The 71,480-nt window shown below is 45.4% G+C and overlaps 1 protein-coding gene and 1 long non-coding RNA gene across 3 annotated transcripts; one reads left to right on the top strand and one right to left on the bottom strand.

The window, feature by feature from the left end:
• Window positions 1-15,212: 15,212 nt before the first annotated feature.
• Window positions 15,213-59,171, bottom strand: GYPC (glycophorin C (Gerbich blood group)). Of its 2 annotated transcripts, XM_047722682.1 has the most exons (4): window positions 58,715-59,171; window positions 20,593-20,679; window positions 16,839-16,895; window positions 15,213-15,913 (listed from the first exon to the last, which is right to left on the bottom strand). In XM_047722682.1, the coding sequence occupies exons 1-4, from the start codon at window positions 58,749-58,751 to the stop codon at window positions 15,717-15,719; spliced, it is 378 nt and encodes a 125-aa protein (XP_047578638.1). In that variant the 5' UTR covers window positions 58,752-59,171; the 3' UTR covers window positions 15,213-15,716. The 2 variants fall into 2 exon arrangements, with proteins under 2 accessions (XP_047578638.1, XP_047578639.1); XM_047722683.1 differs by lacking the exon at window positions 20,593-20,679 and having other exon boundaries at window positions 58,715-59,170.
• Window positions 40,870-48,010, top strand: LOC125096057 (uncharacterized). The gene is made up of 4 exons (XR_007126041.1): window positions 40,870-41,091; window positions 43,689-43,916; window positions 46,312-46,452; window positions 47,777-48,010. It is a non-coding gene; the product is annotated as an uncharacterized LOC125096057 (long non-coding RNA).
• Window positions 59,172-71,480: the final 12,309 nt, after the last annotated feature.

Below are 71,480 nucleotides of genomic sequence, written 5' to 3'. Positions count from 1 at the left end.
CTGTAACATTAGTCTCAGGTGTGTAATACAGTGATTCATCACTTGTGTACAACACCTGGTGCTCATCATGACAAGTGTGCTCCCCAATCCCCAGCACCTATTTCACCTATCCCCCACCCACCTCCCCTCTGGTAATCATCAGATTGTTTTTTGTAATTAACAGTTTGTTTCTTGGCTTGTCGTTCTCCTTTTTTCCCCTATGCTCATTTGTTTTGTTTCTTAAATTCTACATATGAGTGAAATCATATGGTATTTGCCTTTCTCTGACTGACCTATTTCACTTAGCGTAATATTCTGTAGCTCCATTATTGCAAATGGCAAGATTCCATTCTTTTTTATGACTGAATAATATTCCATTGTATATATATAACACTTCTTTATCCATTCATATATTGATGGACACTAGGGTGTTTCTGAAATCTGGCTATTGTAGATAATGTTGCTATAAATATACAGGTGCATGTATCCCTTTGGATTAGTATATTTGTATCTTTTTTTTTTTTTAAAGATTTTATTTATTTATTTGACAGAGAGATCACAAGCAGGCAGAGAGGCAGACAGAGAGAGAGGAGGAAGCAGGCTCCCTGCTGAGCAGAGAGCCCGATGCGGGGCTCGATCCCAGGACTCTGAGATCATGACCCGAGCCGAAGGCAGCGGCTTAACCCACTGAGCCACCCAGGTGCCCCTATATTTGTATCTTTTGAGTAAATACCTAGTAGTGCAATTCCTGGATCATAGGGTAGTTCCATTTTTAACTTTTTGAGGAAACTACATACTGTTTTCTAGAATGGCTGCATCATTTTGCATTCCCACCAACAGTGCAAGAGAGTTCTTCTTTCTCCACATTGCGTCATCACCAATGTGTGTTATTTCTTGTGTTTTTGATTTTAGCCATTCTGATAGGTGTGAGGTGATATCTCATTATAGATTTGATTTGCATTGCCCTGATGATCAGGGATATTGAGCATCTTTTCATATATCTACTGGCCATCTGTATGTCTTCTTTGAAAAAAATGTCTATTTGTATCTTCTGCCCATTTTTTAAGTGGACTATTTGTTTTTTGGGTGTTGAGTTTGATAAGTTCTTTATATATTTTGGATACTATATATTATTATATAGTATATATAGTATATAGTATATGATATAGTATTATATTTTATAGTATTATATTTTGTATATATAGTATATATATGCAATATATTATTATATAGTATATATAGAATTATATAGTATATAATACAGTATTATATTTTATAATATTATATCTTGGATACTAACTTTTTATATTTTGGATAACTAACCCTTTATCAGATATGTCATTTGCAAATATCTTCTCCCATTCTGTAGGTTGTCTTTAGTTTTGTTGTTTCCTTCAGTGTGTGGAAGCTTTTTATTTCAATGAAGTCCTAACAGTTTATTTTTGCTTGTGTTTCTCTTGCCTTAGGAGACATATCTAGAAAGAAGTTGCAGTTGATATCAAAGAAGTTACTGCTTGTGCTCTCTTCTAGAATTTTTATGGATTCAGGTCTTACCTTTAGGTCTGTAATCCATTTTCAATTTATTTTTGTGTATAGTGTAAGAAAGTGTTTCAATTTCATTCTTTTCCATGTTGCTGTCCAGTTTCCCCAATGCAATTTGTTGAAAAGACTGTCTTTTTCTCATTGGATACTCTTTCCTGCTTTGTCAAATATTAATTGACCATATAGTTGTGGGTTCATTTCATTTCTATTCTTTTCCTTTGATCTATGTGTCTGTTTTTGTGCCAGTACTATACTTTCTTATTTTTCATTAATTTCTGTGTTTATCTTTAGTATACTCTTTTTTTTTTTTTTGCATTTTCTTTAGGTATGTTTCATTGTTCTTTTTAAGTCATATGCTTATTTAATTAAATTAATATCTTTCTTGTTCTTAGTATGAATCTTTAAGACTATAGATTTCTATCTATATATCAAATTAGTATTCCATTACATTTTGATGTGCAGTCTTTTATTATCTTCCAGTTTGAAATGTTTTCTAATATCCATTGTGATTTCTTCTTTGACTTGTGCTATTCAGAAATATGTCATTGAATTTACATACAGTAATATCTTTGTTTTTAATTTCTTTTTAATTTTTTTTATTATGTTCAGTAGCCGAGATAAAATACACCATTAGTTTTTTATGTAGTGTTCAATGATTCATTTGTTATTCATTTCTAACTTAATTACATGGTAGTCAGAGAATCTAGTTTGAAGGTACCATGATACCAGCCCTTTACAAGTATTTAAGACATTTATTATTTGTTTTGGTCTTAATATGTGGATAACTTATAAATATTCTACATACACTTGAATAGAATGTGTATTTCTTAACTGTTGAATGCTATGAATATTAATTGTCTATCTATCTATCTATCATCTGTCCATTATCTGTCTAGCTCTGTTATATCAAGATTTATGTGTTTTTATCTTTTTATCTTTTATGTCTTTGCTTTTTTATTTTTATATTTTGCTTGATTAAGCTATTCCTAAGACGGTTGTGTCAATATCTGCTAAAATAATGCTGAATTTGTCTGTCTTCTTGTAGTTCCATCAACTTTTGCCTTATATATTTAGAGACTATATTTTTACATGCATACAAATTTTTAAGTGTTATATTAGCTTTTGTGGGAATCAGATATTTACATGCCTTTTTTTTACTGTTTTACTTTTATCTTGTGTGTTGTTTATAGCGGTTTTCCTTTTCTCTTTTGACAATCTATTTTTTTTTAGTGGAGAATTTAGTAAATTTACATTTATTGTATTTCTGATAGAATTAGATTGATTTCCAATAACTTCCTTTGTGTTTTCTAATCTTTTCTTTGTTTTTCTTGCTTTCTTTTGAATTGATTGCATATTTTTTCTCATTCCATTTTTTGCTTTCAGCTTAGAATTTATAAATTTTTATGTAATGTTATTTAATATGTATATTTAATTTATCAAAGTCAAAGTTTAATTAATATCATTGTCATTTTCCCAAGCAATGCAAGACCCAAGAACATTTTACTTCCCTTTCTAAATATGATGTTGATACCCAGTATTTTAGTCAAACCATATTTTTAACTTCATAAGACATTATTATTGTTTTATAAAGTATGCATTTATTTAGGTTTACTTATACATTTTTCACATATTTTTCTTATTATTTTATTTTGCATCTTATACTTTCCATCTGAGATTCTGTCCTCTGCCTGAATTTTTTTAGTGGGGGGGAGGGTAGAGAGAGGAGAGAAAGAATCCAAAGCAGGCTTCACTCTGGGATGGGGACTGAATCTCACCACCCTGAGATCATGACATTAGCTAAAATCAAGTGTTGGATATTTAATCAACTGAGCTACCCAGAGTCTGCTGAATTATTTTAGAATATCTTTTAGTGAGAGTTTCTTGTTCATCTGAAAAGGTCTTTCTCTTGTCTTGAAGGTAGTTCTGATAAATATACAATTTTGACAGTTTTATCTACTTTTTCTTTGAAAGTATTATTTTAGCTTTTATGGCTGCCTTTTTTTCTGTTGAGAAAGTGTCTGTCAAAATAATTGTTGGGATCTTTTTGAATTTAATCCATTTTTTAATCATTATTTCTAATATATTCTTATTATCTTCACTGTTTAGCAGTTTCACTATGATGTGCCTAGTTGTGGGTTCCTTCCATTTTCCTTCTTGAGAATCCTTGGGATTCCTATATTCTGAAGATTGGTGTCTTTTAATAATTCTGAAAAATTGCCTCTCTCTGTTTCTCTCCTCTCTTTATAGAAATCTGATTAGATGTATATTAGATCTCTTTACTGAATCCTTTATATATCTTTCATCTCTTAACCTCTTTCTCTATTTTTGGGGGGGTATCTATTTTTCATTTCCTAGATAATTTTCACGCAGTACATTGTAGGCAATCCATTGCTTTCTGATTTTCTCAGCTGTTGTTAAGGTGTCATCTGCTAGCCCAATTGTTATTCTGTTGGAGGCAATCTCTTTTTCCCATTCTCTGTGATTTTATTAGGATGTGTCAGGGTGTGAACTTACTTTTGCTTATCCTTCTTGGTTCTGAGGACCAGTTGTCTCTGAAAGGCTTTCTAAACTCTGTGTCTCCCTTTCTAGGTGAATACTTTTATTTTCTATTACTTGGCCAGATTCATCTCTGAGCCAACAAGCTGGTGCCTCTCTCTACCTCTATTCCTTTTCTGACGCCGCAGAAACATCTTCCTTGCTTCTGAGGCTGCTTTCTCTCTTCTGGGCTTTACTTCATATTACTATATGATGGATCTAAGGAAGGAATTAACTTGCACCATCTTGATTGGACCATTACTTCTAAAAGTACATAAAATAATATTAAAAATAAATTAAATGAATTTTCTATGCTGCATGATCTTGGGGCCTTGATTTCCTTTGTCACTTAATCTGAAAAAGGGGTCCAGGCTTATATGCTATAGCCTTTTTTGTGTTTTTGTGTTGGTGGATGCTAATGTGTTAGGAGGTGAATGTTAAGAAATTACCCAGGAAGATATGGTGAAACACCCAGGGAACATATTTGCATGCTATTAACTTTTTCTCTGGAGATAAAGGATTCTTCTCAATTCAGGATTTTTAAAAAGTGGTGGGAATTTCCATGGATTTGGCTTGTGGAAGGGGAAGAGTCCATCTTGCCCATCTGTTGTAACACTAAAAGTGATATTTCTAAATTTCAAATCTGATTAGGCCTCTCCCTGCTCAGAGTCCTCCAGAGGGTCCCACTGGTTATTGAGTAAAATGCACACTTCAGAGCTTGATCCTCAAAGCTATTAATGAGCATTCTTTTAGGACTCTGGGCACACCAGATCCATTTCTGCTCATCACCCTTCTCTTTCTGAGATTCTCTTTTGTTAATTCAAATGCTGATAACTCAGTAATTCCTACTTAATCTTTCAGACTAACAAGTAGAGTTCTTCCTCCAGGAACCTTTCCTGACCAATTTCTCTCTTCTTTTCTACCCCTTTCTTTGCCTTCCCCTTGCTTCTCTCTCCCATCACACTTTATTGTGTCATGTGTGGAAACATCCTGGGGTCCCTTCTGTCTCTGTATTCAGTAAGCTGTGTTGACATTTTCAATTTCCTTTATATTACTGCCTACCTTTGTGACCTCCCTCATTTGTCTCTGTAGACCAAGTGTACACATAGAAGCAGGCACATAGTAGATTCTCTGTATGTGCTTTGTGACTCAGAATGAAGGCACGTTCTCCTACCATGGTATACAAGTGGTGCTCTGCCTTCGTAGGGCTCCAGGGCTTTATTTTGTCATGATCCATGAACAAAGTTCCCTGACTTGGCTCCTGGGCAACATCATTTTCAGGGTTTTCCATTATTCTGAAAATTGAGCATTGCATCCAGGTAGAATGTTTCTGGAAGGCAGTACCCTTCCCTCCTCGAGTGCTCCAACCCCTGCAAACATCCCGGGGAAAGCAGGGATGTCCTGAAGGAACAGATGCCTTGTGGGATATTTCTGAGAATCTATTTGCCTGGCCTCTAAGAATTTGATTGGGAAAATACTTACCTCAGTTGGAATAATTGCTAGTTCTGTAGATAGAGATGCTGACTTGACTGGGTCAGGGTTGCAGATGAGCCCACTCACCTCATGCCAGACAGAGAGGGTATCTAGGCTAGAGCAAATCTCCTGCAGGCTCACAAGTCGCATGTTCCCAGAAACTCAGTGCAGCTCCTTCATTTCAGAATCAATGCTTTCTGAAAAACTGTGTGGTGATTAAGTGAATGGGCTGAGGCCTGGGTTCAAATCCTGGCTCTCTGTCATGTCACGGTATGCAATCTGGATGGCCTCCTTAATGTCCCTGTATCTCAGTTTCCTTACCTATAAAATGGAGTCCTACCTCAAAGGACTATTGTGAGGATTAAGTGAGTTAATGGATCATACCTAGTACATATTCAGTGATTAGAAAACTTAGAAAGGTTAGTCATAGCTCAGTTTCAATGTATTGTGTTTTATCCAACAAGACCTTACCTCATCTCTCCTTAGTGTTCTCATCTGTTCAGTGAGACAGCTGGACTGTAAAACCTCATCTGTGCCTTCTAGCAACAGGAGCCCCCAGTTGTCTTCCATTTGCTAGCTCCGTGCCCAGTGCTTCCAAACATGGATGGTATGCTCATAGACTAGTATGGCTAGGCATTGATCTAAATCACTTTTCATATGGCCTTGTTTCTGATTTGGACAATACTCTTGCACTGTGTCTCTGTTTGGCTCTAAAGATTACCCTTTCTGGGGTGATAACCTTCACTAGGGAATTCATACAGGGATTTGTAGCCTGAGGGCTCAGGGAGGAGGGTGTTCTGTAGAATACTCTGAATTTTACAGCAGAGCCAATTCATGGTTGAGGTTCATTTAATTTATACTGCTTTTTTCCCCCCTCTGATTGTATATTTTTTGTAGAGGACTTGGAAAAGCACTTGATAGGAAGGAAATAGCAGAAAATGATGACTCATACCTACTACTGTTTGCTGCAGAACCTCTGCTTCTCTGGAGGAGCTGAGCTCCTCTGCAGAAGGAGACATCTGGTTTGCAGTGTCTCAGTGTGAACTCACATGCCACAGTGTGGACCCCTTGACAGGAGATACACAGTGGGACAAGGGAGCCTATGAAGGTGCCATATCCTGAGGGTGAAGAGGGAACAGGCCACAGTGAAGCTCTGGTCTCAGCCTCCCTAGGCTGAGGAGTCTCAGAGAAGCTTGCTTGATTCCTGTGGAAACTTCTCTCAATGGTCTTAGTACCCTGAGTGGTTACTGTTCATATGCAGGTGGGCTTTCCAGTCTTGCCTGTGCCTTTTTAGCCTGACTGAGTTTGCACTGGGTATATTGTGTAATTTAGTGTTTTTCACTTAACATTATATCACAAGCATTTCCTGAACTTATTAACAATTCTCTGTAACATCATTTTATTGCTTCAGAATATCTAATTGCAAGTCCACATCATAATTTTCTTAACATTCCCCTAATGATAAACACCTAAGCAGTTTTATATTTTCCTTACTGTAAATAGAGCTATTATGGGCACTTTTTAACTGAAATCCTTGTGTGCATTTCAGGATATTTTCTCAGAATAGACTTCTAGAGGTAGAATTTCAGGGTCAAAGAATATGAACATTTATGAGATTCTTGGCACACTGCCAAAGGGACTGCCAAGTCTGCTCCTGCCAGCGTATGCCCATTGCACCCTTGGTGGCTTTGGGTAAGCTTCTTTTAAATAATCTCTGCCTTAATTAATAAAATAAAATGGATATACATATTTCTTTGATTAGTTATTCAGCAGCACATTTTTTCCTCTTAGAATCATTTTTCAATGGCAGGTGATTAATAATAAGTGGGATAAACAAGTTAGAGAACTTCCTTCTACCTCCCTGGGGGGAAGCTGCTGTTGGCTGCCAAGAATTCCAATTCAGCTTGGCTGTTGGAATTCTCTAGCTTTTTTATTTTGAAAAGTGAACATGTCTGTGTGTGTTGGGAGGGAACTCTCCATATAAGCAACCCAAACACATTTTTGGCATGGTACATTTCAACAGGGTATTGAAAAGGATGGGAAAAACTCATGGTGGAGGTTTTCCAAACATCACACATTAACACCCCAGTCTCAGGACCAGCTGATTCTGACAGCTCCATGAAGAAAGAGGCTACAACTTTTCTCCCCTTTTTACTAATGAGGAAATATAGGGTCAAAGAGACAAGACTCCTGATTCTGTTCCATGTCAATTCCCAAGAACGAACTCATCTTTCTCAGCTAGTGAAAAACAACTGCAAGGTGCCAGCAATTCACTTCAATTGTCAGACCACATCTGGGTTTGGCTCAGGTTGCTGGAGTGAGGTGTGGAGGTGATGGTGAAGCCAGACTGGCTCCGGTAGGAGAGCAATTTAATCAGTTAGCAGTACCTGCCAGGGACACAGGGAGTGGGAGGATTTCACAAGTGCCCACTACTGCCCGGGTGTCCAGTATTGCCCAGGTATCAGTGTTACCTGGATGCTAGAATTGCATAGTTGCTAGTATGGCACGGGTGCTGGTATTTACCAAATATGTGGACCCCACCTCCCTTGGAGTCTCCAAGATCCCATTTTCCTCTCTCAGGAAAATTAGAAGGTTAAACGTAAGTACACAGATTGGTTTCTGTGACCTTGTCTGGTACATGTCTACTTATTCTGCCTGACTTCGAGCATAGCCTCTTTTCTGTATCACAGTCCTATGTGGGCCAGAATGGGGTTCTGACCTGAGAAAGATTTCAGAGCTGAGCCTTTGTAAAGTAATGAAGTCAGAAATGTCTTCCTTATCTACCTTCCTGTCTCTGTCCCACTCTGCACTACATAAAAATTCCTCAGCATTCCATTCTTCCATCCCATCTCCAGGCTCTCATGCCTTGCATCTCTGGCCAGAGATAGGATGCACAGAGGATTAGGATTCCCTTTGTTTCCCCCTGTGCCTAGAAGGATGTGCGTAGCAGAGGGCTTTGCAATGCTTCATCCTGAAGAATAAAATTTGAACAATGGAATTTCTGACTTACTCGGGGTTAAAAGTTTAGGTAGAATGCCTTCCCATGGTATCTCAAATGCCATATGGGCAGGCTTTAAGAGGTAGCCCTTCTGAATCCATTGCTTTTCCCTCTGGGCTTGTAGTCAGTTATTTTTTGTCTCAGAGGAGATACAGGTGTGACTATAGGACGTTGAAGGCTTTGGTTCATTCCATGCAGAATTTAGTGACAAAGGTTGATGAACAGTCTACATCTATAAACCCAACATATCTAGTGTGAACTTCCCCTCCAGGAGCTGTAGAGTTCTATATGCATGACATCCCAGAACCAGTGTGGGAGTCAGGTGAATTCACAATTGTGTCGAAAGAGGATTTGGCTTCCATCCCAAGGGATCTGTTATAAGGTGCTTTTCCCTATTCAGGCTTCAACAATTCCTAGGCCATCTTTCTCCCCAGAGTACACCTCTAATTCATCTTCAACACTGGCTACCAATATGATTTGCAAACCAGACACATGTGCCCCATTCCCTTCAAGGGCTTTCCACCACCTACAAGGCAACATCCAGACTCCAAGCATAACAGCCAGGCTCCTCATTACCTGGTTCTTTGCAGTCTGTGCGTCTAGCCTCACCCTTCATGAATTCTGCAAAGACTACATGCCCCAGAAACAGCAGTACACTGAAAGTTTCTGGGCTCACCTTTATTTCTCTGCATTTCCCACCCCTATGACTGGTTGACTCCTTTCAAACCAGGCTCAGAGTTCCTTCTCCAAGAATGCTTCCTTGTCCTCCCTACTTTAGTGTGCTTCAGTATTCTTCTACTGTGGGCTCTGTGCAACTTGAGCTGTTTTAATGCATTTCCTACTGTGATGAGTGTCCTCCAGAGCAGTGGCAGGGCCTTGCTCACCTTGTCCCTGGCATTGTACTTACCACTTGGGATAAACTCAGAGAACATTTGTGGATTGAACAAAGGTGTGTCACTGCCTAGATACTGAGGTCTATATGCTCACCATCATTTTGTCCTAACATCTCCACTTGTCACCCTTAGAGGACAATATCTGATAAACAGCAGCTGTGAACTAAATGGTCCTCCCCTGGAGGAAGGAGTGGTCTGCCCCTGGGGCATCTAAGGGGGACCACAGAGGGCTCTATCGTCAGAGAGCTGAATGTAAAAATTTTTCTTACTTTTTGACGTGGAGAGAAAAAGAAGAATTTCAGCTATTTGAAAAATAAAAGGTGGCCAAAGTGTTTGGTTTAAAGTTAAAGACTGGGTGGGGGGTCCACCTCTCTTAAGCATCCTTGGAGATCTGTAATGTTGGCAAGAGAGACCTCTTGATCACTGGATGACCTGAGAAATAGAAGCTGGAGAATTTCATGTAGTCTTATTGTCAGGGCTCTGGATTTATGAGTTCACCCATGAACTAAGACATTCCCATAGTGTATACCTCTATTTGTTCCTGTGACAGTAAACCAATAAAATCCAGAAAACCTGCAGCCATATCTCTCTGGGATTAGCAAAAAGATGGAGAAAAGTTTTCTCCTTTAAACTCCCTCATGTGCCTTAAGAAGCAGAATATGATTTTTGGTTGGCTGGTGACAAGGTAGAGATACTTTAATGTTCTCCAAGCCCAGCTACTTGGCACATTGCTTGGGTTTAATGTATGTACATACTTACTCAACAAATATTGAGCACTCATGGGCAGCAGGGACTGTTAGGCAGTGTCTACCTTGTTGGGGGACAATGCTCCATGGGTCTCTCAAATTTGTCACATCTTGTGAGGAGTGAACTGGTTTTTCCTGGGCTATCTTTGCAAGGATGTTTTTATAGCAAGCAGCTTTGGAGAGTGGAGATAATGACTTTCTCCAGAGCAGAGAGGCAAGCATGCTTACTGTCCATCAGAAAGGACTCTGGTTCTCTTAGCTCAGGTCTCTTCTTCTAGAACTCAACTACCTTGTGGGCAAGCATCCAGCAGGGACCATCCACATTGCCCACATGGGGCTAGGGGACAAGACGTGCTGACACAAGTGTATTGATGTTCATGCCCTAGCTGTGAGCAGTAAAGCCCTCTGTCCTGTGTCTTCTGTCAACATCTATGGAACTATTACAGGTTTGGCTTACCTCACAAGCAAGCAAAATCTCAGCACCTTCATATTTTCTGACCAGCTTGTATCCTTATTGAATTTCATATTCAAAATACCCTAAAATTAAAATATCTTTACTTCATTTCGTGGATTAGAACTGAAGCAGAGAAGTCAACTCTTCCTAGGTCACAGAGCTAGTTAGCGGTAGAGAGGAGATTTTTGCTCAAGTCTGTCCAGTTCCAGAACCATGGCTTTCCATAACATGTCGGTTCAATTGCAGATGTGAAGGTGCCTATAGTTCTATGTGTGGTACTGTCCCCCCTATTCCCTAACCCCTTGGCCACTAAATGAGCTCTGTTGCTATAATGATAAAAAAGCTCAAGCAGGGAGTGGAAACCAATTGAGCAGCATCTTCTCCAAAGGAACATAAACAAGGTATCATCAGGAGTGTCTTCCATGAAAGAAGTTCTCCAATATTTACATAATAGTTGGCTCGAAGCTCTACTTACTGCCCTTTCTTCTGATGCACAGATGAGATCCATTTCCCCACAAGCAGGATGGGCTGAGTCATGTGAATTTCATACAAAATGATGTGTAACTGGAGTAATGGGCATGCTCCAGGATGACAGATGTCTCCAGCCCCTTCGCAGGGTCCAAACCTTGATAAGCCTATAGCAGCTCCCTTGTACATTTCCACAGTGCATTTTCATCTGTGCCGTTTAATTTGATCTTTGCCTTATCCTTAGGATAGTGACCTGCTTCTCTGGTGGCTCCATATGGTCTGTGGCACAAAGCCCCATTTCTTAGACTAAGGGCCCAAGATTCTCTGTGGTCCAGCCCTAGTCTACTCTGTGGCCAAACAAAGTTTCCTTTCCCATCTGAAGCCTTCCTAATCCATTCCATACCTTCAGTGGAACTGGCTTCTCCTTCCATGGTGCTCATAGTTATCTGTATCCCTTCACTCACAGCATCTGTAACTGTGGGCTGAATACACTGACATGTTCATCTTCTCCATCAAGCCATGGGCCCTTGAGGCAAGGCTGGCTATATCTAGATAAACCACCCATGTCACACAGAATCTATCTCTAGGTTTGAAATTTCATCATTAAATACTCTTATTTGGAGCTTAAACACTTTTTAAAGCCACAAATCATCCCAGGAGTAAGTAGTACAGATGTTTTGCACATGTTTTGACATGATGTGACCTATCTGATCATTTTCTTCCTTGATAAGAATGACCTGGATGGCAAGATTCATGGGCGTTAGTACATGAATGAGATGTGATCAACCTGAAAGTACTTACTGTCTTTATCTTGCTAATCGTCCTGCAGGGGGCCAACAGTTCAGGACTCCACTTGGTCACTGACTCCCACCATTGAGAGCTGCCTCTGTCCCAGGCCAGCTCTTGCCAGGGATGGGGATGTTGGCATAAGAGCCCTGGTCATTGTTGTCAGGGGCCAGGCCTGGAGCACTCTGACCCCAGCACTGGGTCATTTCAGGGTCTTTGAGTCCTGGTGCCACCTGCTCCACTCCCATGAAGAGCTCTTGCTGATGCTCCTCAACCTGCAGACGGAAGGAGCCTCCTCTCTCTAGCCTGCTAGTCAGACAGGCCTGGGTTCAAATGTTCCGGTGGCCATTAGAAGCTGTGTGACCTCCAGAGATCACTCCAAGCTTTCTGAGCCTCAGTTTCCACAGGGCTGAAAGGTGGATAAGGCCACTGGCCTGCAAGGACTGTGGTGAGGACAAGAAGAGCACATGCAAAGCAGCTGGCATTTCATACAGAGTGTGCTAGCTCCCCCTCCCTCTTCTTCTAGCCCTCCTCTCTACTTCTCTCCCTTTTCTCTCCCCTTTCTGCCTTTCTTCTCCACTTCCCTCTGTCCTCAAGAGCTTTTGGAGAACTGGTGCATGCATTTGTGCACATTTGCCCCCATGCGCATTTGTGGCAGACGTGCTACCTTGTGACTCTATGCATCATCCTTTGGGGGAGATAAAGATAAAGAAAGTGTGCTCCCTTCCCAGATGATGCACCATTTATTTGCATACCAGTGTGTTCTAGATGCCTGAGGGAATGTGTGCATGCATGTGCTCACTGGCCTGGTGCTTTTGCCTCTGCAGTTAGCCTGTGACAGCTTCCTCCTCCTGGGGGCATCTGGATAGGCCACCTTGGATGAATCAGCCTGGCAGCATCCATGTCACCCCTGTGCCTGGTTCTGGCTAGGCCTGAGGGCTGAGACTAAGCTGTGCTTCAATACAGTCTTCTAGGACATTGGATGGGCATGGAGGGCAAGGACCAGGGGAAGGAGGTGCCAGTTCTCAGAGAGTAGTCAACACAGGTGGCTCTGGGGCTTTTATGGAGGATGTGGGGAGGAGCCACCAGCATCTTTTTCCAGGACAGACATCTGTGGTGGCATCAGGGGGCTCAGGTACTCTGGGTTCATCCTTTTCCTGGAGACTTTTTTAAAGCAAGACATGCCTGTGTGTGGGTTCTGGGAGCCTCCTCTCTGCCCACTGGGCTGTGATCTGTGCTCACAATCCTTCAAGATGAGGCCATATGCCCACATTTTCTTAAAACCCTGAAGTGATGTCACAACAGGAAGGGATGTTGGTAGTTGGTTAGTTCAGTGTTTCCCAAATATGTTCTGGGGACTCTTGGCCCACAAGTGTGTAAAAGGTGTTTTGGGAAGAAATGGGGTCTCTGGAAAAATACATTTGAGGAATGCTGCATTCATCCTCCTACCCTCCCATACTCCAAGAGTCACTGCACACATTGGAACACTAGGGATGCCTGAAACTTCACACAGCTTTAACTTTGCTTAACACATCATTTACACATTTATTTGCACAAGGAACATCCTTTTTGTTTGGGCTGTTTATCACTATTTTGCCAGGCTGTTATTTTATTGATTAGAGTTTGGGACATACGGATGGTTGTAGCTAAACGCTTGATTTTATAGATGAAGTGTGGTGGGCCAGCGAACTCAGATTACTCAGTGGAAGGTCTCACCCTTTGGCTATCATTAACTTCTTTTCTTCTATTTCTCCCCCGACACCCATGACAACCCTAGAACATCCAGCTATTTTGCTTGGTGGCCATTTGGGGCAGAACTTGGATCCTGCTCTTCTCCTAGGGGGAATGATGGAGGACCTTTTTGCTGACTCCCGGTTGTAGAAGGTGCAGCCTCAAGAGATCTGAGTCACAGAGGGCTCCTGGCAGCCTGGGCTTTAGTCTTAAACCTGGACTTGCTGATCTCTGAGTGACTGCTGAGTTGCTGGGAGTCTTAGAAAGACCCTTAAAAGGACCTTTAAAAGACCCTTAAAAAGACCCTTAAAAAGGACGATGGTTAGTAAGTTCATCTTCTCTCCCTGTTACTCATTTTAAATGACAGTTCCTCTTCTTCTGGAAATGTTTAGAAGTGCTGCAGTAAGGAACTTCCATTATCAATACATATGTACTGTGTATCTAGCACCAATTATTGACTCTGGATGGCAGCACTGAGCGCCTGATATGCTTGTTCTTGCCACCAACCCTGAGACTTGGTACTGCAGGGGTTCAGAATGAGTCCCTCAGCATGGGCCACTTTGGCACGCAGATTACTTTGAGCTGGAAAGAATCAAGGCCCAAAAGACTCGGAAGAATCTCTTACCTTCCCCTTAACTGCCCAAAAGAATTGAGACAGAGGACCTGCTCCAGGAAGGGAACTATCACCATAGATAACTACATTATGATATAACCAGAGGAGGTGGACAGGGAGGAGTTTAGCAAAGTCTGTGTTAAAATTTCTCTCTGTGACCCATTGTTCCTGAGGGGCCCAGCCAACATTTCTTTACCGAGCATTTACTCTTTTCCACATTCCTATGAATGGACCTTCCTTCCCTTCAAAATCCCATCCACCTACCCTCTTCCCCTTAGTCAGGATGGCAAATATACCTCATTTTGCCTGACTGTTTTTGGAATCCCATGTTTATGTGGATTCTCAGGAATTATGAAATTAAATTTGATTTTTCCAGTCTGTTTTACGTCAACTTGATTCTTAGACCAGCCAGAAGGATCTTGAAGAGCAGGATAAAATTTTTCCTTCTCAACACTACCATGGAATCATGTCCATTTGAGGGATGAGAACACTGAAGCCAGAAAGGTCAAGTGAGTTGCCCAAGTTCCCAGGACCAGGAAAGGGGATCCAGGGCCCAAACCCAGAGAGATGGCACTCTGCAGTCTATGCCCTAGCCACTGTTATTAAGGGAAGGATTGGTTCACTCATAGTTACTTAACAGGTGTAGTTTTTCTAATATCGCACATTAAAAAATCAATGCTTCAGCCAGTGTCCTGGCAGCTGGTAAGGCCATTATTTCTAGGGGAACATTCCACTCTTTCATTTGTTTCATGAAGCTGGTGCCTGCACAGGGAGAAAAAGAAATCTTGTCACTGGGCTCTCCTTCCCTCAGGGCCTCAGGAACCCTCTCCACTGTCTATGCTGAGGACAGGACAATGGGGCTGGAAGTGGATGGTTCCAGCCCCACGCATGCAGACTTAGCGGAGAACACAAAGTCGCACCTGTGAAATGCAAGGCCTGGGTGGTGGTTATCTTTCCCTAGACAATTACAGTAATGCTGTTTGACTCTGAATGCTTGGTTACATTTCAAATTTATTTCCAATCATTTAGAGCTGGATCAATGGGAGACAAAGGTGCCTTTTAGCTCTGGCACCTGCTGTTCCCCCCAAATGTCAAGGACTGACATTTGATGCCATTATCCCCAGTCAGCTTACAGATGACTCACTTCCTTGCTTCCCCAGCCCTCAGGCCCACCCGCCCAGCAAGGACTTTCACACCATGCTGATAACAAACTGCACTGTCCAGGAGAACCCAGACTTTCTCCCTCTGGCAGAGCAAAGGCAGGCCTCCTGGGTGGCCACCGCATCCCTGGGTGCTTGGGAGAAGCCTCTGTGGCTCAGTTCCTTCTTCCCTCTCTCTCCCCAGGCTAGCACCTAGTGTTCCCAGGCCAGGTGCATATCTTGGGATGAGGTGGGCACTCTCATGATCTGCCTGATGGTAGTTAGCAGGTGGGGTTGTGGGGTGCATCTTCTCTCGTGGAGTTGAAGGAGGCACTGGGGGAAGCGAGGCCTGGTGCTCCTCAGATGAAGTACTCCTTTCTGCTGTTGTCACCTGTGTCCTGGAGGGAGGGGTCGTCCTGTAGGGCTGCATCCGCACTCTCAGCAAACTCTGTGCCCTTGGCCTCATTGGTGTGGTAGGTCCCCTTGTGTCTGTACATGTAGCGTAGCATGACAATGAGGAGGCAGATCAGGACGATGGCTACAGCAGCGATCACGCCTGCAGGAGGGAAGCAGTGCATGGCTCTGTCTGAGACAGGCTTGTGGGAGGGGGTCAGGACACACAGGGCTTGTGGCAGAACAGACACTCTGCTGCAATAAACACCAACCCCAGACATTGGCTCATTCCTGCCCAGTGTGCACTCACCCTTATCTGTGCCCATTGAGTTACTCCTCTCTCCCCTCCTGCTCCCCCACCCTCCACTCACTGTGGTGCAGACTGAGGCTGGAAGAGGATTCCAGAACTGACCCTCACTCAGGGACGCTCAGTCTACTGAGGAAGACAGACCTCTGTGCATAACTTGCAGAATGAACTATGTGAGTTTATCTAAAACTGAGGGGTTCAAGAACCTCAGGACTTTCAGTTTTAAAACCAGAACAATCCTAACTGAGAAGTGCCCTGGGGGACGAGACTTGGTGCTGAGAGTGGCCAGAAGGCTGGGCCCTGGTGGCTGCCCCCTGTGCACTACTGGAGGTACAGAACAGGGCCATGGGAAACCCTTGAGATAGGTTGGATGGCGTGGGGTTCACTGCTTATCACCCTATCTGAGCTCCAGCACATTCTCCAGAGGTGAGGGCTGCATGAGTCTGGCTGGGGAGCAGTGACCAGCCAAGCAAAGGACTAAAGAGGGAGAGGATTCTGGAGGACGCCATGTAAAGGCATGGGGTGTGGGTAGAAGTCAGCCCTTCATTTCTATTTGGGCTCATGAGCAGTTGGGAGAAGAGACTTGAAATCTGGGCAGTAGGGCCCAGGTCATTCAGAGCCTGGGAGTGCTTGGGGGAGGAGGACTCTGGCAAGTTTTAGAGGGGCTTAGGTCCCTCATGCAGCCTCACCCTCATTCAGGCATTTGCTCTGAAGTCTCAGGCAGGTTCTCCCTGGGGAGTTCCCTCTAACCCTCCTGGCTTGGAGGCCCAGAACAGCTCACCTGCAATGATGGCGATGTTCGCCCCCAAAGAGGGGAAAAATGGGCCAGGGTCGAGTTCTGCGAACAGAAGAGAAAAGCCTTAGTGGGGAGAGAAAATCTTCCCATACTTGGCAGCACCCCAGCCTTGCCTGCACCCCTGCTCACAGGCGCACAGCTCTTGAGCAGGCCGAGTGGGCAGGAGGCAGTGTGTGCCTGGCCAGGCTTCTGTCTCTGCCTGGTTCCTGGCAGGTCTGGAGAAAACGTGTGAACCGCAGTGGAAAGGACCCAGTTCTGGCGTCTCTGCAACCATGCGAGTGGGATGAGGGATGGGCTCCTGCACTGGGCAGAATGGGTAGACATGCCTGGTGGTGGGCATGAAGGTGGGCAGTAATATGCCTGGTGCCAGCACCACCGGACTTTGGGCCTCAGCTTTTCTCACCATAATGGCAAAAACAGACCATTTGTGAAGTGTCCCCACATGTGGAGGGTCTGTAAATGCCAGGTGTTGGTTTAGTTGCCTTTCACCCATCCCATCATGTGGTCTTCGCAGCTGTCCCATGAGGTGTGTGGTATTACTAGCCATTTCACAGGTGTGACCCTGAGCATCAGAGAACGACATGCCCAGAATCACATAGCTCGCCAAGTGGTGGGCCTGGACTTAGCTCACATTTTCACCTCTGGGGTGTACTTTCTTTTTTCTCTCTTGAAGATGCCCCTCCCAGGAGGGCTCCTGTCTGGAGGCTCCTCCCAGAGTCCCCTCTGTGGTCTCTGATCGGCTCTTCTGTGGGAAGGGCCGCCTGGGGTGCTACCAAATTATTGAGTGAGTTTTTTCATAGGGCTCTGGTCTGGCCGCAGGGCTAGCATCTCGACAGCAGGTACCTGCACATCACCTCCAGCGGCTTCACAGAGTGTCTCCTCTCTCCTCTGGGAGATGAGTGAGAGGAAGGATTTATTAGACCACAGAATTATCAATGTTAACATGGAAATCCCATGTTCCCATTACAACGGCTATGCATATTAAAAGAGAGAAGGCTACTTCATAATAGTCCTTCCCGCTTAGATAATCACTTTAATTATATTCGGATGAGGTCATTCTTCCTAGCGCAGCTTCCAGATGCCTTTTTCTGATAAGAAACCAGCTGTGGTGCCAGGAAGGACAGTGCGGAGAGCCAAGCAAAGGCTCCAGGCTGGAGACAGAGGAGGAGAAAAACAGCCTGGGGGGCAGAAAGAGGTTAAAAGAGGTCCTCAGGTCAGCAAGGAGAGCAGGCACAAGCAGGAGTCAGGGCAGCGCGGGGAGGGGAAGGCAGGAGGAGCAGTCAGGTCAGCTTCTAAGTGCTTCACCACAGTGAGAACTCGGGTTGGAGGGGCAGGAAGTTCAAGCAGCATCGGACTCTGAGATCTAGGATGGACAGGAGCAAGCTAGAATTTAGTATGAAGTCCACAGAAGGTGCTCCATGGACATGCACCAAATGATACCGCAGAAAGAAATGCCTGTACGTGTGTGTACACCCACACAAGTGAGCAGATTCAGATGCTAGCCTTGTAGACCTTCCTCAATCACGAAGCACCTCATGCTTCAGTAAGAACAAAGAGTGGCCCCTTCCTTAAGTCTGTGTGGATGGTCACAGAAGTTCAAACATCCAGAATTGCCACTTGGAATGTTCCAGGCCAAGACCAGCATTTCTTATGCCAGTTTGTCCAACCCAGTCAGGGTAGAAGGGACTCCTGTTCCATTTTCTTTTAAAAGCAATTCACAGTTGATCACCACGTGCCAGGTACTGTCCTCAGCATTTACCAGGTTTTAACTCATTTAGTCCCCATGGCAGTCCCATTCAGAAGCAGTGACTATTTTTCCCATTGTACAGATCTGGAAGCTGAGCCCCAGAAAAGTGTTACTGTTTTTCCTGGATCATACAGCTAAGAGAGTCAGGAGTCCACCAACTCAGGCCGAGGCTGCCCGGAGTCAGTGTGCTTACCCCTGCAGGCACTGCCCAGGGAGGGGGTCTGGGTTGGCAGCTTAAGGAACAGAAGAGGTATTTGGCTTGAATCCCTTGGGGTGAACTTCTTAGCTTGTGTTTGGAACCCTGTACCCAAACCCATATACTGGAACACCGGAAGCCTTCCCAGCAGGCCAGTGGGCTGGGGGCTGGAGGGACCTCCGGCCTCTGAGGGGACATTAGTTGAGCCCCTAGCAGGGCTCCCTCTGAACTCAGCGCACTCAGGAGCACAGTGGGCAGGGATGCCTGATCTCCATGCCCCAGCCCTCCAGCTGTGTGGAGCTGAATTTGCACACTGTGAGCGCCCTCAGACACTTCAGCATGACAGAAACGGCCACAGAGGTCAGAATCGACACAGAGGAGGCAGCTCAGGCCTGTCTGGGAAGATGGGGATGGTACAAGAAGTGGTTCTCAAAGTGTGGTCCTGGGACTAGCAGCATTTCCTAGGAGTCTGCTAGAAAGGCAAATTCTTGGGCCCCATCTCAGACCTGTGGAATCAGAGGAGGGTGCCCCGCAATCTGTGGTCACAGGCCTCTAGGTGGTTTGATGATTGTTCTGTGTTGAGAACTGCTGGTGGTGAGAAAGCTCCCAGAGGGAAGTACTTACGATTGGCCCTTGAAGGATGAATGAGAGTTTCTGCACAGACAGGAGTGTAAGCATTCCGAGCAGAGATCGCAGCACCCAGAACAGTGCTCACCTCTCCCGAACCCTCACTTTCTCCCTGAATGTCCGCTCACCATCCATGGTGCTGAGGCTCTGGAAGCCTGTGCTTTGATCTCTCACCTCTGGAGATGGTGGTGTGAGGACCGTCATTGGCTCTGCTCCCTTGTCCTGTTTCCTTTTAGCCAGCAGCGATGATAAGGGATATTTGGAAAGGCTAGCTGGAGTGAGCTCCATTCTGCCCAGGAAGGTGACGGGTTAGTGTGCAAGCAGATTGCAACCCTGGAATGAAAGCCCACCTCTAGCTGGGGTTGAAGGGTGAGTATGTGATTGGAGTTAGCATCATTCTGAGCCCAGGAACTGGGGTAAGGGGATTAATGGGCAGCCTTAGTGGGTGCATTTATGGCAGAGCAAGGTGTTACTTATGACTAGGCATGGGACTGAGATCAGAAGTAAGCCACTGTGTAGCCCTCAGATTGGACAGGCATGGGAGCCCTCCACCCTTCTGTAGAGATCCAGGGTATGCTGTGATTTTCCTCCTTATCTCCCCTCAAGGTTGTAATGCTCCCACCAGAGAGAACACTCTAAAAGCCCCAGAAACACACTGACCCCAGTGTGCACAAGCCCCAGAAACACACTGGCTACAGCTCTATGCTCCACATTGGGCTATGCTCCTGGGACCCAAGAACAGTTGTTGAATGGTATTTGAAAGCCTGGTCCCTTCGGGGGAACTGAGAGTCAAACTGCACTTTGCATTGTCCACCTTATTGTGAAGACAGCTTTTGGTTCAAGTCTTGGTGTGAGTTTCACAGCAGTGTATTCAGCAAAGTACTTGATATTGACTGGCTTTAGCTTCTTTGTATGTAAAACAAGATTAGCAATACCCGCCCCTGTGGTAGGGATTAGAAATGACATGCCCACACATGATAAATATTTTATATATGTTTACTGAGTTGTAGTCACTTTTTTTTTTTTTAAAGAAAGGCAAACTGCCACATGTGGCACCTCATTTGGACGTGTCTGGAGTCTTGGAAGCTTGACGACTCTACATTCCCCTAAAAATAGTCCTCGAGAGCTTGACTAAAGGTTCTAGCAGGGGAACTCAGCTACTCATATACCTTCAACTGCAGAACCGTCCTCCTCTATCAGGGAAGGTCGTCCTCTTCTACCAAGGGCGTGGCTTTGGGAGGGAAGTACAGGGAGACCTGAGGAAGGAAGGGGACACCGCCTAGATAGCCAGATCCACTGAATCAACCCTGGCAATCAGCAGGGTGACAGATGTTGCAGCGAGATCGCCCTCACATCCTGTCACCACTAGTTTGATCTCATTCTTATTATTACTCTGCTTTGCACATAATTCAGGGCCAGTCAACTAAGCGACCTGCTAACAGATGTTGTGAGTCCAGGCAGAGGATGGATGCTGGTCATCGATTCCCAGCACAGTCTTGGCTGACAGTCAATCACCATCTGGGTGCTGAGTGTCTCTGTGTTCCCAGCAATACCATAGGGATGGAGGAGGTTCCAGGAAACAGAATGAGTCTCGAACTCAGGGAGCTTATGGTCTCCCTGGGAGATATGATTGTGACATATAACTTATTTAAGTTAGTATTGTCAAACAGTAAATCCCAACCCGCTGGTAGTCTCAAATAGAGGGAGTAGGGTGGGGAGAGAGAGAGGAGTAGAGGAAGAGAGAGAGAGAGAAAGAAGGAATGGGTGGGGGGGATAGAGAGAGAGAGAGAGAGAGAGAGATGTTCAGAAACCCTCAGGTCCTATCAGAGGCAGCCAGGGGAAATACTGTTTGGTGGAGCTTTGATTTCATTTGTGCGCATACAACAAAAACATCCACCATACTGTTTGGAGGCCATGGCTTAAACCATGGCACTATAAGAGGGAATAAAACAAATCCCTAGTCCTGCAGTGCTGGTTCAAGTAAGCCCAACTACAAGCAGGCAGATAGCCAAGAAAGCAGGACTTCACCCTGACAAAATCTGGTATGGCTACGGCAGTAAGGTGGCCATGTTGCGTGACAGCTCTGGGCTTCTGAACCCCTGATATGGCCAGCCATAGTCCTCACCGCAAGACTAGGGCCTGGGTCATGTGCCAAGTGCAGGGATAACAGATGCTTCCTGTGAGCTGAGCTGGTGAATCTTCAGAGGGAGAGGAAAGGGAAGGGCCATTGCAGCCCCAAACTCCTATTCAGGGAAACTGCCCTCCCACAGGGGAAGGGGTAGGATGGTGAGTGGGAGGAATGCTCCCTGATTATGGAGATGAGACCACATAGCCTGGGGTTCAGCCTTGTGAGCCTCTGGAGGAAGAGAAACACTCTGCAGGTTCTCTGTGCATAGAAACTCTGGGCAAAGTTTCTGTGGAAGCTCCCTCATTTAATCCTGCAGCAAGCCGGCAGAAGGGGAGTTTCCTCCCTCTTTTAACTCACAGATAATGCAATGCATGCCTAAAGAAGTCAAATAACATGTCAAAATCTCACTGCCAACAAAGAGCAGAACCTGTGTTCAAACCCAGGATTCTGTAGTACCAGAATGTGTGCCCTTCAAAGCACTGACACTGGCTTTTCTCCTGTGCCATCTACAACCTGGCTGTGGCCACACCCCTGCTGATTCTACATGTGGTCCACAGGGTGGCCAGCTGCTGTCCTCCGGTTGAGGGCAGCAGGGCACACAGGTGCTGCCCCTCATTAAAGGTGACATTCCCAATTCCAGCTGGCAGTTGGGCACAGTCAACAGGGTGTAGGACATTAGCAGCAGCTGGACCCTGGGGGTTCTCAGATGTTGACAGAGAGCAGTGGTCGGGTGCTGGCTCCAGAGACACAGGTTGACCCTCTGGGACCACCAAGAATTTCCCTTCTGTGTTTTCTGATGAAGCTGTGCCAGGAGTTCTCTTCTTTTGTGCAAGGTTTTGTCTTTACATCTCTTGCCCATCTCTAATGGTTTTTCCTTGTGCCTCAGGAGTTATGGAGGAAGAGCCTGCTCCCAGCTTCCCATGTACACCTGGGCCAACAAAATCGCAAGAATTCTAGCCAGAGCAGAGCCCTCTGGGGAACTCAGTTACTTAGAATCAAGAGGGAGAATGCCTTTGAACCAGGATGCCTACGTGTTGTGGGAAGAGGAATATTATTTCAGTTTTAAAACCATGAAGGGGAACAGAGGTTTGTCGTGTAGTCCTTGGAGAGATCCCACCATGACAACCGTGTGGATGACAGCAACACAAAGGGGTCCACACCATTTCCTGATGATTTGCCAAGCTCCAGGCTGCTTACCCAGAGCATTCCATTTCAAAGAAACTACAGATCTGGTTAGAAAAGTCACTCTCCAGTGGCCATGACTTTGCGTGAGTCTGATTTGGGTTCAGGAGGAGGACAGCTATTGGAGGAGGGAGAGGAAACTACGTGGTCACAGAAATTTCTCCTTGGCTCCCACTGGAGTTTCTTCTTCCTGTGCTAGATTCTTGACTCCAAGTTCTTATGCCGGTCAAGCAGGAAGCAGCTGACAACTGAAGGTTATTAACTGACTTTTCTTTTTGGGTAGGAAAAAGGTCAACCACGTCTCCTTTTCTTGATGGTTTGTTGTTATCAGACTCTGAAAGGATATAGCATTTAGCTACAACTGGGGAAGAATTGGTCTCAGAATAGTAGTGCTACAAAATAATAAATGGATAGCTTATTATTCACTGTCTATCCATCTCTCTAGCAAGCCATCAATGTTGGCTGAGCAGGTAGCATTTACCTAGCCCGGGGATGTGAAGAAGATGGGGTATGCCCCCAGGGAGCTTATGACTTGGCTGAGGAGATTTAATATATTTATGTGAAAAGAGACTGCCAACACTGTCTGTGTGGTCAAGTGTCAAAACGAGCAATAAAGATATGCCTGGGGGTGTGGGAGAGGGGACTCTCTCCCATCAGACTCAGCCCCAGGATTCCCAGGCTCTCTGACAATGCAGGTGGTCATGATTCTGTTTGTTTATTTCTCTGTCCTCAGCCACATTTCTCTAGCACCTACTGTTTTGCAGCAATATGCTCTCTACTTAAGCCAGGGCCCTTACCTGGAAGGAACTTACTGTGTAATAGAGACAAAGGCATGCATGTAAGTTTAGAAAGATTGGCTCTCTGATGTTTTCAGGAATGGGTTCCTGGAGGAAGAGGGGGTTCCCAAGACTGACCTACTGAGACAGTGTACTGGGCAATGCCAGCAGGGGGAGCTGGGTGCAGTGGTGAGAGGACAAGGGGTGCAAGTCCATAGCAGAGTGGTCATGACTTCTAGGTGGGGCAGGAGGACCTCTGTGTGGGCCTAACTACTGTGGTGTCTGGTCATCGTATGTCAGATACAAAGCCCCAAGACATAGGACTACACCTAGGCTGGAGGGCAGAACTTCTCTGGCAAGTTAGCTCACTTCTTGGAGCTTCCTTCTACTTCCTTTAGAGAGTAAAACCTCTTCCGGATTGGGCTAGAGGGGGCTGATAGCTAAGACATGGGTTCTCAGTCTGAGTGTGCATCAGTATTTCCTGGGGGATTTGTGACACCACAGATCCCTGCACCCACCTCGGATTTTGACTCAGCACACCAAGAGTGGGCCTGAGAATTTGCATTGTTAATTATGTTCCCAGGTGCTGCTGATGCTGCTGGTCCAAGGATCCTGTCTTTGAGAACCACTGAGCTCATGACAGTGAGAGTGGCTTACAGATCACGTGCTCAGTTCCAATGCTTTCACACACCTCCTCTTTGCAAGGAGGTGATAAAGGCTTCAGTAAATGGAAGTTGTGGGGGGACGGTCCTCTCTTAGCAATAAAAATAAGAAGTCACACTCTCAGCTGCCTGGCCTCTGAGCGACTCTGAGCTTAGTGTCCTTTCTTTCAGGAGCCAGCTGATGTAGTTTCAGACCTGGCATAGTGGTTACTGTGAGAATTTGTCACCTGTGCTGGCTTCCTTGCCTGCCCCCATGACTAGAGCTGGGTGAGAGGACAGAGGGCCCCATGCCAGCATCTGGTAGGTGCACTTGGCCTCTGATCAATGCCAGATCAGAAGACTAGTCTCCTGTGCCTTGTTCTTTGGAAACTTTGAAAGTCTCAACTGCCCGCCGGATGTCCATTTGTGTACTGAGTGCCTGCAGTGAGACCTATGGAAGGACAAACAACCTCTGCCGATATTTCTCAGTATCCCTGGGCTCTGATGATGCAGCAAGGAAGTGGTTCTCCAAAGAAAGGTGTTTGGGGCGCCAAAGTGGCAAAGGGAATAGATGCTTGCAGGTATTTTGAGAAGCCAAGAGGGGACAGTGTATCCCAATCAGCATTTGCTTGACTTCCTAGCTCTGAGCTTGGGCAGAAGTGACTGGAGCACTGAAGGCCCTGGATACACTTATTCCAGCCCCAGCTCCATCCAGAATGGGGGAGAGTGAGGGCACAGGAAGCCTCCGCCCGCCAGGCTGGTGGCTGGGTGCCTGCTTACCTGCATACCTGTGAGGTGTGCAGATTGGCCAGCCAGGCTTGGGAGTGAACAGGTGAAGGAGTGAGGTCCAGAGCAAGGGGCGGTCCCGCAGCACGACTGAGCTCCTGCCTAGACCACACCTGGACCATCCTGGGGAGTGCGGTGGCCTTTCTAACCTCACCTTCCTCACACGTGAAATGTGATGGCACACAAGGCTCCTTGTCAGTTAGTGTGTGGTGAGCACCTGGGGCAGTGGCCAGCACAGGCTGGCTGTTGGATTATCACCATTGTCACCAGGATCACCATTGTCAACAATGTCAAAAGAGCCTCCAAGTGAGATTTTAAAAAATGGTCACCTTTAAATCTCTTGTATACTGTTCGGCAAATGTGTCACCCTGAGAATCAAAATTTCCATTTCTAGTATGATCCTAGTGAAATAATCTGAAAAGGGAACAAAAATTCATGCTTAGGAAAGTATACTGCAATTTGGTTTAAAGTAGAAAATAAAAGAGAACAATCTAAATGTTCTACATTAGGGAATTGGTTGTGTAAATTCAGATATGCTTATATGATAGAATATTATGCAGTTATTGAAGTGATGCATGGAAATCCTCAGTGACAGGAGGAAATGCTTACAGTATGATTTAAGGGGGGAAAAAGGACCCTGTAAATATAAATTACATTAAATATTAAAAAAAAAACTATGAAAAAGGAATGGAAGGAAACAGCATGTTGGGGTAGTGGCTTTTGGGTGATCGGTGGGGTTTAGGGATGGTATTATTTTCTCCTAATATACAGTTTTCTACATTTTCCAAATCATCTATGATAAACATGTTACTTTTAAGGTCAGGAATTGGAAGTGGATCTACAGAACCGGCAATCATCACAGAATCTTCAAAGCCTCAGACTATAACGTCCACAAAGTTCCCTCTAACTCTCCCCATCTGCCTGCCCCACCCTAAACCCCATGGGATGTCTGCATCCTTTCGCAGTGTTCCCCACAAAAGCCACTGTGGGCCATCACTGGACAGTGGGACTATGGCTGCGCTTTCTCAATGATCTAAGTCTTGTGTCCACATATCCTTTGCTTGACCTCGTAGACATTTTCCCTTCCAATAAAGAGGTGCATGCTGGGGAAAACTACAAGTGTATTCAATGCCCCCAGCTCATCTTGCCTTTTCCATGGGCTGCAGATGTGGATGGAGGAGTTCCAGGTGTGGCTTGAGTCCAAAAGTCCTCACAGACACCCTTGTTTCTGCAGGTGGAAACAAAGGTAAGCTCTGCCCCTCTCTGGGAATGAGTAAGAGCCTGGATATGGGAAATTCTGCAGCTTCTAGACTACAGGTTTTGCTTGTGTCTAAAGGAGTGTGATCCAGAGCAAGGAGCAGTCCCGCAGCACAACTGAGCTCCTGCCTAGACCACACTTGGACTGTCCTGGGGAGTGCTGTGGCCTTTTAAACCTCAGCTTCCTCACATGTGAAATGTGATGGCACAGGTGCATAGCTTCTGCTTGGCTTCCTCAGAGAAGCTGCATAACTTCTCTTGAGTCATGTTGGTGTTCTACTCAGCTGGGCTCTCAAGGATTCCTGGATTTGAGTATCTTCCTAAAGACACTGGAGGGGTACCTCTCACTTCCTAGACTGGTTGAGAGCCCTCTGGGCAGGATTCTTTGAAGGGAGGCCTCAGTTATCCTTCGAATCTCAGTCTCAGGGGAAGTGACCTTATTAAAAAAGGAATGCACAGACTCAGTTTCGCCTCTTGGCTTCATCTCCCTCCATCTCTTCCTTTTTTCCTTATCCCTGTGGCCATCTTCAGTCACTTCATGCTCATCCATATTTCTTGCTTCTTTTATTTTTTTTCCCCAAGTAAAGTGAATCTTCCATCAATGATTTTACCCCTTCACTTTTGGAGTCTGTATCTATCCTTCTATTTATAAAGAAGTAGTGGGGTTTAGCGCCTGGAGGCGATGACTTCTTGTTTGCCTTGCAGAAAGGCACCCTTAGTTGTGTGGGTGTCAGAGAGCTTAATTGGGGAAGATCCTTGTAGCCCCTGAAAGCTAACCATTGTAACCTCAGGAGAGCTGGTATTATACCTCAAGGTCACAGAATGTCTCATCTTTCAAAATGTCTGTGGGAAGGGTGTTGGAGGAGTTCATGTCATCTACTGTAGACATTGTAGTGAGCATGTACTTATCAGTTGCTTGGTTCCCAGCAGCTTTGGGTTGGAAATGACCCTGAATGCTCATTCTGGTCAGCTTTGGGTTAGAAATGACCTTGAATGCTCCTCCTGGTCAGCTCTTGGGTGGAAATAACCTTGAAAGCTCATCCTGGCCACCATTGTTTGGTTCTTCATTGGTCTAAAGCCTTTTTGACCACAACACCTACACTGCTTCCTGGGGTTATCAACCCAGCCCTGGATTCTACCTCTTTCCACCTGAGCTAAGTGGCCAGCTAGACCCAAGACAAGCTTTGCACCTGGGCTTGTCTTGTTACCTGATCTGTTCAGGAGAGCTCCATGAGCTGGCATGGGGTTGCCATCACTACTTCATGTTGTTTTGTGGGGGAAATAAGATACACATGGACAATGGCAACGCTTTGTCAGCAAGTTTATACATCCTCTCATCCAGTTAAGCCCATGGATATTCAATGCAAGTACTCAGTCACAATGTAAATTTCTTTCTGGTCTCCTATAGGTAATGCCTGCTGTGGGCAGGCCCTGAGTTGAACAGGTGTGGGAGGGCACTGTGGTGTAGGAGAGGCAGGCGGGGGAAGGATCGGGCTGTACAATGGAGACACAGCTTCTGTCCCCCCTCTAAGCTGTCAGAACATGCTCTGTGTAGCTGCTCTTGGCTGGGGACTGCATCGTGGGTCGATTACTTAACTTTCCAGTCCCTCCCGGGGGAGTCCAGTCCACAACAAAAGCTTTGGTCTCATATCCATTTTGAAGCTCCTAAGTGAAATAAGCTAGTCCTAGAATCACAGATACTGCATGATTCCACTTACATGAGGAAACTAAAATAGTCAAATTCATAGAATCCAAGCATGGAATGGTGGTTGCTAGGGGTTGGGGGTAAATGGGGACTTGCTAATCAATGAACATAGTTTCAGGAAAGGAAGGTGGAAAGCTCTAGAGCTGTGTTATATGACACTGTGTCCACAGTCAACTGCTTGGTACCCTGGAACATTGGTTAAGTGGGTAGGTCTCATGGTAAGTGTTCATACCATAATAAGATAAAATGTTTTTTTAAAAAGCTCTCTCTGTGCTCAGCTTGCCCAGCAGGGGAAAGGGGGCCTGGTCTTCTCTCCTTAATTCCTCTCTCCCTACCAGTTCTGAGTTCAGCCCCTCCAGAGCTGCAGTGGGAAGGAGATGTGAGGCCAGGAGGAACCATCTTTCTACCTAACAGGCGACATGGGTTGTTTGGTATTGCGAGGGGAGCCCTGGACTGGGAAGGCTCTTTCTGAGGGTAGAGTAATGGCCTCTGGGAAGAACTGAGGCAGGTGTGTCCACCCCTGACCCTGGTGAGCCTTGAGCTGATGGACCCTTCAGCAGGCCCCTGTCCAGACTGGATGGAGCTCTTGTGAGTGGGCTGCTTTGAGGATGGTTCACACCCAACTCCTCTGGGCCTCGTCCTGACAGAGCAAGGGAGATTTAGGATGTGCTGCTGCTGCCCCTATTGCACAGATGGACGCAGAGCCAGCTTCTCTGTGGCATCAGCCCTGCATACTCTGGGGACTCTCTCAGGTTCTCTTCACTTGGCCAGAGGTGGAGAGATGCTGAAGGCCACTTAGAGAGTCAAGGACAATGAAATGTTGTATTCTCCCACAACTGCCCTCAGGGATGCTCTGGGTGGCTATCTAGCTTCTCTGAGACCACAACTTATGGGTGACCATGCTTGTCCCAGTGTGGACTCCACTTAGGATATGTCTAGTGTCTGTTTAGAAGGTAAGTGTTCTACTGTTCCCTTTCCTCAGCTTTGACTCTTTATGGAAATTCCTGTATTATTTTTATTAAATATTTTATTTATTTATTTGAGAGGGGGAGAGAGAGAGAGAGAGCACACAGGTGAGCAGGGAGAGGGAGAAGCAGATTCCCTGCTGAGCAGGAAGCCCAACATGGGGCTCGATCCCAGAGCCCTGGGATCATGATCTGAGCTGAGGACAGACACTTAATCGACTGAGCCACCCAGGCACCCAAAATTCCTGTATTATATTACACACAAGTGCACAGACACGCACACAGCCCTTCAGGACGTGCAGTCCTGTAGGGCCCCTCTTCGAGCTGATGCAGCTGCTTCTCTAAGGCATGGGCCCTACCACTGATGGTGGGTTGTGAGCTTCCCAGCTATGTCTGTTCTAGCCCAAGGTCAAGCACATGGATGGTAAGCAAGATCCATAATGGGGAAAATAATTCTGTAAGGAGCTCTCAGTGAGGCATGAGGCTCAGAATGACAGTGCACCCAGGAAGTGAGCCAGTGATAAGTCTTCCCAATCCTGATTTCAGGCACAGGGACCTAGGGAGGACCTGATCTTTTCAGCTTAGGAAAGAACAGAGGCTGGTGTTAAAAAGCCTTTCTCTGCAGTCACCCTGGGCATCTGGCTGCCTCTGAAGCTTTTCTGAAGACAAGGTCACCTTCCCAGACTTCCCCAAACCTTCATGGGTCTGCATGGCCTTTGTGTGCTCTCTCCTTCACACCCTGAGGCCTGGGTTTCCCGTCTTGCCTCCACATCCTCTACTTCCCCGGGGATCCTGATTGCCCAAGGCTCTCTTTTCCTATTTGAAACTCTCCTTTCCTGATGTGGATAATGATGCCATTGCCACCATTTGGGGGCTCATTTTATAATTGCATGTGTTGTTCCTATTTCTCAGAAGAATCACTGAGATGGATGTTATAATGCCTATCACTTTACAGTTGAGGAAACTGAGGCTCAGAGTGGTTGGGTAACTTGCCTGAGTTTACACAATGGAGAAGTTCTGGGATTGGAATCCAGGTTTAATTCCAAAGCTCATTCCAGAATCATTCATCCAACGAAAGTCTCTGAATGGCTACTGTATTCCTGTTCTAGAGCCTGAGGATTTCACAGTGAACAGCACAAACCCTGTCCTCAGCATCTTCCATTCTAGAGGAGGGAGCAACCAATAGCTCATGAAAGATGTGGATCCATGCTACAAGGCCTGGTGGTGATAGATGCTATGAGACATAAAGAAGGGAGGAGAGAGAGAGTGATCCGGGAGGCCTTTCAGAGGAAGTGCTTTTGGGCTGTGCTAGAGACTGAATGTTTGCATCCTCACCAAATTCATATGTTGAAAGCCCTCACTTGGATGGCATTAGGAGGTCGGGCCTTTGGGAGGTGGAGCCATCATAAATGGGGTTAGTGCCTTAATAAAAAGAGTCTGAAAGCTCCCTCACCCCTCCTGCCATGTGACGACCCAGAGAGAAGATGGTCATCTATGAACTGGGAAGCAGGCAGGCTCTCACCAGATACAGGATCTGTCAGTGCCTTGATCTTGGGTTCCCAGTCTCCAGAACCCTGAGTAAATATCTGCTGTTGAAGTATTCCAGGCCACAGCACAGTGCTCTGTGGTAGCAGCTCGATCCCATTAATACAGTGTGAAGCAGGGAGAGAATGAGCCTTGCTCATTCTGAGTCTGAAAGAGGAGTGTTCCAGCTGGACATTGGCCAGTGTGAAGACTGGGGGCAGGCTGGCTTGGTGAGCTCTGGGGTGAGCCAGAAACTGTGGGCCTAGAAGGTGTGGCACACTACTGTAGAAAGAAGTATGGCTTCCATCTGAGAGGGGTGGGAGGCCAGGGAGGGTCTCCCGCAGGACTGTTTGGGAAGTTTCTTCTATCTGAGCAGTGTCACCATGGCTGCCGTGCTGAGGAGAAATGTTGGGGTGAGGATGGGACTGCTACAGTTGTGGTCCAGGGAAGTGCTTAGGCCTGCACAGTGGTGGTGCTGGTGAGAAAGAACGGAGGTATTTTGGACACGTCTGGAATTGGAGTTAATAGGAGCTGCTGCTGGATTAGATATAAGGTGAACAAATTAAAGAAGGAAGGAAAGAAGGAAGGAGAGAGAGAGAGAAAGAAAGAAAGAAAGAAAAAAAAAAGAAAGAAAGAGGAAAGAATCAAACAGAGAGGAGGAAGAGTCAAGGGTTTGGCCCCAGCAGGAAGGCTGGGCTGCATTCACTATGGGGAGGGTGAGTGGGGGATCACTGGGGTTGGGGGGGTGTTGCTATGCCCAGAGAACCTTCAGGTTGCAGCATAGGCACAAGGTAGGCCACTGTGCACAGGGCCTGGGGTTCAGGGGAGAGGTAAGGGCTGGAGCCCCAGCTGGGGCTTCCAGGGCCTCAATGGCATTAACAGCCAAGGGCAGGAAGAAGAGGAGAAGAGCTGAGCCAGGGGATTTCTACAGGGCATCCTGGGAGGGAGCAGGAGAGGACTAGGAGGAAAGCAGGGAGCACAATATCAGGAACATCTCAGCTTTCCCTCTGATGCTGTCCAGGGCTGTCTGGGCTCCCTACCACTGCACCTTTGTGTGTGTACTAGACCTGTCTCTTACTGGGACTCTGCTGAGATCCTCCCTTCTCCCCTGAATCACTGAATCAGTCTCTCCACCAGATCACTTCTGGCAGCATGACCATCCCAAATTTAAGAAAAGGAAAACCTCCCATGATACCCTGTCTCCCTCTTGCTCCTGGCCCCTTTCTCTGTGCCCTTCATGGCAAAGCTCTGCTAAAACATTCCTATACATGCTTTTGGTATTTGAAGTGTTTTTTCTTTTTTTTTTCCCCAGTGAGATAAACTGAAACAGAACCTTCTACAGAATGTGGGAAGCTTGGAGAGAGTGGGGAGGCAGGGAAAGGGGATGGTTTGCTGGGCAGCACGCTGGGGCTCTGGTTGAAGCATGAGGTGGGGCTGGTCAGTGTGAGTGTGTGTGAGTGTGAAAGTGTGTAAGCATGTGTTTGTGTGTGAGTTAGTGGGGTGTGCTTGCAGCCATGGGCATGTTTGGGTGCAGGCATGCAGCATGAAGGAGTTGGATCATCTAGACTGAGCCAACAGGAGAGAATGAAAAAAGATGAGGAGAGCATTCAGCCCGAACCAGCTGGGTGACAGCAGTGGACAAACAGCTCAGAGATCTGGTCCTCCCGGAGTTCACATTCTAGGGAAGAAATGCAGATGATGCAAAGGAGAAATTAATAAGCTCTATAGTGTGCTAGATGGTGCTAAGAGAAACAATGAAGCAGAAGAAAGGGTGGGGCTCTGGGGGAGGGGTGGGCTGCAAGTTTAAACAGTGCAGCTGGGAGGGCATCAGGAAACAGGTGGCATGTGGCTAAGGTCTGACCCAGGCAATGAGGGGAGGATGAGGGTATCTGGGGAACAGTGCTGTACACAGAGGGAGCAGCTCTGCATATTTCAGGAACACCCAGATGGCCAGTGTGGCCGTGGTGAAATGAGCTGTAGAAGACAGGGTTGGAGCGTGAACTGGGGCCACGTAGGGCCTTGAGATCCCTGGATGGCCACCAGGTCTCACCCTGAGGTAGATGGGAGCCATGGAAGGATTCTGAGAAAAGGAGTGACATTAACTGAGACGTTAACAGGATTACACTGTGCAGGGGAAGGGGACCATGGCAGTCTGTGGTAAAACCCAGAGTGGAGAGAATGGTGGCTCGGACTCTAGTGGAAGAGGTGAGAAGTAGTGGGCTTGAACATACTTCCTAGCAATTACTGGCTGGAGTTGAGGACATACAACAAAGGCCACAGAAATGGGCCACAGAATCTGAGCTGTGGAAGGGAGGTGAGAAAGGAAGAGAGGTGGCCAGGCTGCAGGGCCCGGGGGAGCCTCTGGACTGAGGAATTACCTGAGTGGAGATATGGAATGGACATGGGCAGGAGCTAGGAGTGCCGGGGCCTTTGGAGGGCAGGGTGACTGAAATGGATACTGGGGTCATTCTTAGTATCCTCTGTCAGTGAGTGACTGCAGGAGCTAGTGGCTGATGCCAGTTGCAGTTGAGGTAAGTCACCTTTGAGGGTGAACGGCATTAAGAATGACAGTGGCCATGTGTGTGAGAGAGGCAGCAGAGGCAACAGCTTCAGAGAACAGGATGTGTGCTTTTTAGAAGCAAGGAAGTAACAGAGCCTTGGAAGTAGCCTCTGTTTCCGCACTGTGCCCAGTGGCACAAGAACATGGGAGAGAAACAGTGTCCTCCAGGAGCCAGGCTGATCTTCCCCCAAGGGAGAAGAAACTGAGGGAAGGGGGCTTGGTGATGCAGTCTGGAGGCTTAGGGACAGAGATGCCAGGCAGTGCTGAGGGCCTGGTCAGGGGGAAAGCCCTGAGCCACAGAGCAGAGGGCTAGGGAACTTCGTGTCCTTGGCATCTGTGTGTGGGAGGTCAGGGGCCCTCGTACAGCTGTCTTTGTGTCTGTGTGTGCCTCTCTCTTCCATCCAGCTGCTTTTCTTTCCCCGGTCATTCAGTCCCCAGAGGGACCCTGTGATGATTCAGAGCTAAGTCTATGGCCTCTAGGCTAGAAGGGGCCTGAGAAGCTGAGTCATCTGTCCCTTCCCTCTGACTGATGTTGGGGCATGTTAGTGTGTCTGGGCAAATGCCTGTTGGTTCTTCTGCTGAAGATCCAGTCCAAGTTCCACTGCCTGACATTTCAGAACTTCTGGATGCCTACAGCCCTTATTTCCAGGTAGAAATCCTATCAATTTGTCCTTAATCTTTGTTTTTCATATTCCAGCGGCCTGGCTGGAAGGAAGCTCCTGGGAGGCCTGAGTGCTATGCTGAGTCTCAGGGCCTTTCTAAACTCCTGTTCTGCAAACAGGTTTAGATCATGTCACCTCCTCTGGGAAGACTTCTCTAACTTCTGCAAAGGGCCGTGTGCTCCTTCCTCTATCCCTGCAGATGGTAGCAAACTTTCTCATAAATATTTTAGGTTCTTCTTTATTCTATTCATTGGTTTGTTTGTCTGCTTTTTTACAATATTTTAAAAATGTAAAAACCATGACTCTATCAAAATAGGCTGGAGGCTGGGTTTAGCCTGAAGGCTGCAGTTTGCTGAACAACTTGTTCAAATCACCATTAACCTGCTTTGCAGTTGTCTGTCTCCACACTGATTTTTTTTTTTAAAGATTTTATTTATTTGATGCAGAGAGAGAGAGATCACAACTAGGCAGAGCAGCAGGCAGAGAGAAAGGGGGAAGCAGGCTCCCCGCTGAGCGGAGAGCCCGACTCGGGGCTCGATCCCAGGACCCTGAGATCATGACCTGAGCTGGAGGCAGAGGCTTAATCCACTGAGCCACCCAGGCACCCTGCCACACTGATTTTTAACTACTAGAGGGCATGGACTGTATTTTATATACCTCAACGTCTGACACAGTGCTACGTGAACGAGTAAGTGATGTTGCATAAAATATCCTCTGACATGTCCCAACTGACTCTTTTATCATTTTTCTGCACACCTGCCTCTCACATGTTAAATAAATAACCTCCTTAAGAGTCTCCAAGTCAGTCATTAAACAATCCCTCCACAGATGCACACTAAGCTTTCAATATTAATGGATGTCATTTATTAAGCTGGTATGCAGCAGGCCAGTGTAGAGTCCTGGGAACACAGAAGTGAAGCCAACAGACTGTGTGTGTGTGAGTGTGTGTGTGCTCACACAAGTAACTCAGGTATGGGGTCACTCAGTCTCTGCACAGCCCAGGGTCACACTGACGTGCCCTCTACTGTCCCTGCTCTCTAGCTGGATCATGTGCACTAATCCTTACCACTTCTCTGGAGGACTTAATTCACTTAAAAAAATCATATAATTGCATTTTCAGCATAATTAGGTACCTAATTACATGACTAAATGTCCTCTATCAGGCTGCATGTGTAAATAATGATGATTTAGTTAGCCATGCTTTGTTATTGGCTTTCCAGAAGGCTTGTCAGTTGGCGAACAGGATGGAGAAAATGTTTTTCTCCTTCCTTCACCAGGTTTGACAGGCAGGAGCGGCAGAGCTCTTTCCTATTAGGAGAGGAGCTGGGTGGCGAGGAGAATAGGAGGTGGAGGGGACTCCTACTGCTTGGGGATCTTGGTTCAAAGCCTCAGGGAAATTCTGTCGGATGAGGGCATGAGTGCCCACATTCTAAAGACAGACAAGACCACTTGCCCCCAAGAACTGCCATGGGAGGCCAAAGTGGCCCTGAGACAGTGGAACCTCCAGATTCCAGACCAGAAGGGTAGAGCTGTGGTGGGGATTCTAGAAGGAAGGAAAGCCACAGGAATAGGAGGCATGCATGGCTCCTCTTCCATTCCCTGGAATAGTTCTCCTTCTCTTAAGTCAGTGAGGGCATCTACACCAAAGGATGCAGCTTTCTCCCCATCCTGGGCTGAGGTGTGCTGAGGCTCACTGTTCCTATATGCAATGGATCATGAGAGAACTTACCTCAGAGGAAAGTTGTGAGAATGACATGAGATGATGCACATAGATGGCACAGTATGATTTAATATGCAATACCTGTTAGCTAGTATTGTGAATGATACTGTGGTGGTTCGTTTTTTTAAGCTGGACTAGTGGTTTGAAAGGGAGGGTACATTTTGACCTAGATATTGGGAGTATATTGCTTGGGGGCAGTGATGAAAAGAAGGGCAAACGTATATCAACACACTGCTCTACAGAAGTTATCTTAAAGTGATTGAAGGGGGCGTTGTGATGCACAGCACAGGGAGTGTGGATTGTGGCACCAGAAAGGTACGGCTATAGGTCCTGGCTCCTGAGTCCCACCTGCAATATGACTGTCTCTAATGCTCAGCGAAGGTGCCTCCTTAGGGCAGTAGGCAGCGCATCAGTCTCATAATCTAATGCTAACTCAACAATACAGAAGGATGTACCTTCATGGCACCAAGAGAGGCACTGCCCGACACAAGCAAGCTCTTCTTATCATTCCCATTTATTTGAGTATAGCTCCTGCACATGTGTGTGTTTACACATATGGCCCCTGGATGCAGAGCCCCTGTGGGGGAAGCAGAGGGGTACAGTGCTTGTGACTTGAGGAGTAGGGAGTCCTTATTTATCTCCTGGGATAGCTGGGCTTCCAGATGCTTCCCACTCTGCTGTTAGCCCTCCTTTGTCCTCTGGGTATTAGAGCGGAAAAGCGGCTTCAGGAAGTCACCAGTTCACCTGATTTTGTACCCAGCACTACCGCCAGGAAGCTGGCTGCTCCCAGTCAAGCCCCTGTGCTGTGTTTGTACTCGGGGAGGAAAAGCGATTTCTCTTCACCACACATGACCCACCACCCCTCCACCCCATCCTCCCACTGTATTTCTGGCTGATGAAGACACTCTACAATACGTCTCAATCCATCACCCTGGCACTCTCCTGTTCTGTCTTTCCAGCCCCCTGTTCAGGTCTTGTGATTTATATTTCCCCAACATTAATCTTTTAAAAGCAAAGAAGCTATAAACACATACATAATTCTTCCTCCTGTCAGTTGAAATCCCATGACACAAATCAACTGCCATCTAAATTAAATGTTTCTTTCATAGAAAGTGATAAATGCCCTGGAGACCAATCAAGAAAGCCAACAAACTTAGACTTTGTTTCACTTTGGAATTTTGCAGGTAGTATGGCTAAAGTCCAATAACTGGTTATATCTCATAACCAACAGGAGTGGTGAATTGGATGTTTTAATACAGCTGTATGGACAGGAGACATTGTACATCTTTCCTCATTAGGGATCTTAGCTTATTAATTGTAGGGCTGAAATCTAACACATAATCTTAGGGGAAAAGGGTAAATACGGACAAAATATATTATTCTATCAGACCAAGTGACAGAATGAAAACAGAGTTACCAAAAGAGACATCAGCCTGTTATAGAGTTGGATCTGTTTAACTAGTTAGGATTAGGGCTCCCAGATATGTCAGATAGTCTAAGAGCAGATTTCAAATAATTTTGTCTTTTTTAGAAGAGATAGTTTCATACTTTTAAAAATGCAATTTTTAATTCTACACCTTTCAAATACCTATTTTGGGGGGAAATATAGAAGCTATGTTTTTAGGAGAAGGAAGGAGAGATGAATGGCTAAATCCAGTACATATCTTGGGTTTATTTTCCGCTCTTCCTTTTCCGTGTCTTATTACTTCTTCCACAATCACTACCGGATTCAATATCATTAATAAACTTCATTATTCATCTCATTATAGGAAGAAAAGAGTCCTTTTTTTTTCTCCTTTTTGAGATAGAGAGCAGAGAGCATGAGTGGGGGTGGAGGGGTAGAGGGAGAGGGAAAGAGAGACAATGATGGAGCCTGATGCTGGGCTCGATCTCAGGACCCTGAGATCATGACCTGAGCTGATATCAAGAGTTGGATGTTTAACTGCCTGAGCCACTCTGGGGCCCCAGGAAGTAGATAATCTTAAAGGTCAGGTTAAAGAAACTACACCTTCTATTGTAGGCCATGAGCAGGTGAGATATTATGAAAAAGGAGATTCTCTAGAAATTCTGAAGTAGTACGTGGAGGGAGAGGAGAGCCTTTTCTCTTCCAAGTTTAGAAGAGCACTTAGAAGCCACCAAGAAAGGATCAGCATGACACAATGAGAGGCTAGCAAGGCTGAGAGTAGTAGACATGAGCAGAGAGGTGTGAGGTGCGTGTGTGGGGGGGGAGGTCCAGCAAGTAACACTTGACAAGGCTAGGCATCTTGAGGGTTAAAGAATTTGAGGTTCTGACAGGAGTGTGATTAGAAGTTAAGTGAAGAAGATGGTGTGATAGAAGAGGTAGGAGGATTATGAACAGTGATTTATTATTTTGTATTAAAATATATACAGTTAATGACTAGCTTCCATAATTATATAATATTATAATTATGTAAAATAAATGATTACAAAATACATAAATCTCTTAAAGTATTAAATACCAGGATGTGTTTCAGATCTTCAAATTTACATAAAAAAATAGGTTTTTAACCATTGTGGGAAGCATCCATGTGTGGCTGGGATGAATGAGTAAGAAGGGGATCTTGAAAATGTTTGAAATAAGGATGGTTTTTAAGACTAGGAGTGCTCCATTTACCCAGAGGGCTTTGCACCCAGGCACCTGGCCTGGGAGTTGAGGCACTGAGTATGTGGGTTCTTCCCTCAAAGCAAGAGCTTCTTGTTTGTGGTTCTCAACTCTGGCTGCACATCAGAATCACATGGGACTCTTTAAAAAACACCGATGCCCAGGTCCCATCCTCCTAGGGTTGCCAGATAAAATGCAGAACACCAGTTAAATTTGAATGTTAGATAAACAACAACAAATTTCTTGGTACAAGTATGTCCTACATATTGCAAGACGGCTCCAGAGACTATTTGGTTCTTTGTCAGCTCACAATAGACTGGCAGGGGAATGCACCCAAGGGAGAGCTCAGAGCTCAGAGCCACAGACACAAGCCAGCCTGAATTTTCACATTATTATTTCATGTGTTCATTTCATGCAGGATAGTTCATTTCATGCAGGGTAGTAGCAGAGCCCACTGTATGTGGGCCCACTGTATGTCACATGGATTCTAATTCTACTTCATACCTCCTGGCTTTGGGCTCATGCTGTTCCCTCTGCCTGCAGTTCAGTCCACCCAGGGCCTACCTTGTGAATGAATGTCTACACATCAAGGAGGATGTCTGTCCTGACCTCCCAGTGGAAGTGACCTCCTGTTACTATGGACAGATTCACCAAGTATGTGAAAACTACCCTGGGGGTGTAGGGAGGGCCACGGCATCTTTGTCTCGGTATCCTGGCATTTTGCAAGGTGGCTTACACATAGTAAGTCAGTGCTCATCAAAAGCTTACTGAGTGAGAGGTCTTCTCAGCAGACCGGATTGAAATGTAGCAGGAAAAAATCATCCAAAAGAGAGCTTCTGAAAGCAGGAGTGTATAGTGATTGCTAAAACAATTGCCGAGCACCTACTAGGTGCAGGTGTAAAACCATCTTTTGCATTTATCTCTCCACATTGCACAGAAATTTTATATACACTAATCCTTTGGCTAATCATTAGAGAATGATTACAGTGATGGTTTGGTTGGTTCCAGGGAAGAGATCTGAGGAGGCCTCCTTTGTGTCCCCCCCCAACCCTGGCTACTCTACTGCCCTTACCCTTGATCTCTAGCTCTTCAGACTTTGTCAGCCTTGGTGTCTGAGAGTTGCTCATATCTTGATATTCTAGTGATAATCTCCTTGAGCTCAGTCTCCAGGTCAGGGCACACCACCAGCACAGTCCCAGTTTGGGTATCTGTTAGGAGCTGCAACTTGCCCATGAGTCTGCTTTGATGGAGCCATCCTGGCAGGTCGTCTGAAGTCTCAGGCCTCAGGCCTCCCAGAGGACTCGGAGTTGGCTCAGACCATAGATGTAGTCCTGATATCTCCATGGGAGGCACCAGGTCCATTGCCATGTCCACGTCCCCCAAAACTCTCTACCATCCCCTTCTCCATCAACCCTCCTTGCCAAACATTTACCCCCAGTTGCTCCTCATTGGTCCTGCTGCCTGTGGCCACCAGAAATCTATCTGGTGCTTAAGAATGGAGAGAAGCTTCCTGGGTCTCATTGTTCCTGTTTCTGAGGGGTTGGGCCCTGGGGATGGGTCTGAGAAAACAGGTGGTGAGTGGCTGGGCCCAGACCCACTTTATCAGCCCCAGGCCCACCAGGCAGGCACCAGATCTCCCTGCAACTCCCTGATAAGAGGCTCAGCTCAGTGCCTAGAGTCTTATCAGAGGCAGGCTTGGGTGAAGCTTCCATTTCCTTCAGTGTGAATAAAGGGGAGGGAAAAAGGCCCGGGAAGAAATATAATGTCCTCGCACTCAGACACAGTCAACCCAGCTACCTGCCTGTGAATCTGGGCCCTACTGGTACAAATGGAGAGGGGCTCAAGACAAGGAACCCCAGGCTTCCCTATGCAAGAGTGAGTGGGAACCTTATGCCCACTGGGTCTGAAGCTTACAAAGACCTGAGCCCAGTGAGGGTATGTGCTGCCTTGCAGCTCTCCTGACTTGGGTGTCTGTGTGTATGTGCATGTGTATTGGGGGGAGCAGGAAGTATTTAAGCTTGAAGCATTTTCCCCCTTCGAACTGTGGCACATAAAGCACATAGTGTCATAGACGGGGTGCACTGCCTGCCTACATGAGCCTGGCGAGTTGCAGAGGTTGTGCGATCAAGTTACACCTGAATCCTAGTGCAGGCTCCACCATGTGCTATGGGTGTGCCCTTGAGACAGACTTTACATCTACCCCAGGAACACTCAGGATACTGAGCTGTGTGAGAACCCTAAGTTCCTCAACTAGGCAGGTGTGTAACAGTGCCGTCCTTTCCGGTGGGCCCATGAACAGCCTGCCCTGGCACCCAGGCACAGAGAGAGTTCAATAAATGCTAATGTCCTGTCCACCCCTCCCTCCTCCGCTGTACCAGGCTGGGTGAGGACAGAGTGAGATAGGAAGTGTGAATGGCTTTGCTATGTGCCAGTGATTCCAAGCACAAACAGTTGCTCAGGGGGCCTGATTTCCAACAGGGTCCTCAGGTGGAGATGAGAAGCCAGTCACTCCCGTAGAAGCTGGATTCTTGTGCTGGGATCATATTCTCTGAGGGGAGGAGGCACACAGGATGAATTTGTGTGTATGTGTTTAAGTGGCTTTGGTCACTTAACTGAATTGCTGTTTGGACTGCTTATCAGACTAAGCAGAAAAGTGTGCAAATATAAAGCAGGTGCAAATAACCTCTTAACATCTTTCCCATGCTTATGACCCTGACTATTAGTGTGGCTGGCCTGCGGGGAGAATTGCATTAATTTCTATCTTGCATATGGGTAGTGGGGTGGTGGGGGGAGAGCCTGAGGTGGTGGAATCCTGGGCTCTAACCTAAGCTGTCTGAGCCTGAGCTGGTCTCTCCAGTTCTCTGATTTCCAGGAGAAGGAGCCTGCATTTCTGGTCTGTGCTTTCATTCTGCCAGCGAAAACTAGGTGAGGCTGAATATGGTATGAGGACCTCCTTCCCCAGCAAGGTGGCAGCTTGAACATCGGGAACAGCAGGGTGGACCTCCTTTGTCCACACTCTTTTATGGTTCTCTCTTCACCCCCTTCTAGGCCAGACCCTTCACTGCAGGGGAGAAGGTTGCTGCTCTGTGCTCTCTGCTGGGCCGGTACCCACAGAGCTTCCATGTACCCAGAGCTGCAGGTGAGGGGCTGATCCACATCCTTTTGCTCCCAGCTTCCCTGTGAACTGCAGGTACATGGGGCTCTGGGCCCTGCACTCACATTTAGTCCTTGCAGAAAACCTTCAGACCCAGAAGATGCAACTAGCAATATCAGAAAGGCTTCTGGAAGCTGGCCTCTGTGTGTACACACACCTGTGCACTCAACTAAAGCATCTCTCAGGACAGCTGAGGACAAATGGGGGGTCTTGGTATTACAGTACCCCCTGTCTCCCATTCCCCTGCATTTCAGGCACTCCTCTGGAATTCCCTAGCTTCTTCTCCCCTCCCATTCTTTCTCACCGCATGCCATGGCTCCAGGTCTTCGCTCTTAGTCTTTTGCTGAAGCATTAGCTGAATGCTTAAGGGTTCCTCTCTCAGGGGCAGGAGCGTTCTACCAGGAGGTTTGGAGGTCCCAAAACTTAGGATGATTGTGGAATTCCAGCTGCTACAACAGGTGCTGGGATAGTCCCATTGTCTTTCTGCTACCTCCCCTGTTGGTCTTTGTCTCTTTCTTACTTCTTTCCACCATTCTCTTCTAGTCATACTGCCTCCTCAGTGTTCCTTGATCAGGCCAGGTCTCCTCCTATCTCAGGGCCTTCGTACCTGCTATGCTCTCTGCTTATTTTGTACTCTCTCAGATATTCCTTTTTGACTCCCTGGCTTCCTTTAGGTCTTTCTCAAACATTATCTCTCCCAATGAAGACTTCTTTGGCCATGCTCTCTAAAATGATATCTCCCTCATCTCCCTCACCTCTCTGGGCTCAGACCTAGTTTGCTGCAACATGGCTAAACCTTCCAAGAATCGTGGGTAAACATAGGACCCTTTATGGAGCTTCCCTCAGGAAAAAAGAAGACTGAAATGAGCTGGTATGCCATGTACACTTGCTCTTTCTGTGGCAAGGTGTCACCTTGATGAAAAGGCAAGCTGTGGGATCTGGCATTGTGGCTCCTGCATGGAATCCACAGCTGGTGGTGCCTGGACCTACTATCCCACTTCTGCTGTCACAGTAAAGTCTGCCATCAGAAGACTGAAGAAGTAGGGTGCCTGGGTAGCTCAGTTGGTTAAGTCTTCAGTTTGGGTTGTGATCCTGGGGTCCTGGGATCAAGCCCCACATCAAGTTCCCTGCTCAGCGGGGAGCCTGTTTCTCTCTCTCTCTCTTGCCTGCTTGTGCTCTCTCCTTCTCACTCTCTCTCAAATAAATAAATAATATCTTAAAAACAAAACAAAACAAAAAAAGAAGATGAAGGATTTGAAAGACCAGAAGTTCCACCATTTGAAACACTGCTGGCCTATAATAAAGGAGTTAGTTTATGTAACAAAACAAAACAAAATTAAATAAAACGGTACCTCCCTCATCCCTGGCCTTCCTTATCTCCTTTCTTGACTTGATTGTCTTCTCTAGCACTTGGCACTATCTGATGTATTGAGCATTATCCCCATACGTCTAGTATCTATCTGTCCAAACCCCATAGAATATAAGTTCCTTTTTGTGATCACTGCTAGTTTGTTCATTGTCATATCCCCAAAACCTCACACAGTTGGTCCTCAATTTATGGCCATGGAATGTGATTCATGGCCTACCAGCCAACTGGTGGTGGTGACATAGGCAAAGAACATGGGTGTATACTCAGGGACCCTAAGGCTGAATTCGGATCCACCATTTTATAACTGGTCAAAGGCAGACACACTTCTGAGTATCCAGCTCCAAATCTGAAAAGAGAGGTGATAACCTCCTGAGGTTATCCCAGTAAGGTCTGGGCAATGCACCTGGCCCAACACCTGTCATGTGGAGAGTTACCCCTCTTCCTTACCTGGGCAGTGAGTGAGAAGCACTGTTTTCTGAACTTGGGAGGTAAGCTGGCAGGCCCCGTAGCTGTAATCCCAGGGGGAGCCTGTGTGTTGCCTTTCCTTCCACCCCTGTCACGCTGAGATGAGGATTTTCTGCAGGGTAGTAGCAGAGCCCCTAGGGCCTGTACTGACAGAGGGTGACTAGAAGATAAGAGACAGTGAAGACTACAAGAGGAGCCCTCTCCTTGGTGGCCTGGACACTAGCAGATCAAGTGATGGGAACAAAGGCACTTTGTGTATCCATAGTCTGGCCCACGTGGGCCTCCCTGGTTGATGTCTGGTTCTTAATCTTGACTGCAGGTCTTTCCTCCATGGCTTCTTATTCATCAGGGGTGGTGGTATCCCCAGAGAGAGGCTATGGGCCCCACATGGGCTCTAGGCCTATAAGTTGAGCCATTAGAGATTCTCCTGTTGGTTTAAGTCAGGAGTCAAGAAACTTTTTTGATAAAGGGCCACATGGTAAATAGTGTAGGCTTTGAGGGCCATATGGTCTCTGTTACAAAAAACCAGTCATAGACAAATGAATGAGTGCAGCTGTGTTCCAATAAAACTTTATTTATAAAAACAGGTGGCAGACTGGATTTGAGGTGTGGGCCTTAGTTTGCAGACACCTGGTTTAAGTCTCTATACCACTGAGTCTCTCTCTTCCTGCTCAGACTAATATTTACTGAATATTTTCCCCATGCTAAGCCTGGGCCTTTTCCTATATCTTCTCATTTTCTCCCACAGGGAGGAAGCCACTGAATGGCCGAGCTACACCTTGAACCCAGGTCTGTCACACTGGAGGCCTGAAATTTTACCTGTGCAATGCACAACTGTTGGAATGCAGGCACGCTGTCCACTGCTCTAGTCACTTTCTACAGATTACGAGTCTGGTTACACGTGAGGTTCATTGGATCCTGGACATACTGTGGGGTGGTGAGTACACAAGCATCAGGGGCACAGAGGCCCAAAAGGGTGAGATGACTATCCTGAGGTTGTCCTCACAGCTTAGCAGTGGAGCAAACAGTAGCTGGTGAGGTGGCAAGGAGGGGTGGAGTCCTACCTCTGAGTTAAACCTTGCATAGGGTCAAATCCATCTGTGCCAGTGAGGGCAGTGGGCTGGGCCTCTCTGTCTTGGCTCTGTGTACCTTCTCTGGCCAATTACACTGATTGTCCAAGGCCCTGTCACAGAGGGACTTCCTGGGGAATCCTGAGCTCTTGGGGCCTTGGGTCCCAGAATAGGATAAATGGCCACAGCTGGCTACCTTGTAAGGGCTTGGTGCAGGGAGGCCAGAGGAGGTTTGGGAAATATGCTGATGCAGTCTAAGCATCCCTGAGGGAGGCACTAGTGGCTCAGAAGGAGATACCACGATTTGAGGTGGAGGAGAATGCCACCCTGCACTCATTCCCCGTTGGGGAGGGCCCTCTCACGGGAGCTCAAAGGAGAAGCATGGGGACCCTGGAGGCAGGAGGCAGGGCAGTGAGAGGTCAGCCTTTTATCTGCCCAGACAGTCAGACTTCTGTTCCCACAGCCCCTGGACAAGGAGGGCAAGATAAGGCCAGGAACTCAGATAATTGTGCCTCCAAGGCGGTGCAACTTCAGCATTGGCTTATCCCCAAAGCACCACCCTGGAAACAGAGGGAAGAAAGAACAGTGAAAATAGGCAGGCGGAGACCAAAGCCTCAGGAAATAAATGGCCCAGAAGTGCTCTTGAATGGGAAACACAGCCTCAGGGTGTCTAAACTTTGAAGGAAAACTGTGGATTCTGTCCTCCTTGGACTGTCCTCCAAAATGGATTTTGACTTTTTCCAGCATTGTTTGTTTTCTCAGTGAGTGACAAATATCATTTCACTCAAATAAGTCCTTTAAAAGCAGCATGTTCCAAAAGGTCTTTTTGGAAGCTCCATGATTCTTTTTTTTTTTTTTTTTTTTTTAAGATTTCATTTATTTATGACAAAGAGATAGTGAGAGAGGGAACACAAACAGAGGGGAGCTGGAGAGGGAGAAGCAGGCTTCCCGCAGAGCGGGGAGCCCGCCTGGGGTACGTTCCCAGGATCCCGGGACCATGACCTGAGCCAAAGGCAGACGGTTAATGACTGAGACACTGAGGAGCCCTGGAAGCTACATAATTCTTAAATAGGAAATGTCCTAGGGGTAATTACCAGAGCCTGATACAAGGAAATGTACTTAAAAAGCCCATTTGAACCAACATCTTTCCCTCCTCCTGTGAAAGAAAACTTTGTTCTCCTTGGAAACTCCTTATATTCTGCGCCTGTGAATGGTGGTGGTGTGCAGGGGTTAAAAGACAGCCCAGGGTTGGACACCCCCAGCTCAAATCACAGCCCTGCCACTCACAGCAATGTCCTGTGTCCTGAAGATGGAGGTGCCACCCACAGCAACCCCCCTCACAATGAGGGACCCTGACTACTGATAAGTATAATCAGCAAACATTGGCTCAGCTCTTCAGACAGACCAGATCACCCTGCATAACGTGGGTACCCTGTACATTTACACGGTATTTTTCCTTTTTACATCTTTCAATTTGTCTTTACTGAAGTCATTCCCCAAAGTTAGAGCATTCTCAACAATCAACATTGATCACTGACAGCTTATTTCTTCAAGCATAAAATCTTAATCCAAGATAAAATTATATCTAGCTAAGTAGAAATTTACCATAATTTAACATTATTACCTACCAATATTAGGTAATATTAGGTCATAGTTTACATTTGGGGAATTATATTACTTTAAGTTATTCTTTAGATAGCTAGATATCTATTTAGCTTGTTCAGTGAATGATCACAAGACATAGGCAATTTGATCTGCAACCTGAATTTGTGTGATAAGAAATGTCTCCCTAGGAGGGTTGGTTGCTTTTTTTTTTTTTTTTTTTTCCCCTGTTATGTAGTATGTCTTGCTGCTCCAAGAAGCCCAACAACGGTTTGAGGGCATGGATCTTATCTTATACTTTATTTGTCTCTTCCTTAAACCCTAGGACAGATGAGGAAGATGAATATTTCTATTGATGAATCAGGAATGTATATGGTATTGAGTAAAAATTTGTGTATAAATTGCTTTCATAATCAATTCTTCTGTCTAGTTTCCTTTCCTATTTCTCAGATTTTCTTCATGCAGTCTGGGTTGGGTTCTGACATGTGATAAAATATCCTCAGGGAACTAATTGGTAGAGTGATTGACACCTGGGCATACATTACAGTTTGGCTGTAGGCAAACATTTAGCCACAGTGAGAACATTTTATGGCTTCATGGAATGGAAATGTCTACAATTGAAGGATCCTGAAATCCAGGCTCCCAAGTATCATTGATAACCAACAGTGACTGGATATCAATGAACCATTCTGTCTTAAGCACCAAGCACCAGGCAGGAAGGAGTTCACAGACTGGGTTACACGAAGCCCTTGGTGTCCAGCGATAACTTAAGATTGAACCATCACAAGGAGCCCCTGGAGTGTGGTCACCTGCCTCTCATCCTCAACTTGACTACATCAGGTAGGCTTTTATCACTTTTATATTTCCAAACTTCATCTAAGAATTTATTTTGTGGAAATGTCATTTCTGCTGAAAATAATTGCAATGGAGATTTGTAGCTGTGACACCACTGTGTGTGTGTGTGTGTGTGTGTGTGTGTGTGTATGTGTGTTTGTGTGTGTTTGGGGGGAGACCCTAGATGAAAAGCCACTTCTTTTGGAGTTTCAGGGATACATGACCTTTATTCCAGAGGGGACCTGCAGAGCTGCATGCAGCTGAACCTGGCGTGGCCAGTGGCCTGAAGGGTATTTTGAATTCCTTTGCCCTCTGCTATTCTTGGGTCTTGCTTCCCAACTAGGCTGAAGATCTTTTGAAGAGAGGTTCTGTGTCCCCTGTATCTCCTGTGTGGTCCCTTGTACACAGGTGGTGCTCATTGGATCAAAATCAAAGTGCATCAGATTGAATTATGGTAATCTGGAGGGGTCCTCTGGACTGGATTCACCAGAAGTGGATAGAAGGCCAAGGGCCCATGGCTTGTGTCACAAAGGGACCCCAAATGATGTGATAGATTGGGATTGAAGAGGGGCATGTATAGGGCTCAAATCTGGAAACCAGCCCTGAATCTGGTACATGCAGGTGCTGCATCAATAACCTGCCAGAAGGAAGGTGGATTTTATTAATAGACTGACTAATAGGTTGTTGTCTTTGTTCATAGACTCTGGGTGGGCTCAACGGGGGAAGGCATGAAAGAGGCAAGGCTGAGCCCAAACCTCAAATCACCAAAACAACTTTGTGGACTTCTTTAGACCTGTGTGTCCCATGAAGAGGGTGGTTAAGGGGATCTGGCCCGAACATTTCCTTGACTTCAGATGAGATCACAGACAGAGGAGGCTTTGAGAAGCAAAGCTGCCGATAGATAGGTGTTCTGCAGAGATACCAGACTAAGGCAAAGAGATGCGAGCTGTGTCTGAAAACTGGTAGCATAGGAAAAAGTTTCAAAAGTATGCCCGAGGCCAGAGATGCTGTAGGCAGCACGTCTCACATTTGTTTTCAGCTCTCTCTGTGAGGTCGGTAGGGCCCAAAGACTAAGTGTCTGTTCACCCTGCCCCAGGCCAAACTAGGACCCAAGAGAGCTCCTCCTTGCCTTGAACCTGGAGGTGACACCAGTCTGTTGCTGAGGACTGAGAGCAAGTGGTAAAGGGGGTTTGTGCATGCATGCTGTGTGCACCTGTGCATGAATATGTGTGTGTGTGCGTGCGTGCGTGTGTGTATGTGTGCACGTGTATGGGAAGGTACAGGAGAATGTAGCGCCAGTGTCGGTTTCTTCCTTTTGGTGACCCTACAGGCCCAGCATCAGCATCTCAGCATCACCCTCATCCTGTCCCCGACTTAAGAACCAGAAGAATGAGTTTCTGTGGGACAAAGAGTGCACTTCCAGAGGAATCAGAGACCTGTGTCCCAATCTTGCTCTACCTACTACCCCTGGCTGCTCGAATTCTTATAAGTCACTTAGCTTCTCTGAGCTTTACTTTATTTTCTCTCAAAGAGGGAGAGTAGTCTCTCTTGAATGAAGATGGGAAATGCAGTGATGGTCCTGTGGCTTGAAATCTCTGAACAAAAGACAAAGCTGCTAGCCCAGGGGTGGTTGTGTGGTGGAGGCATTCCAGCAATTGTCTGGGAATTGGTGGGGTCTTCATTGTCTCCAGTGTCCTTGCAGTGAACCTGAGAGGCAGCTGCCCACTGCTTCCCCAGGGGAAAGTGAGACCTGTGTGTGGGTGAGCCTTGGCAGGCAGGGCTCTCACAGGCACAACCCTGCCCTTGTGTGCCACTATGGGCATTTCATTAGCAGCTGCTGGGCCGGCAGTTGTGGGCTGACAGAGGAGGGTAGAGCTGAGCACAAGTGGCCTAGGGTGGGTGGATAAAGAAAGGCCTTTTCTTCCGAGGCAGGAGAGTAACCTCAGGGCAGCATAGGGCCAAGCAGAAGGGCACGGGGTCATAGACAACCTCATCCCAGAATGGGGGGTGCCACATCCCACAGGTGGAGGGAGACACACCTAACTCAAAGCAGGACCATGCCAGTGGTATACAGTGAGGGCCTGGGGACACCATCTCTTGAACCTCATTTTCCATATTTCTAAACTGGAATTAATAGTACCTGCATTGGTGCAATGTCTTCAGGATGAAAACCAGGTACCACGTATATCCTCAGTGGGTATGGAGAAGGACAGAATGAGCACTCACAACTGCTCTTCGCCACCATCCCTTGTGCCTGTGTGAAGATCCACACCGTCCGGAGAGATCCATGCAGCCCCAGGAGACTCTTCACGCCCCCACCCTCAACCCCTGGCAGCCCCCCTTCCCTTGTCCTTATCTTTGCCCAGATCTCTCTACCAAACTGCATTCCAGCTGTCACCTGGATGCCCCACGAGTATCTCAAAGTCACCTCTGCTCTAGAGAGAATCTTCCTACCCCTTTCCTCTTGGTCTTGTACATATAATTTGATAGTGAACACAAATTGTTTCTATAATAATGAAACAGGACAAAGAAAACCTGTTTTAAAAAAATTTTTTTTTTATAGATTTCATTTATCTATTTGACAGACAGAGATCACAAGTAGGCAGAGAGGCAAGCAGAGAGAGAGGGGGAAGCAGGCTCCCCGCCGAGCACAGAGCCCGATGCGGGGCTCAATCCCAGGACCCCGAGATCATGACCAGAGCTGAAAGCAGAGGCTTTAACCCACTGAACCACCCAGGCGCCCCTTTATTTTTTTAAATTTTAAGTGAAGATCAGCTTAATTACATGGCTTTAAAAAAGCCAAGAGAGTAAAAGAAAGAGAGAGAGAGGGAGAGAGAGAGCGCGCGCGCGAATGAGTGAGTCCTGGCTCCTCACAAGCATTTACTTTGATGGAATCTTCTGAGGCCAGAGGTAAAGGGTAGGCTCAAAAACAGCCCTGGCAGCTGGCCACCCCAGAGGGCTCGGCAGGATTATGCAGGACTGCTGGGGGAGTGTGAGGATTCCGGGTAGGGCAGCCATGAAAGGTGGTCAGTGTGCTGGCAGCAGAACAGAGTCCAGTAGGGAGAATGGCCGTGCAGGGACCAGCAGGTACCCAGCCCCTTGGCCTCTAGTGCGCTGAGCCAGGCAGGGATGCTGGGTGACCTTCCTGGGCCTGGGTGCTTTATGGATCCCTTCCCCCCAAAATATTAAAAGTCTTATTTTATAGCAGTATTGGTCTAAAGACAAATGTAATGTTTAGTATTAAAAGTTTGTGTTTTGTTGTTGTTGTTGTTCCTTTTGATTTTAAAAGACACACATTTTTTGGTATCTCTAAGAGCACCATGGGTCCTAACTACTTGCCTACCGTGCAGGTTAGCCCTGGCTGAGCCCTTCCTAGAAAAACCCAGTACCCATGAGCATGCATGTGAGGGGTCGGCTGTGGCTCTCTGCAAGTCACGTTGGCTGCCTCTAGGGTTTTGGTATCATCATATGCAAAACAGAGATAAAAATACCTCCCGTAGGGCAGCTAGAGGGTAAAATGAGATAACTTATGGGACATGAAGCCTACTTTCTACCCTTTGAGTCAGGGAGATAGTCACCACAAGGGAGAGTGGGTCAGGATAATTTACAGAATTTGTACAAAAGGAAAAGAAAAGAGATTATGAAATAAAAAAAAAAAAGAAGATTACTCAGGATTTTCAGCCATAGATGAAATTAATTCACTAAAATGAGAATTTTGGTGGAAGCTGAAGTCGAGAGCAATTCACATGACAAGTCAATCTCAGGGTGTGACCGGAGGAAGCAAAGTCCAGGTTTCCAGCAGGAGTTCAGGCACGGGGTGTAGGCTGGAAAAGAGGGGTGGAGGGAGTCCTCCCAGGAGAGAGGGGACTCCAAGCTTTAAGAAGCACCTGGCAGAGTCCTTGCTGTCAACCTGGATGAACAGCAACATGAGGAAAGGAAAGAACTGACCCAGGAGGGAAGGCCCTGAAAGGTGCTGCGTGAACCAGGTAGGGGGCTCCACGTGCACACAGGTCAGCATGAACGAGGCGTGCAGGAAAGGATGGGGACAGGCCAGTGCGATGAGCCAAGAGGGGCTCTGAGGCCACTGGGTGGGGTGGGGGGTAGGTAGGGGATATGAATATGGAGACCCATAGTACTCTGTGCAGACAGGCTTGGCTTGCATTAGTTGGACCTCCACATTCACTCATTCTTTCATGCATTCCTTCACTCACTCATTCAGTGTTTGTAAAGAGCCTGTGCTTCCCCATGGAGAACAAGACAGCTGAGCCCCCAGTGTTCAGATGAGGCTGGTGTTCAGATAAGTCTAGGGGAACAAGGATGTTCCCCCAAGTACCATGTAAGGAAACTGACTGCAGAGGGTAAAAAGTTTGCTGGAGCCACAGCTGGTGTGAGAAGTCACAGTGGCCTTTGTGTGTTCTCTGGGCTGCCTCCTTGCCCCCTCACTGTACCCTAGAAGCATGAAGAAGCCCATGTATTAGGGGCGGTGCTCATCGCTCAGAAGGGAGCAGCTTGCCTTGCCCTAGCTCTCCAGATCTGGGCAGACTGTGCCATCCCATCTTGGGTGCTATGCTCAGCAAACAGGGACAGGGACTTGGCAGCGGGAGTGAGCCAGCGTTCACTTAGTACTCAGTAAGTGGCAGAGATGAACATGTACCAGGCACTATACTAGGAATTTTATCTAGAATAATACATTTAATCCTCAGAACAAACCCCTGAGGTGGAAATGATTATTATCCCCATTTAGTGGATCAAGACTAGCTGTAGAATTTATGGGACCCAGTACAAAATTAAATTAGGGGCTCCTTTACAAAATTAAGAATTTCAGGACAGTGATTGCAGAGCATTAACAGAGCACATGTGGGGTCCTCCGAGAGTGGGGTCCTGCGTTACTGCATGGGACAAAGTCAGCCCTGTCCTGGATAATGAGCTGAGATGCAGGAGGCCTGGAACCATGTTCAAGGCCATAGGCAGGTCAGAATGGGTTCAGACTCACACCCAGATCTTTGAATTGTAAATCTCTTCATCTGATGTCTTCATCACTAGCAAATTGGTGCAAAGTGAATTTGAGCTAAATGGTTGCTTTTTTTTTTAGCTTAATTTTTAAAAAGTTTTATTTATTTATTTGACAGACAGAGATCACAAGTAGGCAGAGAGGCAGGCAGAGAGAGAGGGGGAAGCAGGCTCCCTGCTGAGCAGAGAGCTAGATGTGGGGCTCGATCCCAAGACCCTGAGATCATGACCTGAGCCGAAGGCAGAGGCTTTAAACCACTGAGCCACCCAGGTGCCCCAGCTTAATGTTTTTTTTTTTTTTTTTAAAGATTTTATTTATTTGACAGAGAGAGAGATCACAAGTAGGCAGAGAGGCAGGCAGAGAGAGAAGGAAGCAGGGTCCCTGCTGAGCAGAGAGCCCGATCTGGGGCTGGATGTGGGGCTCGATCCCAGGACCCTGAGATCATGACCGGAGCTGAAGGCAGAGGCTTTAACCCACTGAGCCACCCAGGCGCCCCCAGCTTAATGGTTTTTAAAAAGTAGAAAGGGGAACCTGAATATGAAGCCTGTGGTTGTTGAAGGTGGTGGGCATGGTTTTAGCATTTGGTGAGCCTCTAAAGAAAAAGTACAATTTCATAGCCAGTGGACTTTGCTGCCAGGTGAATACAGAAATCACAGCTTGGGGCCCAAAAGAAAAGGCAGGCAGACATGACTACATTATCTGGTTTTGATTTAGCTAACCATAATGTCCTTCACCTTAAGACTCTGGTAAGATTATATATGCCCACAGCTAAGATGTGAAGTTTCTCCATTCCAGGGGAGAATTTTCCCAAGGGGGAGAAATGACAGTGCTGGGGCCTGGAATTGGATGGCAGCTACACACTTGAACCCCTCTTAAAAATGTGCACTGTCGTAGGAGAAGGGGGAGCAAGGGGCTCTGGCTGTCTGTGCTCTCTACAAGTGATGTGCTAGCCAGAGCTTCACATTCGAAGTGGAAGTAGAAGGCCTCCATCTATGAAGGGTGCAGTAAGATGACTTGGTAGCCTTGCCCAGGGTCTGCCCCCATGAGTACCCTGAAGGGACGGCTTCCCCCTTAGGGACCTGGAAAGGGTCTGGAGTATGTCCACTTAGCCCCAAATAGTATGTCACCTACAATGTTTTGATAATAATAAAAAGAAGGTGTGGATTTAACTACAGAAGGACTTTGCTAGAGAACAGAAATAAGAGAGAATATAATATAGTATCTTAAAGAGCTATTAATTGTAGTTGTTTAAAATTTCCAGCCTGGGAATTCCCTGCCATGGCTGGTTCTGATGCTTGCTCTGTCTCTTCAAATTGTATTTTTTGCCTTGTAGTGTGCCTCATAATTTTGTTGACAGCTAGACATGATGTAATGGGTAAAAGGAACTGCAGTGATGTGGCGGTGGGGTGGTGGGGTGGTGGGGTGGGATGGCGGGGAGGGGAAGCATCCCATAACCCTATGAGCAGGTCTGTCTTTCCGTGAACCTGTGCTTCTGGGCTATGAATTCATGAGGGTTTCTATTCTTTTTTTTCACCCCTTAGGTGGGACAGGATGGGCTGGAGTTGGGTAAACCCCTTCCTCCAGGTGAGACAGGTTCTGATTATACACGAACAGATTAGGCTCTGGTTAACTCAATTGACTTTGAACAATGTAGGGGGTTAGAGGTGCTAGCCCCCTTCCTCCCCAACAGCTGAAAATCCATGTGTAACTTGTGACTATTCCCAAAACTTAACTAATAGCCTGCTGTGGACCAGAAGACTTACCAGCGATATAAATAGTCTATCAACATATTTTGTATGTTATATATATTATATGTTGTTTCCTTACAATGAAGTATGCTGGAGCAAACAAAATGTTATTAAGAAAATCGTAAGTAAGAGAAAATACAATTACAGCACTGTGCTGTATTTATTTTAAAAAAGCCACATATAAGTGGACCCACAGGGTTCACAGTTGTCCAAGGGTCAACTGTAGCTTCCACTGAGGCAGGCCTGGTTCAGAACAGGTGCTCTGGTCTATTTCAAGATGCATCCATTTTCCTTCTCCTGCTGGAAGTTTGAAGGGATTTTCCTCTGATAAATACTGTGGGAACCAGGTTGAGCTCTAGGAGGTGAATCTCACAGTATCAGGGGGATCTGCTATGACCCAGTCCCCTTGGAGTTTCTAACTCTCAGAGTTGTCCACACTGAGCCTCCAGCAATTCGGTCAATCTCAGAGTCACTAATGAGAGGTGGTGAAGATGTCAGGTCAGGAGAAAGGGCAGGGCACAGTGCTAGGCAGGTGGGTCATAAGTCCTACTCTGCTGTTGTAGCCTGAGCAACAAGATGTGGGGTGTGACAACCCTGCACATTCTCTGGGAGTCATGCAAGGGCCCTGCTGAGCCCACCAGCCTGTGATAGAACCCCATGTCTTGGACTCGGCTCCTGCCGGCACAAGAGGAAACCTGCTCTCATCAGCATGTGCCATGCTATGATTTTGCACATTATTTATACTGGAAGAATGTACAAAAATGAAAATGCCTAATAATGAAGGGCAGGAGCCAGCACTCCCTCACAAGTTCAGATTACATGGTGATCTCTAGGGGAGAATATGAAATAAGAATCAGTATGGGAGTGGGAGAGAGCGAGGTAGTGAGTGCTAGGGCCAGCAGCCCTGATTTCAGAGTTTGTTTTGTTTTGACTTTCTGTCCATTTTAGCTTATTATTCACTGACCTCCATGTATGTGCTAAGTTCTGGACACAGCTACTGAGTGTGTGATTTTTAAAAGGGGTTTCCAGCGTGTGGAATGGACACAGGCCTGGGAGCATTCACCTCTCTGTGCCAGACCCCAAGGAGGGGGCATGTGGGGTGATGGAGTCCCTTGGGAGGTCAGAATTTCCAGGAAAGGGACAACTCCAGGAATTTGTTGGTGCTGCAGTGTCCTTAGGGCCATGGTGAGTGGTTTTCTGGTGTTCAGGGAGGGCCCAGGGAGCTTCGGGGGAATAACCCAGGTCTTAGGGGATGAGCAGGAATGAGGCAGCAGGCAGTGTGTGTGGGTGTGAACATGTGTGTGTACTTGTGCTTGCATATGTGTGTGCAGGAGCACCCAGAGAGCACTGGAGGTGAAGCTGGAGAAGCAGAGCCATCCTGGGCATCAGGAAAGGCCGTAAGAGAGGGTTCTAGAGGACCGCCCTAGCAGGCTGTGGAAGGCATGATGAAGGGCAGCCTCTGACCTGGTGTGGGTCAGGCCCAACTATAAAACCGTGGACAGTGGTACACTGAGGTTAGAACACAGGCCTGGCTAAAGAGCCGTGGGATGGTTGGTAGGTTCTGAGGATCTGTGCCACACATAGGTCCTTTGTGTGCAAAGCTACAGTGCAGTTTCCCAGGCACAGCCCCCATGGTGCTGGGTGGCAAAATGTCCTGTCCACATGCACCCTAAGTACCCCTCCGCTGGCCTCTGCTGGCTCTGGGGTCTGACAGCCTATGTCCACAGCCCTGTGCCCTCAGTGCCTGGGAACCCTGGGGTAAGCCATCCTCTGAGCCTCCAGTGTTTCCTATGCAAAATAGTTAAGAAAATGCCCATGGGACCAGGCTGAGGAGAGGTGACCCACGCAAGGCCTTAGTAAAGTATTTGGCATCTAGGTATTGATATTCTTATTATATTATCAAAAGCAAAAACAGCAGCTGTCTGTAAGGGAGACTCTAGAGATTAGGAACACCCGCAGGCCAGGTTTGCTTTGATAAATTCTGTTAACAACAACAGCCAAAGATACCACTATTCCTGGGCAGGATGCCAAGCCCTTATTCTCTTGTTGGTCACATGACTCCTGGGAAGTAGCTGTTACTATTCCCACTTTCAGATGAGAAAACTGAGGCTCTGACATATTGTGTGCCTCCTCAAAGCCTGTAAGTGTTGGAGGTGAGTCCAAACTCAGGTCTGACTCCACAGCTCTGACTGTGGGGCTCAAGCCCTGCTCTACCTCCAGGTCACTATAAGAGAGAGGACACCTCATAAACTTCTTCCCTGGCGGTGGCGGGGCCTTGGAGGAAAGGCCAAGAACAGGTACTTCTCAGAAGAAGAAATACAATATGTTGTGGAGGTAGGAAAACATGCTCAACCTCCTCTCTCAGATAAATAAATAAAATCTTTAAAAAGGTGGGGAAGCACTTAGGTGGCTCAATCATGAGCCATGAGCCAAGTCAGGCTCATGACCTGAGCTTGATTTCAGCTCAGATATGATCTCAGGATCCTAAGATGGAACCGCAGTCCCCATTGTGGAGCCTGTTTGTCTCCCTCCCTCTACTCCTCCTCCTGCTTGTGCTTTCTCTCTCAAACAGATAAATAAAATCTTTTAAAAACAAACAAACAAGCAAAAACCATGCACAACATCACTTATAATTACAGAGGCACATTCAGAAGTGACAACATGTTTTACTTACCAGATTTGCTAAGATGTAAACTGCACAGTGTGAATGAGGGTGTGAGGAAAGAATGACTTCCATTGGCTACTGGTGGGTGTTAGAGATTCATGTGACCTTTTAGAGGGCAATTTTTTAGTATCTACCAACATTTTAAATGTTCACACTCTTTGTCCCAGAAATTAAATCTGTGTGTGTATATTTATCCTAATCATATAAAAACACATATATTTACACATATATGTGTAAATACATAAACCCTACTTAAAGGGTTGTAATGACAGCACTGTGTGTGGTTTAAAAAAAAAAAAATGACTGTCCACAATCTAAATGTCCATTGGTGAAGGAACTGCTTAAATAAAATAATTCATTTATTTATTCATGCAATTCATATGCATACAGCCCTGAGAAGAATGAGTTAGTCTATATATGATGAAAACTTCTGATCTTCAGCATATATTCTTATGAAAAAAGCAAGATGAAGTAGAATATATAAAAGAAGCTTCATTTTGTAAAACAAAAAGTAATTGTACATACATACAATAGTTCTAGAAGGCTTCTCATAAATCAATAAATTGCTCTCGAAGTGGGATGGTATCATTTTCTTTCCTATTATTAACTCTTGATTCATTGTTCAGATTTGTTTTTAGCTTGTACTTGTTGGGTCCATTGTACTCACACAGTCTCTGGAAGGCGTTTTGGATGTGGCTGCAAAAGGCCATTTGAAATATGTACCTATATCTGCCATCCAAAAGAGGAAAACTGATATAGCTTGCCACCTCCTTCTGCTGCCTCTTCCTTCTCATTGTAGATGGGCTGATGTGCTTCCACTGCAAACACAGAATGCCTCTTATCCTATACCCCTCTGTTTCCCAAGGTGCACTGCAAGTCCCCAGAAATTGTTGCCCAACCATGGGCACCCTTGGAAAGGTCCAGCTGCTGATAGTGCCAATGCCATGTGACTCCTACTGCTGTGGATATCTGGAGGGGTTGAGCAATAGTTGAGATGGAATTTCATTTGGCACTTAATGTAATCCTTTCAGCTTCTGCCAGAAGCAGTGAAATCTATATAAAGTTGACAAACCTGACTATCTCCTCACTGAGCGTTGACCCCTTCCATCCAAGGGCAAGGCAGTGGATTTCTGCACATGACTCATTTGCAGTACCTGGGGCATTCAGACTTACTGGAGTTGGCTGAGACCAGAGGGGTAGGGCAGGACTGATTGGGCAGGAGCAGAGGGTCTTCTCCATTCCAACCTCTGCTTCTGAGAAGCAGTGATGTAAACTGAGACCGGATATAGACACATCCTGCCTGAATTAGCAGCAAGACAGAGGGCTCCAGGGTTCTCTTATAGCAAAGAGCCTGCTGTAAATCAAATCCTAAGGGTAATCTAGAATGGTATGCAAGTAAGAGCTGCATCCCTGTGAGCTCCGGAAGGGAAGTGTCTGCAGCCCTTGGTCAAGGTCTGAAACTTGACTCCTAGAGAACTGCTAGAGAGAGAGGGCAGGGGTAGGGTTCCTGGTGAACAAGCCTGTCTTCTCCAGCCAGGGTAATGGCCGCAGGCCTGCACTTCCTCAGTGCCTCTACCGGAATGATTACAGTGGCTTTGCCTTTTAACCTGGCCCAGACACACACATACTAAGTTCACTAGAGTCTGACTCCCACACACTCACAGAAACACACATGCACACACTAATGCACATGAGCTTCCGGACCCAGTCTAGTGTAAAATGAAAACAAAAATGCCTGACATTTATGTGTCAATCTCTGTGCTGAACCATTTACAAGCTCTTAATTCTCACAACACATGGAAGAATACCCTATTATTCCCATTTTGCAGATGATGAAGCTGGAGCTATGAGAGACTAGCTTGCCGCAGGCACCTGGCTAATGGGTGGCATATCTGATCCCACAGCAGGCAGCGGGGCCCTCACTCCAGGACTGTCTTCCTCCCGCAGCACCCAGACTCGCTGAGTACCCTCACCAGCACAAGCATGGGCATGCAAACACAGGCATCTAGCCACAATCCACTATGCTCAAGATCCGGTGGTGAGGCCACACAACCACCTGGATTTAAAAGACTTGTAAACGAGTGTCTCTAGTACCCATATTATTATCATATTAATTACCTAACGTGATTACACTATAGCCTCCGAATGTCTCCCCTCTGACAGTTTCTAAGGACCAGATCTAGCCAGGGTGGGGATGGAAGGGATAAACATTCACTGTTTTAAAAAGGAAATTTTAGTTTTTTTATTGCAGAAGCCCACTGGCCGAGGAGGGCGTAGGGGAGGCCTGGCAAAGTTTCCCAACATCCTCACAAAGAAGCTCAGGGTATAGGATTTCCCGTCAGCAGGAAAGCATGTGCCGTCTTAAAAAGAAAGAGGAATTACAACGCCCCAAAAGGTCAAGGCGAGCCGATGCCTCCGCCATGTGTGTGTCCCTCCCTGCGCCCAGAGAGTGAGTCAGGGCATCGGCAGAGTTTACTGAAGTTTACTCCGAATCCGCCCCCGCGTCCAGGGCCGCCAAGCAAAGAGTGTACGACGTCCTCTTCCTCCCAGTAGGTCCTTCACTTACTAGTCTAGGGGCCGGTTCCTGCGGCAGACTCGGCGGCCACCGCACAAAGACGTAGAGAGCCGGCGGCGCGCCGGGCGGCGGTGGCCGGGCGGCCTCTCCAGGCCCCGGGGCGCAGAGCCGGGCCGGGCTCGGGGGCTCCGGGTGCGACCCGGCGATGCCCGGGGCCGGGCTGCAGTCCCGTCTCTGAGCCCGAGCTCCTGGCCCCCGTGGGCCCGGCCAGGAGTGGGGTCCCGGGGACCCCGCGGAGCAACGGAACCCCACGGGCGGCGGGTACTCACCAAGGCTGGGCCGCGACGTGCCATTGACGCTGTTCATCGCCGACGGGTGCGGGGCGCCGGCGGGACCAGGGGCCGAAGGGACAGCGGAGCGGTGGCGAGGGTCGCGCCGGCCGGCTCCTGACCCTCAGCGGCGGGGAGGAAGCGGCACCTGTGTCACACTCCTCTGGCGCGGGCCGAGGGGAGGGGCTCCGGCCCGAGATAGGCAGACTTCATTTATTTTTTTTCTGCAGACTTGGCTGGTGGGGTTTCCACCCTTTTCTTTCTTAGTTTCTTTCTTTCTTTCTTTCTTTTTTTTTTAAACACACACTCCCGCCCACGTCCGAACTCTTCTCTGTTCCAACTTTCCTGCGCAAGAATCACATTTTTCTAACCACGTTTCTGTTTTCATCTGCAGCTACCAGACTCAGAGGTTGTGGTGAATTCCCCTATGTGTGGACTGAAAAACTCCCAGATGTGACAAGAGGGCCTGTCCCAGCACTGTCAGGGCCGGTGACCAAATAGGGGCAGACCTATTTGAATCTTGGCTGGCTGCTTGGCCACTCCAGAGCAGCATGGCCTCTCGCCGCTGAGGGTCTTAGTGGCCTGGGAAATCCCTGCATGGCTGGCCCCTCAAGGGCACTGTCCCAGTCCGTGGGCTAGTGTTTGGAAAAGATTCTTAGAAAAAGGGATTGCTTGGACAAAGACCATGTGATTTATTTGGATCACTTCTGTCTGAGGCTTCCAGACATAGTAGAGTTTGTAAAGTCTTCACTTAGGCAATTAAAAACTTGAAGTGGATTTTGACACTCTGGTTAGTTAAATGGAGTCTACCTACATCACCCAGAAAGAATGCTATGTTATATGTAGCATTTTATCTCTTCCGTCTCCATGCCAGAGAGAAGGGCAGGGAATTTGAGACCATGGCACCCCTGTTGAACTCTCAGACCCAAGAGACACCCTGCACTTCTCATGTCTGATGGCTGCTCCTTCCTGTGGGGCTTTTCATTGTTTACTTGACAGTCCTCCAGTGCACTGCTGACCCCCTCCTGGCTTCTCCCATTAAGGTTGTTCTGCTGCAGTCCCAGGGCTGCATTCCAGATGTCTGCACAATGTGGTGCCCTTGGGAGTACCATCCAGGTTGAAGGCAATGTAAGGTTGCCCCCTGGAGGTGTGCAGCACAGACAACTTTCCCAATTCTGTGTGGGCTGGACCAACTCCAGGCATTATTATCAGGACTGCCTGTTTGACACAGTGGGCAAGTGTTCATAATTCTCTTTAGTTAGTTAATGAAGAATTGACACTGCTAATCAATATTTAGTGAAACTTCCAGGATGGACATATACATGTTGATGTGAAGGGAACTATTCACAGAACACTCTTGACCAGGTATGGAAACTTTTGAGTCTCCATTTCTTCGCTTAGAAAATGGGGACAAGAACACTTGAATTCCAGAGTTTTGCAGAAGCAATGTCTATAAGATAACAGTGGGACAGAGTAGGCATTTACTAGAAACTTGCAACAGTTCAGCATTTTGTTTTGTAGTACTTATAGATCCATCTTCGCTAATAGTATCTCCTGTTTCAGAATTCATAAATTAAACAACTTCAATTATCTGAAATGCAACTGGGGAGCTGGAAGGAAGCCAAAAGAGCCAATAGGTAACCAAAGGACATGTCTGCGGGTTATTGTACCTCAGTTATGGGAAGACTTCTCAAGGCTCACTGATAGGCAACTGGCCTTTAGACATAATCATAAGATGTCTGCTTATGTCATTTCTCACGGTAGGGTGGGTTAAAAACACCAGAATATAACAAGAATTCCTTACAAGGAGGAAGCCAAAGAACTAACTAAAGAAAGGTAGAAAATTCCATAAATGATAAGGTCAGATACAAAAACAAAGTAGCATTTATTTTACAATTAAAGCTTCTTGGATTCAGCCATAAATGGAGGATGTGCTGGATCATGGGCTGGCAAGGAACCAGGGCTTTAGGACTCCATCTCAATTTGAGTCTCCACTGCCTTCCATGGGACTGACTGTTGGCATTTTATTTAACTTCTCTGAGTCTCAGTTTTTTCATCTGTGAAACTGGAACAACCTGCAAAGTTAGGTTGTTGTGACTAATACTTTAGATAATAATGTGAGGGGTACCTGGGTGGCTCAGTGGGTTAAGCGTCTGCCTTCAGGTCAGGTCATGATCCCAGGGTCCTGAAATCGAGCCCCATATCGGGCTCCCTGCTCAGTGAGGAGCCTGCTTCCTTTCCTGGTCCCCCCTTGCTTGTGTTCCCTCTCTCGCTATCTCTCTCTGTCATAAATAAATAAAACCTTTAAAAAAATAATGTGATAATACAACATCTTAGCAAATAGCTTAAAGATATTAAGTTTAAGTTATTGGAGAGATTGGTCCCCTTCCCTTGATGGGCACGCTTATAGTAAGGATCCAAAGCCATTCTGAAAAGAAGATAAATAGGGTTTAATGATGAGTGGTTGTTTAGCTTGTAGGGAAACATTTGATATTTTAGAGGATTTAACCATGGAAGTGTTTAATTTTAAAGAAATGAGGCACATTTTGAGAAGGCAAAATAAGTATATGAAAAATTAGATTATATGGTAAAAGTCTGATGTTAAGTCACAGAAATGCAGTGTGTCTGGATACTTATTAATGGAGTAGCAAGAACTCAGCTATATCTTATAACAATAAAACTGTTATCTCATTTAATTCCCATAAATACCATCAAAGAGGATATTGCCAAAGGCCCATTTTAAAACTGAGAAAATGGAGGTTGAGAGCAGTGACAAGAATTTGTCTGAGGAAGTGCAGCCAGGGCTGGGACTCAGTTCCAGCAGCCTCAGTAATGTGTGCAGGATGTGGCTGGTGTAAGCTATTGAGCTCACCACAGAGTGACAGGGTGTGATGGAGTCCCAGAGGGGAATTTCTACTTCCTTCCCAGAACTACATCCAGCAAGGGTTGCCCATGAGAGGGGCATCCCTGCCCACTTTATCCACACCTGAACAAACACATACTCAGTGCTTGTTCCTTCTTGAAGGGGCCCTACTGCAATCCCTGTCTGTGAGCTTTTACACATAGAGGCAGGCAGATTTTCCTTGGATCCTATAAAATCTCTAATTAAAAGTTTTGCCCTGTATCAAAATGATAGATTTTTTTTTTTTTAAAGTATGGAAATGTGGAAAAAAAAAAAATCCCAAACTCTATCAACTGCTCATAATATCTAGCACATTCAGGTACATTTTTTTCTAGTCTCTTACACACTTATGGACATTTGCTTTATAACTCTGAGATGTTACTGAATATGTGATTTTAAGCCCCAAGTTTTCACTACCAAACATTATACCATGACCATTTTCCCATATAAAAGTACAAAAGCTCTTTAATTTGTTTTAATTACTACGTTGCTTCCTTTTCTTTGCTATGATAAACCATATGAACATAAATATATGCCGTTCATATTTTTACCTTAGTTTGTATTCCAGTAATGGAACAACTGGATCAAAGGTTATAAGACTATGTTTCAGGCTTCTGATACATTCATGAGTTGTGGCTGTAACAATTTATATTCTCCCCAACTAAGTGTTCATCTCAGAGCCTCTTGCCAGAATCAAGCTTTAGATTTTAAATATTGATAATTCTGTATATGGGAAATATGTAATTGACTTTGCATTTTCTTGATTACTAGTGGGATTCAATGTACTGTCATACGCTTATTTAGAAATTGCATGTTCTTTTGGGTGAATATTTTGTTCATGCTGTTTCTCATTCAGAAGGGTGGTTAATGTTTTTCTTATTGATTTATTTGAGCTCTTTATACACAGTAGACAACAACACTTTTTCATGTGTATTGCAAATATTTTCTCCTTGGGCCTTTTTCTGGTTCTTTCTCATTAGCACAGAAACATGGCTTAACTTAACTGATTGGCAAGTTGGAAGCTTTTAAGAAAACCAAACTGTGGCTCTGCATATTTTAAGAGGAGAGGATAGAGGAAGTGGGGGTTTGGTTGGTTAAGGCTCCTGCAAGCTGTGAGTAATGAGGAGCATGGGGTAGGAATGGGGAGGGTGAGGTCCTGAGAGATCAGCGAAAACAAACTGTGCAGCCATGGCCAGGAGCCTCTCCCCTTTCCGAGGGAAACAGAGATCTTGAGAAGAATCCATAAATGAGGAGGTTTGAAAGCTGAGAGAGAGGAGACTAAATGCTTCCTGCTAGGACTGAGGTGCTAGGACCTCTTCTGTCTAGACTTTGCTAAAGGCTGGCTCTCGACATGCCAGGTAGAAAACAGCACCCAGGGTCAGTGAGGTTGTGGACTCAGGTCAGACCCAGAACTGCAGCCTAGGCCCCTAACTTAAAGTGGTACCTCTTCTTGGGGTAGATCTTAAGGATCCAGAATAACCTGCCTCTGGATGCTTTCTAACAGTATCTTTAAAAGAAGAGGGACAGCAGAGAAACCCAGCAGGAACACCAGATGGTCTGGGATCGTTTGAAGTGACCATAAGCAAAATCTCATGTGTTGGTGACAGGTCTGAAAGTCCAGCTGTATGGACTATGGTTAAGAAAAGTGAGAAAGCTTCAAAGTAAGGGTTGGGGCAGGGGAGGAAGGAAAGAAGAGAGAGAGAGAGAATGAATAGAAAACCCAGAGATGTCAGGATGGGGTTGGCTTGAATCTTGAGCAGAGAAAAGTCAGTAAAAAGGACACAACATGTAAGTTAGCCTGGGTGGTTCTGACACTTTTGTAGATTTAATGACTTCCCAGAGAAACACATCCCAGCAGACATAGGAATGTACAGGCAGTAACAATCCTCTGAGCACCTAGAATGGGGCAGAACTGGTGCTATGTTGGGTCCTCCCATATGAGGGTATTGCTATGTCACAGCACCCTTATAGGGTGGATGGTACCTTGTTTTAGTCTTTTTTTTTTTTAAAGAATTTATTTATTTATTTGACACAGAGAGATCACAAGTAGGCAGAGAGGCAGGCAGAGAGAGAGAGAGAGAGAGAGAGAGGAGGAAACAGGCTCCCCGCTGAGCAGAGAGCCCGATGCGGGACTCGATCCCAGGACCCTGAGATCATGACCTGAGCCAAAGGCAGAGGCTTAACACACTGAGCCACCCAGGTGCCCTGTTTTAGTCTTTTTTTCACCTTTTCCTTCTTCTTCATTTTACAGAAATGGAAACTAAGGACCAGAGAGGTGAGGTAACTACTCAAGTTCACACAGGTACTCAGGGACAGCTAGAAGTTGAATGAGGACTGTCTGGCCCTCAATCTCTGCTGTGAGGGAGATGCTACTAGTTCAGTCTCCTTGGCACCCCCCCTTTGTAACCCAGTGTCCCTAGAAGACCCCAGTGTCTGGTGTTACTGCTCAGCTTCATGTGGCTCTTGCCGGATGCCCTGAGACACAAGGAAAGGAGACATGGAGTTCCTGAATGAGTTTCCAACAATTCCCATCAGAACATCAGGAAATTAGTATCTCCCAGCAAGTAGAGAGTGAATTACTAATATTCAGAGAGCCCTGTTGGGGTCATAGCCCTTTCCCTTCATGTGTAAGTTGTTGGTGTGAACCTGAACTAAAACATTTGCATCTCCAGCTACTCCCAGCTGAGGCCTGGGGCCCTCTAAGAGAAGAGCCAGTTTCTTCCTTAGACCCTTTGTTGTGGCTTTTATTCTCTTTGACTAAGAGAAGGGAGAGATTTGGGGTATGTTGCTGTAACGAAGAAGGGAGAACCAGAATGGTAATTATATTTGCCAGACTTTTGCTATGAATGCTACATATTTCATCTCGTTTAATTCCCAGAACAATTTCATGAGCAAAGAAAGAACAGGATTTGGGGACACCTGGGTGGCTCAGTCATTAAGCATCTGCCTTTGGTTCAGGTCATGATCCCAGGGTCCTGGGATCAAGCCCCACATCAGGTTCCCTGCTCAACAGGAAGCCTGCTTCTCTCTTAATGCCCCTGCTTGCTTTCCCTCTCTTGCTGTGTCTCTCTCTGTCAAATAAATAAATAAAATCTTAAAAAAAAAACACCAAAAAACAGGATTTGAAATGTGGCAGACATGGCTTCTCATTTTTTTCTCAGCACTTGCAACTTTGCTAAGTGACTTTGCCTCCAAATTTTCTCATGTCACAATGGGGTTAATGACACATCTGATGTGCTCTGAAGGGTTCTTCTTGGAGGCTCACACATTTATAAGGAGGATAAAGACAGAGACTTCACAGCACTAAAGAAAAAAGTCAAAATATCATGTGTAATACACAGAGAGACATAGATATAACTATGCTCACTCACAGATGGAAACAGTCATGCCAAGGCCACAGGGACTGTATATCTATTTATCTCATTATAAGTTCCTTCAACTGTATAGCTCAATGACAATAGACTTAGCATATTTTGTACTCTTTTTTTCAATTGCCACCAGCAGTGTAAGGAGCTGTCAAACACTTGGTATTTTGAGCCTTAAATTTACTTAGTTTGATATGTAGGAGTATTTCACTGTGGTCTTAACTGGCACAAATAAATACATCAGATAAAATGATCAGTGAAGTTGAACGCCACAAGAAATTGGAAAGAGCCCATGGGCAGTGTGTGGGCTTCTAGAATGGTCTTGATATCTATCTTTGGCATGCACTTAGTAACACTGCACGAGATCTCTTTGATTTGTAGCTTTCTTGTATGTGATATGTATAACATATGTATAACAACTCTTTCTTTGTAGATGTGTGGTGAGAATTACAAATGATACATATACAGTGACTGAAGTGTCGTGGTAATACAGTGACTGAAGTGTCGTGGTACTCCATAAATAGTTACTCTTTTTCTCATTATCTTTACTCATTGGGTGTTAAAAGCCACCAAAGCATAAAAAGCAGACAGAGTTCCAGGAAATTGTGAGGAAGCAGCAGGGGCCTTGAGACTTAACTTTTTTTTTTTTTTTTTAAGATTCAATTTATTTATCTGAGAAAGAAAGGATGAACAGGGGAGGAACAGAAGGAGTGGGACAAGCACACTCTGGGCTGAGCATGGAGCACAATGTGGGGCTTGATCCCACAACCTTGAGAGATCTTGACCTGAGCTGAAACCAAGAGTCTGATGCTCAACCGGCTGAGCCACCCAGGTGTACCAGGAGTTAACTTTTGAATGACTCCCTGTGATAGTTTGTATTATTATCCAGTAAATAGTTACTTTTCACTTCCACGGAAAAAGCCCTGTATAGTGCCCCACCTTATGGATTTTGGGTTTGGTCACAAGATTTATTTTGGCCAATGGAATGTGAGTGGACATGACCTAAGCCATATGCCAGTGGAGGCTTGGAATGTGTTTGCATGGTTTGGCTTGACTTCTTGTCCTCTGGTCCTCTACCATGGGAAGAGTATGTGCCTGGTAGCTGCTGCTTCTTCAGCATGAGTCATGCTTTGGAAGCCCCACTGGCTCTTACTATGCCATTGTGATGTCTTGATTCATCTGTGAGTGATTGTGTTGAGAATTGCTGACAATGGTGACAGTCTGAATCATATCACAATTTCATTGTATATGGCAACAATAAAAAATAATAAACATGAAATAGATTTTCTTTGCAGACAGGAATTAATATGACAGTGGACAGATACTCTAATATTCATCCCTGAAGCTGTTAGTGCTTGTTTTCTCAGAAACATGAACAATAAATACAAGGATCTTCCTGCTTTGAAAAGAGGAAAAAAAAATCTAAAGGAAGCGGCACTAATTTATTTATAGTTTTCTCTGTGCTAATGAAAGTTACAGGGTGGAAATAACTTCCACAAAGAATCTTGAAGCATGGAAAAAAGATCAGAATAGAGGACTATTTTCAGAACAGGATCGTTTTCAGAGCAGTAGATATTAGACATTAGATCTAGTGTGACCCTCTTATCTATTTGTCATGAGGAAAGGTTGATACTTGGTATGAGGAATCACTTATCCTCCCACCCACCCATCCACTCAACTATTCATCTACCCTCCATGGATCCAATCATTCATTTATTGAGCTAATTTTCCACTGTGTGCCAGACACTATGCTAGATATACAGCATACAGAGAGGAGTCAGACATAGGGCTGCCATTAAGAAAAGCAGAGACAAGCATTGGAGAGGGACACTCGACAGAAAACTCTTAACAGAGTGCTATAGATGCTACTAGATATCTGGGTAGGACTCTTTCTCTGGCAGGCTGGAGCAGAGTGCACAGTGTTCCCACATCATGTCCAGACTTTCAGAAACAGACTAAGTCTTGTCATTCTTTCATAAGTCCTGAAGCAGTTGGCACCATGGAGCACACAGAGATGGCAGATGATTGAAGTTACGTGGTATGAAGGTAGTAAAACCTTCTCCCACAGTTACCAAATTTTAGGGGTCTGGCTAGTCTACCCCTGTGGCTTCATCCTCCCCTGTGCCTTTATAACCACCTGGTTCCATGTCATTGCCCTATATCCACCTGGGTAACACTCTGATGTGTGCCTGATATTTTCCATTCAGCCATCCTTTTAAAATGCTTGTCTCTTCTACTTAGTGTTTGAGGCAAAAACAAGCACTATATTCCCTTTTTAGCTTTAGTGTTCTACTGCAACTACCATTTAGACTGGGAAATATCTATTGCCTCTATGTCATCTTGACAATTATGTGAGTTAATACACATAAAACACTAAGAACTATATCTAGTAAATTGTGAGCTCTCAAAAAAGTATTGATATTATTATTAATATTATTATTAGCTAATATATCTTTGTGTGCTTCTATGGAAATTTCTGAATGACAGAGCCTTAACAGTTGAATTGCTGAATCAAAGAGTAAATAAATTTGAAACACAGAGATACCTGACAGCTAAGTATTTTCATTTCTACTTCCCTAACTTATGAAAGTCCCAGCTTTACCACCATGGATCAATGGTGTATTAATTTGTAACTTTTAATGTAATGTATGAAAAATACCCCTTATTGCTATTTTAATTTTAATTTTTTGATTAAAAGTGAATCTGCACATTATTAGACTTATTCTTGTATAGCTTATTTGTGTTCTCTTTGTGAATTGCCTGTTTAGAACTTTTGTCCAGTTTTTCTTTGTGGTGATTCTCTTTAATCTTACTGATTTGTTAGAACTCTTTATATATTGTTAATAACTATTGAATCTCATCTGATGGGGGTTGCTGAAGATATACATATGTTAGCATCAGTAGAATGTACATTTAAGATTAGTGCACTTTACTGTATGTTAGTTATAATAGAGTGAAACACTTTTAAAAATAGGAAATCAACCAATATAAACAGACCTACAGAAAATTCAGATATTGCACTTATTAGACATGAACTCTATAATAATATGTTCAAGGAGTAAGCTGACAAAATTTTATCAGGAAACTGATATGAAAAATTTTACAAGGAAACTATAGAAAGTTTATATGAATGCTCTAGAAATAAAAATACAATATTAACCTATATTAATTAAGAACTCAGTAAAGGAGTTTCACAACAGATTGGACAGACTTGCAACAAAATTAGTAAGCTGGAAATCTGGTCACTAGAAAATAGACTGAAGCATGGAAAGAAAAAAACATGCAAAATACAGAAAAAGAATATGAGACAGATGGAGCATGGTGAAAATATATGACAATGAGTTACTGGAGTGCTGGGGGTAGGGGGTAGAAAAGAGAATGAAATGGGGTAGAAGCAATACTTGAAAAAAATCATGGACAGTAATTTTCCCCAAATCACAAAAGACATCAAGTTATAGTTTCAAGTGTTTCAGACTTTAAGCAAAATAAGTGCTACAAATAAACCTATGTTTAAACACACCACGGAAAAACTGGTGAGAAACAAGACAGATAATTTTTTTAATTTTTTTATTTTTTATAAGCATATAATGTATTATTAGCCCCAGGTCTGTGAATCACCAGGTTCACATATTTCACAGCACTCACTATAGCACATACCCTCCCCAATGTCCATAACTCCACCACACTCTCCCGACCCCCCTCCGCCTGGCCACCCTCAGTTTGTTTTGTGACATTAAGAGTTTCTTATGGTTTGTCTCCCTCCCGATCCCATCTTATTTCATTCATTCTTTTCCCACCCCCAAACCCCCCACGTTGCATCTCCACTTCCTCATATCAGGGAGATCATATGATAATTGTTTTCTCTGATTGACTTATTTCGCTAAGCATAATACCCTCTAGTTCCATCCATGTCATCGCAAATGGCAAGATTTCATTTCTTTTGATGGCTGCATAGTATTCCATTGTGTATATATACCACATCCTCTTGATCCATTCATCTGTTGATGGAATCTAGGTTCTTTCCATAGTTTGGCTATTGTGGACATTGCTGCTATAAACATTTGGGTGCACGTGCCCCTTCGGATCACTATGTTTGTATCTTTAGGGTAAATACCCAGTAGTGCAATTGCTGGGTCGTAAGGTAGCTCTGTTTTCAACTTTTTGAGGAATGTCCATGCTGTTTTCCAGAGTGGTTGGACCAGCTTGCATTACTACCAACAGTGTAGGTAGTAATCCTACACTGCATCCTTTCAACGCATCCTCGCCAGCATCTGTCATTTCCTGACTTGTTAATTTTAGCCATTCTGCCTGGTGTGGGGTGGTATCTCATTGTGGTTTTGATTTGTATTTCCCAAGACAGAGAATCTTAAAGGCAGCTGAGAAAAGGGGCACTTTATTTTCAAAGGAGCAATGCTTAGACTGAAAACTGACTTCTTTTTTTCCTACTGGCAGTGGGATTAAACTGGATTTTCTTTTTGTCTGTATATATTTGAAATGATAAGCAGAAAAATAATATGAAGGTATTTGTATTTAGGGGAAATTCCAGATATAGAGGTTACAATTATATGCCAGTGACATGGCCCTTCTTTGAAATGATTTTCCATCTCCTCTCAACTTTACAAATTATCTGTAGATTTAATCAGTCTTCCTTTTCTTTAAAAAAAAAAATATAATCAGTTATACTGTTTGTTAATGGTTCAGAAAACCTGTTGGCTCCTCTTTCAAGTCAAAGCCTCTTAGAAAGGAGACCTGTCAATGCAGGAGGCATAAAAGGACACCTTGTAAGTCTAACAGCAGCTTATGTGAGAACTAGAATAAGTGCCAAGCTTCAAAGGCAACTATTTTGAAGGGGAAAAATGCTTACTAGACAAAAATACTATAAAATGTGAAATTTTAAAAAGTGACTTTAAAAATTAATAGGCTTTATTTTTTGGAGCACTTATAGATTCACAGAAAAATTGAGCAGATAGTACAGCAAGGTCTATGTACATCTCTCCTTAAACAGTTTCCCCTAATTATCAACATCCTGCATGACTGTGGTATATTTGTTATAATTGTTGAACCAATCAATATTGATACATTATTATTAAATAAAGACCATAGTTTGCATAAAGTTTCAATCTTTGTGTTGTACATCTCTATGGGTTTTGACAGATGAATAATGTTATGTATTACCATGACATTATCATACAGAATAGTTTCACTGCCTTAAAAAAATCCTTGTGGTCCATCTATTCATCATCCCCAAATACCTGACAACCACTGACCATTTTTGTCTCTGTAGTTTTGCGTTTTCCAGAATGTCATATAGTTGGAACCACACAGTATATGTCGCCTTATCAGATTGGTTTCTTTCATTTAGCAATATGGACTTAAGCTTCCATCATGTTATTTCATGGCTTGATAGCTCATTTTTTATTGCTGAAAATGTTCCATTGTATGGATGTACCAGGGTATCCACATATTGAAGAATATCTAAGTTACTTCCGATTTTTGTCAATTATGGATAAAGTTGCCATAAACATTTGTGTGCAGAGCTTGTGCAGGTATGGGTTTTCAACTCAAATGGTAAATATGTAGGAGACCTGGATTACTTGGAAAGAGTTTGTTTAGTTTTGTAAGAAACTGATAAACTGTCTTTAAATTGGTTGTATAATTTTGGATTCCAGCAGCAGTGAATGAGAATCCGTTTTCACATTTTTGGCAGCATTGGGTATTGTCAATTTCTTTTTTAAATTTTAGTCATCTTAATAGGTGCTCAGCAGTGTTCCATTCTTTCAGTGTTGAGCTTTGTTTCACTTACATATTTGCTATCTCTACACTTTCTTTAGTGAGATGTCTGTCTAGGTTGTTTGCTCATTTTTAATTGGGTTGTTTTGTTATTGTTGAGTTTTAGAGCTCATTGTATTTTGGATAAAAGTCCTTTATCAGAGATGTTTTTCAGAAATTTCTTCCCAGTCTGTGGCTTAACAGAAGTTTTTTTACTTTTAGTAGAGCCCAATTTAGCATTTTTTCTTTTATGAGTCATGACTTTGGTATTAATATCTAGCAACTCATCTCCAAACCAAGGAAACTTTGAATTTCTCCTATGATATCTTCTAGAAGCTTTATAGTTTGGATTTTAAATGAGGTCTATGATCCATTTTGAGTTACTGTTATTTTTTTTATGTTCAGTTAGTACATAATTAGTACATGATATAGTACATAATTAGTTTTTGATATAGTGTTCAGTGATTCATTAGTTTCCTGTAACACCCAGTGCTCATCACAACATGTGCCCTCTTTAATACCCATCGCCCTGTTACCCCATCTCCCACCCACCTCCCTTCTGTAACCCTCAGTTTGGTTCCCAGAGTCCAGAGTCTCTCATGGTTTGTTTCCCTCTCTGATGTCATCCAATTCAGTTTTCCCTCCCTTCCTCTGTGGTCCTCTCTTACTCTGTGCTATTCTTATGAGTGAAACCATATGATGGTTATCTTTCTCTGCTTGACTTATTTCA

Source organism: Lutra lutra, chromosome 3 (genome assembly GCF_902655055.1).
Source record: "Lutra lutra chromosome 3, mLutLut1.2, whole genome shotgun sequence".
Lineage (NCBI taxonomy): Eukaryota > Metazoa > Chordata > Mammalia > Carnivora > Mustelidae > Lutra > Lutra lutra.
This window is presented reverse-complemented; position numbering and strand designations above follow the sequence as displayed.

Bases quoted from the DNA above. Each gene is read 5' to 3' on its own strand.
- GYPC (XM_047722682.1), bottom strand. From the start codon at position 58,751: ATGAACAGCGTCAATGGCACGTCGCGGCCCAGCCTTG. The intron at 20,680-58,714 runs GTGAGTACCCGC...TTCCTTCCTCAG, and splicing joins CACGTCGCGGCCCAGCCTTG to GTCTCCCTGTACTTCCCTCC. The intron at 16,896-20,592 runs GTATATGAGTAG...TTCTGTTCGCAG, and splicing joins GGACGGTTCTGCAGTTGAAG to AACTCGACCCTGGCCCATTT.